The sequence below is a fragment of the Chaetodon trifascialis genome, chromosome 1 (assembly GCF_039877785.1).
Source record: "Chaetodon trifascialis isolate fChaTrf1 chromosome 1, fChaTrf1.hap1, whole genome shotgun sequence".
Lineage (NCBI taxonomy): Eukaryota > Metazoa > Chordata > Actinopteri > Chaetodontiformes > Chaetodontidae > Chaetodon > Chaetodon trifascialis.
In genome coordinates, this window is record NC_092056.1 from 11,796,087 (window position 1) to 11,868,175 (window position 72,089).

The 72,089-nt window shown below is 42.4% G+C and overlaps 2 protein-coding genes across 3 annotated transcripts in view; both read left to right on the forward strand.

Annotated features, from left to right (window-relative positions):
• The first annotated feature begins 10,169 nt into the window (after positions 1-10,169).
• On the forward strand, positions 10,170-42,934 carry acsf3 (acyl-CoA synthetase family member 3). Of its 2 annotated transcripts, none has more exons than XM_070970304.1 (10): positions 10,170-10,213; positions 11,264-12,065; positions 14,430-14,585; positions 18,018-18,172; positions 18,564-18,709; positions 26,693-26,790; positions 27,283-27,409; positions 38,849-38,983; positions 39,337-39,448; positions 41,782-42,934. In XM_070970304.1, exons 2-10 carry the CDS (start codon positions 11,349-11,351, stop codon positions 41,894-41,896), a joined length of 1,761 nt encoding a protein of 586 aa, XP_070826405.1. In that variant the 5' UTR covers positions 10,170-10,213; positions 11,264-11,348; the 3' UTR covers positions 41,897-42,934. The 2 variants fall into 2 exon arrangements, with proteins under 2 accessions (XP_070826405.1, XP_070826396.1); XM_070970295.1 differs by lacking the exon at positions 10,170-10,213 and adding an exon at positions 10,285-10,337.
• Positions 42,935-66,980: 24,046 nt separating this feature from the next.
• Positions 66,981-72,089, forward strand: part of cdh15 (cadherin 15, type 1, M-cadherin (myotubule)) — a 15,436-nt gene continuing 10,327 nt past the window's right edge. The window contains exon 1 of the mRNA XM_070965738.1: positions 66,981-67,045. Within this exon, the coding sequence (XP_070821839.1) occupies positions 66,995-67,045 (51 nt within the window). The 5' untranslated portion in view covers positions 66,981-66,994. The remainder of the gene's footprint in view (positions 67,046-72,089) is intronic.

The following is a 72,089-nucleotide window of genomic DNA, read 5'->3' on the forward strand; positions in this document are numbered from 1 at the left end:
GACGGGCTGTATTTTGTGTCATTTATCGCAAGCCAAACACTAACCTACATCATGCTTTTATTTTATAAAAACTAAAGCAAAATTAAACTTCAGACACAACACAACAACTGTCATCTGCTTCATGTTCTTGCTGCTTCTGCCCTCAGCTGACCTTTCTCTCTTTTGCCGCGAATCATTAAATCGCTGTATCTCTTTGCTCAGGTCTTTAATGTCACCTCTCTCTGTCATCTCATTAACTGAAATGTTATGCTTGGCCATGTTTTCCTCCCATCCTCATATTGTGCAAAAGTCTGAACAAAAGAAGAGCAAGGGAGAGCAAATGGACTAGAATGAGAGTGGACAATGGACCGCAGAAGTAAAAGGTTAAAAGGTCACCTCGGTCATGACCCCTGTGGTCAGTTTGTAGCAATGTGGTCTGTGCTGCCACCACTTCAGCAGCTTGTTATTGCTGCTCAGGTCACTGCTGTCTGCCCTCTCATTTAGCCACACACAGCAGGCTTACAAATGATAAAGAAAGCTTTGACAATATACAAAAACATTTAGAAGATATATACTTTTCTCATGTCTTCTTGTTACTTTGGCATTGCTTTCTTTTTTATGTCTTTGCTATCTTTCCACTTATGCTCACTGACACGGTGTGACCTTCCTCCCAGAGCCTGCAGAGACCTTCACAATATTGTTTTTGAACAGGGTCCAATAAACAAACAATTACAAGAGGGGAAGACATATCAGGCTGAATTGCTTCATGATGGTGAAGCGTTTAATTTCTGATTTCACAGTCTTTTGGAAGAGGGGACAGGGGGCCAAGCCAAACAGCAGTCACTTTCCCAGGGACACACACACACACACACACACACACACACACACACACACACACACACACACACACACACACACACACACACTGTTACTGTCATGCCCTGCTGTTTTTGAACTGCCTATAATTACGTCTCATAGCTTAATGTCATGGCTCCCATTTTCAATTTAATGTATAGATGTAATGCATTGTGGCACGAGGAAAACATCCATCTCTATCTGGGTTTTTACATGCTGCTCATAACTGAATTGCATATTGAATAATTCAATTTGCAGCCATATATAATCACTAAATATTGTGGAGAGTGACCACAATTTCAATACTCACCTAATGGATTGATTCAGTTATAACAGTGGGCTGGAGTAAGTAGTTTTCCTACTGGCTTGTGTAACCGCAGTGTAGCCATAAAGACCAACATTAAGCTACACAAAGATCAATACATACCACTGGAGAGGGGGTGGGGGAGGTTATCCTGAGTAAGATCATGATGAAGCCTTTTTCCTTGGTGAAAGTTAAATGTTCTTTCCATGTAAAACATCCATTAACGCTTTCTCAGCTTGTGTAAGATGCATTCATACCGTCATAATGTGGAATCTAAGGGTACAGCAGTGGTGGCCAACCATGGGGTCAGGGTCCCCCAAGGGGTCATGACATATATTTGAGGGGGTCAATGGACACGTTGCAAGATAGGAAATTTTGACACACATATTCAGTTGTTTTTTTCCTACTGTTGTGTAATTTTTCCTTTTTTTATACAGTAAAATAATGATAGTAATTAAACAGTCTGAGAAGGAAACATCACTTTGGTTTAAATTCTAGTGTTTGTAACCTCTGGCAAAAAGTCAGAAGTAGATGTGGAGTTGCTTTGAAAGGTCACAATGCAATAAATAAATAAATGTGAACCGCTGTTCTTACAACTTCATTTTAGGGTAGCCAAAATATAAATCAGCAAGTAATCAGTGGTGGAAAAAAGTGTTCATATCCCTCAAGCCACTTTGAAAAAGTAGAAGCACCAAAATTGAACTAATGTATTAAAATGACTGATTCCTTCCAAGTTGTTAAATATTAATGTCTTAATGTGTTAGCAGTGTAATGGTGAAGCTGGCCCAGGTGCTGCTAGATCTAATTGCAGCACATTATATACTGTTGGGTCATCATCATGCTGTATGAATCTATTAAAGGTAGCGGGTAACTACAGCCTTTGTACAAGTATACTGCAGTAAAAAGTACTTCTTTTATTCCTTCTTTTACCCTTTTTTCCCTTTCCTTTACATCCCTTTTTTTTAAGAAGCCATAAAATGAATTATGATAAAATACAAAAAAAACTATTTTTTTCTATGAAATATAATGACAACTTCTGTGTTACTGTAGCAATTCTTAAAACTAGAGAGTAACTTATGGACTTACAAATCCCCGCATTTTCCATTTTCTCTCTTCGACCCTCTGCCTTTCTATCTTTTTCACACACACACACACACACACACATGCACACACACACACGTGCACTTGTCTGCTCCCATTGTTCCTGTGGTATTGTCCTCAGTGGATATGTGTGTATCATTCGCCCCCCTGATGCATCTGCCAGCCCCGGTCCATTGTCCTGCAGCGTGCCACACAAACAGGCATCAATTAGGCAGGCTGTGCCTTTCTGTAGCAACGTGATTGTTTTGGCCTGGTCTCCATCGCAGCACCTGTCTCACACATGTTGGAGTCCTTTGATAGCCCGTAACTTAACCCCTGTTCAAATTACCCTGGGGGTAAAAATAGCATGTTCACTGTCACGTTCAGCTAATGATTAGTTCAGTTAAGCTCTCTTTACAGTACAAATCATAACAACCAGCCACGGGACAGCGTGCATGTCACAATTGCCGGTTTTCATTGGCAGTTTTCATTTTGGGCCCAGTTGGAGGGCATGATGGGTATTCACACATATAAAAGGCTTATTATTAAAATGTCTTTATATTTCAGCTACCTGAAGTGATCACACTGCTCTGAATACAGTTGTTCTCAAGAGCTTTTCCATTAGTGAGGTCAGTCCTTGTGGAGCTCAATTGAATTGAGAGTGAGGAGATAAGTTGATGATAGAGCTCTGATAGTCATCATGGGGTCACACAGGTTATCCATTTTCTGTATTAGGTTCATGAAACATATAGAGCTTCAAAAATGCCATTTGTAATGCAGACATTTTATACCGTTGTTACATATCATCTGTGTTAACGGTGTTGCTGTGATTAAAAGTTTTTTTCAGATCACTGCTTTTTACATTAGGATCTCCGAAGAGACTTGTTGGATAAATGGGGATTAAATACAGATAAAAGCTTTTTTCTATAAATTAGTAACCAGGCCTGAAAAGTATAAGACTGTTATCTGGGTTCACCTCTGTTAGGATTGAACTTTACACTCTGCAGGAAGTGGAGAGTGGTGTTGGATAATGAAAGCCAGAATGGGGGGCTGCAGGGAGCCAGCGTTGGCAAAGAGGAACCAGACAGCCCTCACAACACATGTACAACTCATATGTACACATGAGAAATACACAACAGCTGACTAATGACAGTCTCTGGCCTACAGTGTTGTTATTGATCCTTAACTGCTATGAAGAGGCACAGTACTCCTAACAAGGCTTCAAAAAGGACCCAGCATGCAGTTGGCTGAAATCACACCAGGGACACAATAAACTCTGTTCAAAGGTCAGTAGTGAAAGGATCAATACACACCCCATAAAAATACAGTTTCAAGCTGTAATAATGCCCACATGATTATTCTATTTGGATATTTGTATCTTATTAGAATGATTAATATGATACCTGAGTGTGGTTGTTATTTCAAACCTTTATTTTGGTGACAATAAAATGGAGACAATAACATCAGATTTTTTTTGAAGTCAACAAAGAAGTAAATTAACTGGAAATGATTTCACCTTTTCATTACAGTGGATCAAATGTCAGTTTCTAAACATTTCATGCAAATTTAATGCAAATCCGTAATGAATTATAGTAACAGAAGGCAGCGTAGAAAAAGTCACAGTGTCTGTGAATCAGAAGCCGGCACGTATTTCACTTATCATAATATGACACTGAAATGCTTTTTGTAAAATATTAAAGCATTCTTTTCTTTGGTTTCCATATGTCAACATCCACTTACATGCATTTCATCTTTGTCTGCACGGACAGAGCAGAAGTAAATATGATCTTGTGTACAAAAAGATACTGTTAATCTGTTCTCAAACTTCATGGTTTAAAAGAACCGCAGCTAATTAACCGCACACCAAAACAGGAATACATTTTAATATTGATCCCCTTACGTCCCTGGTGCATTGTCTGTGTGCATACGTGTGTGTGAGGGAGTGCATGTGCGTATGTGCGTGTGTGCAGGCAAGAGTATGATTATGAATATTTTAAGAGCACATTTAACATGGCGAAGCAAGAGAAGGCTTGGTGAGGGATTTGCGCCTACTCTTCAGCTAATGACCCCAGGCGCTTCCAGCAAAGCTTCTTCATATTTTAAAGAAAGTCGATAGAGCTGCAGCCCAGTCAGCAGCATTAAGATTCATACAGACGCCACAGGGACCCTGAAAAAAATTAATAACACGCGTGTCTAACAATCCTTCCTGCGATTTAGTGGAGCACCCAAGCTCTCTGCCTGAAATGCAAAGTAGTAATGAACACACAGATAAGATAAATTCTGAACACGCATCCCCTATGCCTCAAGTCAATGCACAAACACACTCTTACATCCACTCTTTCCTTCATCCCCTTCTCAACAAACACACCCATCACCTCCCCGCACTCCTGACCAAAGGTATCCAAGCACACTCTTTCCATTGCTACGCACTCTACAATTTTACCTCCTACTGTTTGTCTCCCTCTTTTGTCACTCTGTCTCTCCTTCTCTTAAAAATGAGAAGAAAGGACAAATCCAAGGGCTCTAAAAGACCCACGATGACACTACAGAACAAAAGCGCCCTTTTTTCACTTTGCCTGGCTATAATGAATTTTCCAAGACTTCTCATCTGCCTCTCACAGCAAGGTTAGCCATTGTCTACAATCCATCTAAACTGCTCTTTAGTTGTTTACAGTTTGCCAGAAGTGTTCACACTGTGCTCCTGGTAGTACTTCCTATTGTCCAACAAGGCAGGGATTGCAGGAGCTAAGTGCACTCTACATTACAGTACAATAGGTTTATATGTATTCCCTATATCTTTGAAAAAATACACAAAAAACACAGGTGCACTGGTGAAAGGGGGCTCTTCTCCATTTTTAATAAAATAAAAAAAAAAACTGAATTTGTATTTTAGTTATTAAGATACACATCAATTCAACATCTCACTGAGTGTATGCGTTGTAAGGGCAGTCTCACATTTGGATGTGAGAGGTTGAGTTTTAGGAGTTTTAGAGGTGCTGCGGCAGCTTCTCTTAGAGTCAGGACAACAGTACAGCTGTATAGGCTCTGCCCTCTCTGGTAAGGCTAGACAACATATGGCAATGTCTCCCAGAGAACAACACACCACCCAAGCAGCCCGGCAACCTCAGTGTGTGTGTGTGTGTGTGTGTGTGTATGCGCCCGCCTATGTATGTGTGTTTGCGTAAGGGTGAGTGAGAATGCCTGTAGTGTGTGCATGAAACAAGAAAGATGCCTGCCAAGTTTCTTCGCATGGCAGAGGAAATAAATTGAGGATGTGTGGGAAATGTACGCCTTTTTTCTTCCATAGCCACAAAAGCTAAACAGACATTAAGCATGGCAAACATTTGCAAAGCTCAGAGGGATTAGAAACAACCACCTCCTGATGTGAACTCAGAGATGTATCGTGAACATATTTTAAAGAAAATGGTGAAAGGAAGGACGAACTGAATATTTCACTTTGCATCTGGATGTAATATAGTGTAACAATACACAATATTGCTTGAAGGAGACGTTAAAACCTTTTCAATGTTCAGAGGCAGCATATTGTCGAGGACGCAGGACAGTTAGTGAGCTGAATTAGACAGGGCGGAAGTCCTAATCATCTGTCTAGCAGAATAGTTTCCATTTTCATGTGTGTGAGTTAAAAGGGAAAGAAGAGAATCAATAAAGCATTAGTGGAAAGCCATCAAAATATTCCACAGCAATCTGAAGCTTATTACAGCCAGTAGGTCAGGAAGTTGGATATCATTTATTCAAGGTGAGTTACCTTAAGACTACAGTTAAATCAACTTTATTCCATCCATTTGACCATGCAGTCTGCCTCAGTCATTCAGAGAACGTGTAAATTACAATAACAAAATGCAGGCCTTTTCATGTAATCTTTATTGCTGTTACACAGTGTTTGTGCCCAATTAATTTAAATGACATTTTATAAGAATTTAAAGGGAAAGCATCTCTGCAGACAAACATATCTTGTGGCTAAGAAGCTTCAATCCAAGATCCTGTGCCAACCTGAACAATGCAGACCCACTCCATATAACCACTTCAAATCCTCTGGTGGACGCATTTCCCTCTAAGGCCACGATGAGAGGCTCATGTAAGCAGCTCATCAGCAGCCTGTTTGCCCATATGTGCCTCACACCCCACAGTCCCCAGTGGATCCTGGCTCTGTGCAGCGATACCACCTCATCTGCCAACATGGACCACTTGGAAACCCCCCCAGTCCCTCTTCTGGTTGGCCTATTCTGCCCTCACTGGCCAGTGTTACGGTCAGCTCGGAAAGTGTAGCCAGTCTGCCCGCCAAGTCAAGCACCCAATCAAGAGCTGGCCAGCAGAAACTGAAGAAATGCAGGTGAATACTGAATAAGAGAGGTTAAGCAACAAATGAGATGCAGAGTCATGATGCCAACTGAAAATCAGCAGAGGCCAAATGAGGGCAAGCACATATTTTCCAGCAGTAAACACACACACACACAGTACATTGGCAGGAATAAATCTTCACAAATTTACTTTGATTATCAAATTTATGACACAGACAGACAAGCTTGACTCAGAGCACAAGGAGAAGCAGTGTTAGTAGTGGTGTTTTGTTAAATCAGTAAGGTGTGAATCCTTGGGGCCAGTATTGATGATGGCATATGCTGTGGGAAGCAGACAGACAGCAAAGCAGGGTCCAGTGTCATGTCTGCAGTGTCTGCAGGTCCCGCGCGGCGATGGTTCGCTTATCCCCCTGCCACCGCACATATGTTTGGGAAACGGAACAGTTGGACGTGGCCGAGGGCTAAAATGGGTCAGACTGACACAGATGGAGAAAAAACTCCCACTGGGTCACTGTCAGATGAGTAACACCCACAGAAAAAAGTGAGAGAATATGTATGTGCGTGTGTGTGTGTGTGTGTGTGTGTGTGTGTGTGTGTAAGGGGGAGATGGAGTCAAATTTTGACAAATTTTAACAGTTTGCCGACAACGTTTCCCTTGAAACAAGGCTACTTTTTTTTTTTAATTCAAATTGGGTCATACAGTGCTCAAGCAGCTGAGAGCAAACCATGAACCATGAAGAAAACCAGTGGATGTCAAGAAATTCTAACATTAAATTTGTTTGCTTTTTACTTTTTCTTCCTTGATTCATGTAGAAACACAGCCAAAACTGATCAATAATATGAGTCGCTGCTCAGTTAGTCATTTAATAGTGCACTGTAACTGTGATCACCATAAACACACTGTAATTTGTTTATTTCAAAAAGTGCTGCTATCAAAATAAAATAACAGCTGATATTTGGGATGAATTGAAAGCTTTGGGTTTTTGCCCTGGGAACATCAGGGCTTGTCTACAAGAAAAATCAATTGAAAGGGCAGGACACATCTCGGGACAGATGGCATTAAATGCACCTCAGTGATCAAACTGAATCATCCAGAGCAGTAGATGGTATATTCCATGACAAAAGACAGTGACACTGAAATAATCAAGCATTTAAACAAAGCAACATCACATTATACTGTCACCTTAGACTTTCCAAAACAAGATGTAACTGATGAGCACCTCACAAAGATGCCATTGTAAATTCTCCCTCAAGATGGGAGGTAATCTTCAGACAAAGCTGCCGTACTCTTCAGCAGTCCCTGGTGTCACAGGTAAAACCTGTTCAGAGAGCCTCAGCAAATGTCCTTGGCTGTCAAAACCTCCATTAGAAATGGAATGTGAGGCAATTATTGTGGAGTTGAAAAGTCACCCATCTGTATCTTTATTATGAAAACGAGAGGGAAATTCCTTTCAGCGTAATCCTCGACGGCCTTTTGATGTGATCTTTCAACACCACTTCCCAATACAAAGTGATGGGTTGATGCATCCTGATGAAGAGCACTGAGTCCAAAAAAACATTGCCTTCCTGAATGTTATGTCACCGCCACTTATATTTGTCTTATGCTCACTTTTGTAGATTTGAGGCTTTAAAGCACTTTTTGTAAGCTGAAAGCTTCCAGATGTCTGTGGGTTGTTTCACCCTGGGCCTTTTTGAAAGCACTTGTGTTTGATGTAGATACAAGACGTAGAGAATCATCACAGAACATCGTCGTCTTTCACCTCAGATGAACCATGCCATCATGAGGACAAACAAGTCCCTTTGCGCAGAATATAAGCCATGTTGTCAGCCATGCATTAGTATGTGGGTGGCATGTGCTCTGTGAGGCAATCATATGTTTACAGTGAGGCTCTTGGATGAAAGTCAAGTTTGCAGCTGCAGCCTCGAAATAATTCATTGCTCGCTTTTTTACCCGGGAGGAGCCACAGGTAGTTGATGAAGTGGCAGTGCCAAGATTCCCAACTGGCGAAGACGAAGCGCAGCTGCCAGGAGTCAGCGCGGCCAGATGCCGCTGCTGATGTACCATGTGTTCCAAGCAGGGCAACAGTGTGTTTGTGTGTGAGCTGGGGTGGGAGGGGAGAGAACGGAGCGCTTGCCAAGACATTCTCACATTGATGCCAACCTGACACATGCTTGGGTACTCCCCACGGTTTGTGTTACCATCTCAGCCTCTCTCTCGGATCTGTGGGGGGTCCCCTCTTTCCCTTTTCCTCAGATGCAGTCCTTTGCCAAGATGGGAATTGGCGCCTGCTTGCGGCCGTCCAGCCCATCAGTGGCGAGATCCTTTCAGGTGGTCTTTGCTGGCGTGTTGGCAGCAGGCCATTGCTGCAGAATGCCAGCTTCTGCTAGACACTCTGTCTAATCATGCTTTCACCATAATCGTAACTATGACTCCTTATGGTATCCATGTCTTGTCCTCTCACCCCTGATAAACAGACGTGATGCCCTTCATCATCCTCCACTCTTCATCATTTCATTTCTGCATGTCTCCAGATTCTACAGGCTCAGATTCCAGTCCCCATACAATGCATGTCAAAAATATGGCCAACATCCAGGAAGCAAATCCAAAAACATGGGTCGTCTGCCTTATTTCGTTTCATCGGAGACGCCATTCGGTCATTTTTAGGTCGAATCCTTAGAAAAAGCAGCATTGCCATCTGCATAGAAAAAAAGACGAAAGACTGTGCATATGCCCAACAAATAAAGGATTCTCTTGAAATTACATAGCTGCTGGGGTAGCATAGCATCCCCATGAATAGCGTTTTCCCCACGAATGGGAATGAGTGGTCTTTGACGATACTATTCCTGAGAGTGGAGGGGAGTTCTCTGAAACAAAGGCTCCAATTTCGTTAGGAACATGCCATCCTTGTTTGCAGTGTAGGGGGTTTGGGGAGGGAAGTAAAAACTTTTTGAACGTGTGCCATGTCTGTACCATTCTCTTATCTGAGGCCCGCGACTGCCAGCTGGCGGCTGAATGTGCCCACTTGCACTGTGATGATGAAGCCAGCCAAGTTAGTTGGCACACTAAGTGGTAGGACTGGCATGTGATCTAAAGCCAAACAGCTCTGTGTGGGGTAGCTGCATACATGTGCACTCTCTCTTGCCCTGTCCCCATCTCTGGTGAGCAGCCCCTCCACTGGATCTGCAGGTGCTCAAAAATAGAGGTGGGACTTACCAACCAAGCTGAGTTAATAACCACAGGATGACAGACAACAACAGAAGTCAAGCTCTGGTAGCTCCATAATCAATGTCATATTTATCTGAATTCAGCTGTATGTGGACTCCATGCATCTGGTGCAAAGCATCACATCAGATCGCATGTAAGATTTAAACTTGAAAATATCAAAACATAAAAAGGGCAAAATTAATTTCCAAGTAGAGAATGTGAAAATCATTTTATGTTGTGAAATGTGTTAAAGAAGCAAGTATGGCATCTTTTAAGTAATTAAATACAGTGTTTCTGGACAGTTAAAACTGTTTTGTTTTTTTTTGTTTTTTTGTCTCAGCCGCCACACAAGAGCAGAGTTTCTTGAGTGTACTTACGAGGTAGGAACCATTCAAGCCACGTGTGTTTCATACCGGAAGATTAATGCGTTGCGCCGTCCTTCACTGAAAAACGTGCCGGCTTTTGATTTAGGTAAGGTGAAACTAAATCAAAGTAGATATGAATACAGCGGAACGCGGGTATTACGTAAGAAATTTTGGTGTATTATTGGGTGTAGAAAGGGGATTTTTATTGGCCGTGTTTTAGCTGAAGTCCGGTCAGTATCGCGTTGAGCTGTCAGTTACCTAAAAAATGTCGTGAGTAGTTAGCATTACCTGTGAAGTTAGAGAATGCGACTACATTAGCGTCAATAGCTAAAACAACCGTTACTCTGAGCTCGCAAGCTAACATACGTTTCTAAAACAATGAACGTTAAGAAAAAAAAAACAAAAAAAACAAAGCTACAGACACTCTCCTCTATTGCTGAAACAGACCTTTATTTTTATGATGAAGTTGTCCGACAAACAGTTCATAAACTCATAATAGTTGGTAATTAAAGGGATTCACATACAGTCCAGCGCTGCTCTGCCTGTGAAAACAGATGTATGTCTGCAGGAAGCTTTCCAGAGTCTGACTAAATAATCCTGAAGGTTTCATTTCGACCTGGGCTTCAGCCTTGACATATTTAGCAGATAGCCTACCTTTTAAATTGGTATTGCATTCTGAAAATGACCAATATTTGTGACTGAAAGTCAGGATATCTCAACTTTTGCTGCTTATTCAAAAAACTAACATTGTAGTTTGTGTTCTCACTCTCTGCATAGAAAGTCGTTTCTAGTTATTGAAATCTGATGAGCAAACGCTAAATTCACTGATGGAGAGGAGATCCTTCTTCCTCTATTTTATATATGTGCAATAATAGTTTCTGATATTTGATAAGCATTTTAAAAATACCATTTGATTTTGCCAAATTATAAAATGTATTTTCTATGAAAGGGGACTTTTTCTATTCAGCTCTGCAAATACATTTAAGCTGCTTGCAATGAGTTTAATGGTGCAATGCTAAATGAATGAAAGCAATAGAGAAGTAATTGCCAGTTGAACTGAATATTACAGAACTCAGGTGGATCATTAGATTTAAGCGCTTTTGGCGATAATGTCAAACTTGATAAATCCCGGCTCACGTGCCTTTGTTTTTCACAGTCTGATATGAGCGGATGCAGAAGGCTGACGATGAAGCCATCTTGAGGTCCTAGCTCTGGAGGATCTGAACAGCTGAGTCTCAAACATGCTGTCAGGACTTGTTGCTGCTGTCTGCCACTCTCTGTGGACACTGCCTCACTGGAAAGCCACTCTTCACAGAATTTATTCTTCATCAAAGCCAAGGCGATGGCTACCGGGAGCTGTGGCTCAAAGGAGGGCTCACCGATGGATTACAGCACCATCATCAAGGATAAAACAGATGCCAGTGTTTTCCAGAGCTCCAGCTTTTGGAGATAGGCTTGCTATCGTAGACAGCTGTGGCAACCACAGCTACAAGCAGCTCTATTGCAGCAGCTTAGGTCTTGCAGGGAGAATTAGTGCCACTCTCAACTCTGACTTTGGGGGTCTGGAAGGCAAACGAATCTCCTTCTTGTGTGCTAATGATGCTTCCTACACAGTGGCACAGTGGGCGTCTTGGATGAGTGGTGGGACAGCAGTGCCACTCTACCGAAAACACCCTCAATCTGAACTGGAGTACATCATCTCTGACTCCCAGAGTTCGCTGCTGATAGCAGGGTATCCCTATGCTGATACCCTCGAGCCCCTGGCACAGAGGCTGGGGCTGCCATGCCTGACACTGCCCCCGTCTTCTGAGCTGGACACTTTAGATGGGGCAGACTTCCAGGAGAAGGAGACAGCCATCTCAGACTGGGCTGATCGACCAGCGATGATCATATACACCAGTGGTACCACAGGGAAACCCAAGGGAGTTCTGCACACACACAGCAGCATCCAAGCCATGGTAAGTGTTGTCTTTTAAACCATGATTACATTGGAGAGGATGCAAATTCCATTTCAGTTCCTAGTTTGGCCGTAGCACATGTTTATCAGCAGTGAAAAAGGTTGATTCACAGCTTTGATGTAGCAGAGGACAGTACAGCTGGTGCCAGTGGCCAAAAAAGCTGTGGCCAATTAAAATAACAAGCAGCGTGGGTCATCTGTGCATTAGCTATAGGCTCTTTCTATCTGTTAGCTTATTTTATACCTTCACGACAGCTGAGCATAACACTGTTTCAGACTAAAACAAAAAAATGGCCCGTGAAGACTTTATAATATTTACGGTGTTTCTGCATCAGAAAAATTAAATTCAGACAAGGGGACTTTATAAAACTTTTTTCAAATTTAATCTCACAGATATAGTATCATACTTTGTGTTGTACTCAACAGTGAGTTTATGCCTTTGATGTCTGAGCCAATAAATTGGCCAAGCTGATATATAATGATATGTGGTATTGGTGTATTGTCAACCAATAAGTAATAAGAAACAGCAGTATGGAAATTTAGGTACCTTAAAAACAGTGTATATCTTGGTCACATAAAAAAAAAACAAAAAAAACAATGTATATGACATTGCCCCTGTCATACACAGCGTACACTCACAGGCTTTGGTGATTGTCATGTGGTTTCCCACAACTTACCCCATCCGTGAAGTACACAGTATTGTTACATAGCAGGGTACTGATACGCTGTATTTCATGGGCTAAATTGTGTGAGACCACCAGTATGTTATTCAAACACCTTCCAATGTCTCTCTGAAAAAACTTTAATATTTAAGTCAGTTTTATTTAAATTGACAAAAATCACAAGTCCTCTATCTGACAATGGCTCAAAATGGAATAAGAGTAGCAGTTTTCTTTCAGTCTTTCTACGGCACATTTCATGCAGTGTAGGCAGAGATTAAGAAATGACTATACAGAGATCCACAAAACTAACAAATATAGACACATAAAACGTACGCATGTTCTTGAGTGTTGAGACACCTCAGCACCCACATTTGACTTCCTGACTAGCATCAGTCCTCTTTTGTTCCAGTCGAGCTTTTTGAATAATCACTAATTTATGCCATTAAAGATCTCCTGAAGATTTTCCAGTATGTTTTTAAGCGAAATTGACCTACATGTCCAATGGTGTGGAAAATTAAATCACTCTGAAAGACAGCAGAGCTTCATTTGTCTCTGCTTGGCTCAGGGAAGTGAGTGAGTGAGTGATTAAGTGAGTCTGTCTGTTTTACTGGAAGGGAACAACATCAGGCTGTCTGAATTCCTGGAAAGCTCCTCTGTCAATGCGAATGAAGACTTGAGACAAACGTGAAAGGAAATTCATTTGCCGAATCACTTCCAAATTTAAACATAGATGTAAGATGACCATCTTACACTTCCACCATTTCTGATGTCTTTGAATGTGTATTCAGTACACTGAATGATTGCTCAGACAGCAGTGCTGCAACTCTTCCCAGTGAATCAAACACTGAATAACCTAAATATTGAGCCTGTGCCTGTGGTGTGTTTTGTGCATGATGTTACTTAAAGATGCTAACATCATGAACAGTGTCAGAGGGGTACTGAATGCCATGTGAGTGATCAGAAACTGCAGTAACGTCTGTAACAAAAGACCACTCCACACTGACCTACATGGGCGCGTTGTCGGTGTTGTGATCTCAAATACCGGCTGTCAGAGTAAAACATTAACATGAGGTCTGATCTCTGAACGCGTGTGTGTTTTCTTTGTCAGCAATTTCTAGCTGTGATCTGTTCAGTTGTATTACATGTACATTCAGGAACATTATCCCAAACACCTAGACAATATGATGCAACTCTAAGGTACAGATCATCTTTTCATTGCATCACCAAAGTTGAACAATTTAAGGTGGTGTTTAAATTGCATTTCTAAGACTATTTTATTGTTGCTGGCAATTTTTCTTTTATTCCTGCTAAATACTATAAACACATGATGATAATGTGACATCAATCAACTTTTCATAACATGGACAAACATCAGATTTTAGTGTTCTTACTACTTAACTTAATATTATTTATACTCAGTTTTTACATCACACGGGGAGAAATTAATTGTTGAAGAGACCAACAGCCTCCTCTGTAGACCAGTTAGATGATAATTTTGAGTTAATTGGAGTTATTGAGGTATTATTATGCTCTCCAACAGCAACCAAATTCATTGTTCACAGGGGTTCTGGGCAAAAATAATTTTTCCATAAGCAGAAAATTACTAATTGAGGTGTGAATGCAGCAGGTTTGGATGAAACTAGGAACAAAATAATGAAGACTTAAAATGCATCCCTCTCTTTCGTCCCTGTCTCATCCCTCAGGTCCAGTGTCTGGTTTCAGAATGGGCGTGGTCCAGAGATGACATCATCCTCCACACCTTGCCGCTCCACCACGTGCATGGCATCGTTAACAAGCTGCTGTGCCCGCTCTGGGTGGGCGCCACATGTGTCATGCTGCCTGACTTCCAGCCTCAGAAGGTCTCGTCTCTCCTCTGTTTTAGCCGTTTCTCTTAGTAAAGTGCAGCTTTCATTAACACCCCCGAACAAAAGAGGCAGCTGTACAGCAGTAAGCTATCATTGACAGTGAGGCTGAGAAGTATTTCAGATGCATGAAGGTGCTGCTGGGTTGGAAAAGACCTTCAGCTCTTTCCACTTCAACTCCTCTTTCTCTGTCAGTGTTTCCCTTTCCCCTTCTACTTTTCTCCTCCTTCCTCTCTCCCCGCTTCATCTCCTCTCCTTCTATCAGCCTGTCCTCCTCCTCCCTCTCCGACTGTCAAACTAAGTGTTTGGGGCTCAGTGATGAATTGCCCTGTGTGGCTTTGTATCTGACCAATGCCGACTCACGGCAGGGGCTTAAGCAGCAGATCAATCGATGAGCTGACATTGAAGGATGATAGTGCTTATTTGGCCCTGAGAAGGGAGGGGAAGATGGGGTGCTAAGTGTGTGTGTGTGTGTGTGTGTGTGTGTGTGTGTGTGTGTGTGTGTGTGTGTGTGTGTGTGTGTGTGTGTGTGTGTGTGTGTGTGTGTGTGTTTTTGTGTTTGTGTAGGTGTGTGTATGTAGGTGTGGCATTGGAACATACAGTATAGGAGTGTAAATGCACATTTTTTCCAGCATATGTGTGTTTGTGTTTGTGTTTGTATGTCAGGCCCTCCCCAGCTCAGTGGCAGTGAAGGTAGATGGAAAGGAAAGGTTGTTAAAGGACATATGTATCTGTCAACATGGGTATTGCTACAATGTAATAGCTATCAGTATTCAGCTGTTATCCCTGACCTTGTGCACCAAACCGCAGAACCCCTCCTCTCACCCTCAGAAAAAAAGCCTTTATTCTCCTCCTGCTGAAGTTACAGTACATTGATGAAGTGATCGATAGCCTGTCTCTTCTATCCCCTAAGATCTCTGAAGGGTAGCCTAGGCAGCAGAGGCTGCCATTGATTTTTTCCGATTTCGCCCAGAGATAGTGACAGAAATTTTTGGTGCAGGAATTGTGATCCAGTAAATCACAGATAAGTCTATTTCAAGTGTGCTATTGCAAGCTGACAGGGGCAGATACTCTTGCTGGGGTTCAGACAGCACTGGTCAGATGTAGTTACTTTATTTATACCTCTGTTGTCTACTGCGATTAACCACGAGGAATTAATTAATTAACCCATTAATTAAAAGCTGGTTAAAGTTTTCATTTATCCTGTGAAATATCTTAAGATCTTCTGGATTTTTGGCACAATGTTTGGTGCAGACATTCATTGTCCCCAGAGGATGAATCCCACTTGAGTTTTCCTTTTTCAGCACAATGAGGCAGTTTTCATTTCAATGTCTCACCGATTATTATTTAATTATCGAAAGAATTGACGTGAAATTTTGATGTGGACATTCATGTTTCCCTCAGGATTAGTTTTAGTTGTCCAGTACTTTGTTTATGACCAAATACCTGCAACACAAATGACATTCCCATCAGCTTCAGCTGTACTTTGTGTTTATTGCTATGGTTTTAGTGCTTAGAAAATCTTAGCATGCTGATACGCTAAACTATGGTGGACATTGTAAACCTTATACCTGCTAAATAGCATGTTGGCATTGTCATTGTGAGATTGTTGTGGTTAAATTTGTTGTTATTGTTGTTAAACAAAAGCTCCAACAAGTACAGGCTAGCACAGCTGCTGGCATGGCTGTAGACTCTTATTTTGACTTTCACTAAAGTTTCCAAAGTAAAACCCAATCAGAAAATAGCAATGTTATGATAGCCGATCAAAGAGTAAGAGGGCTGAAAAGCCGACCAAGTATCTATGCAAACTTTTGACACCTGAGAGTTTTACACACTCAGCACCATGGACACATTGGAGTTCAACATCCCGTCCTTCTCAGGAAGAATTGGTAATTGTGTCAGAGTCCCGTGTTGAGTGCAAGACTGAGCAGCTCATTGAGTTGTTTAGGATGCAGGCCGCGGCTTTGGGTTCTCACCACATCCGGTCCCCTAGGTGGAGGCCAGCTCTTTGACAGACATAAATTGCCTTCCTCTCTCCTCCAGACAGGACTCGGTGGAAGCGCTCCACTGCACTTGACAGACACCACGCAGAATGGTCAGGGCACACTCAGTTAATAATCCTTGTCTCTGCACAAAGTTTTGTTCTGTATGTGCACAGGTGAACTATGAGCGCCCACAATTTTTCAACTTGAAATGATGTTTGGAGAAATGGGATAGGGCCCATTCAGACTATGGACAAGTCTTAATCATCTCAGCACAATTTATCTCTATATTTTTGTTTGTGTATTAGAGGCAGAGGAGGTCAGAGGAGAAGTTAGTAGATGATAGATTAGGTGAGTCTCCGAAGAAGTGATTGAAAGGAGAAGTGGAAGGAAGAGTTCAGAAATTGTTGGCACATTAAGAAAGATGTGGTAGTACTGCAGGTGAGAGGGATGATGGGAAAGACTGCATCTTTCTGTGTGTGTGTGGGGGGGGGTGTGAGAGAGAGAGGAGACTGCAGAGGCAGTGAAGCAGGAAATTACGAAATGGAGAGAGAAGGTAAGTGAATGTGAGATAGGGAGTGGAGGGGAGAAAGAAAGATGAAGGGAAGATGTGGGGTCAGGGAAGAAAGTGGAGAATGAAAAAGAAGCACTTGGGTAATGGAGGTAGAATGAAAGAAGAAGAAGTGAGGATAAGTAGACTGAGAGGAGAGGGGAGGGGAGGGAAGACAGCTGGGGAGGAGCGTTTGTCTCCCAGGGGGGAGACAGGACTTAGAGAAGCTGTCGTTCACCTTCACTTAATTCATGCTGTCGTCCCATCCTCCCATCGTCTTCTGTGATGTACCCAGACTGTCTGGTTGTGTGTGTGTATGTGTGTGTGAGGGATGAGGGATGAGGTGGAGCGGGTGGAGCGGTGTGGGTAAAATGGCTTTGTCCTTGAACAAGTGAGTTTATGTGATATTTGAACAGTATTTTTATATGTGCATTTAGTTCTCAATGCGTGTTTACGTCCATTAACGTCCGGCGTGTGTGTTTAAAGCAGCACGCTCGATGCAGCAGAGGACGAGTGGCTCCTTCTCTAACAGTCAAACAGCACATTTGTCAAAAGTAGTTGCGCTGAAGGCCTTTTAACTGGCCGTCGTGCCAGCGCTGCCCTACAGCAGGCTGACCTTTACAGATCTTGACTTTTTTCTCTAGCCTTTTCATTGGCATCGTGTTGACGGTTTTAATATGAGGCTGCTGTCTGGACCTTACTCTGCCATTTACATCAAATGAAAGAAAAAAAAATGCCACTTGTGTGTGCACTAATGGAATGATTCTGAACGTAATAATTTAGTTTTGCATGGCCTCGTCAGTTAGATACACTACTTTCCTTTTTTCACTTTTCCTTATCTCCCTCCCTCTTCCTCCCTCCTCAGTTATATGTTGTGCTTATCTCTCTCTTTCCCAGGTGTGGGAGATGCTGTTGAGCTCCAAGGCTCCTCTGGTTAACGTGTTCATGGCCGTGCCAACTATCTACTCGAAGCTGATCCAATACTACGATCAGCACTTCACACAGCCTCATGTCAAGGACTTCGTCAAAGCAGTCTGCAAAGAGAGGATCAGGTACTGGCTGTGGGATCAGTGACTTAGCTTACTCATGGGTGAATAGATGTATTTACACATCTATGTATACACACACACACACACACACACACACACACAGATAGATAGGTAGATAGAATTTGGAGCAAATTGTAAACAAAGAGTCACACATCACATATGAACGCAACAAATAATGTAGCTGTACAAAAGCAGCCTTCCTAATTATCTGAAACACCCCTTTTTTGAATTTCACCAGCTTTTCATAGTCTTTCAAGGCCATCATTTCATCGACTTTAAAGAGGGTAGACTTTGAAGTAACATGTTTCATAAAGTTTTTATGGCATAATATAACCTAGGACTGTTTTATTTGGAGCCTGGAGTGTTTCCCTCACGTCCAGCCCTCTCCCTGCAGGCTAATGGTTTCGGGCTCAGCTGCTCTCCCTCTTCCCACTCTACAGCGCTGGGAGGAGATTACAGGGCACACACTGCTGGAACGCTACGGCATGACCGAGATCGGCATGGCCCTTTCCAATCCTCTCAAGGGCCCACGCATCCCAGGTACTCAAGTGACTGACTGGATACGCTTATACACCCACCCACACACACACTTGCACTTTTGCTCAGTATGGAAAACCACATATGGGGGGAAGTAAACGTAAGATAAAAGTAAACTTACAAGACCAGTGTGTAAGATTTAGTGGATTTACTGGCAGAACATGGGAGAAATGCAATATAACATTGAAAAGAATGTTCTCATTAGTGTATAATCACCTGAAAATAAGATTCATATTTTCCTTACTGGGCAGCATGGTGAAGCAGCAGGTAGTGCGCGTGCCTCACAGCAAGAAGATCGCCGGTGGGGCAGGGCCTTTCTGTGTGAAGTTTGCATGTTCTTCCCGTGCATGCGTGGGTTCTCTCCGGACACTCCGGCTTCCTCCCACAGACCAAAAACATGCTCATTAGGTTAATTGGTGACTCTTAATTGTCCTTAGGTGTGAGTGTGAGCGTGAATGGTTGTATGTCTTTGTATGTTGCCCTGCAATCGACTGGCGACCGGTTCAGGGTGTACCCCGCCTTCTGCCCAATGACAGCTGGGATAGGCTCCAGCCCACCCACAACCCCGAAAGGGATGGTCAGGTATAGAAAATGGATGGATGGATGGATGGATGGATGGATGGATTTTTGTTACCTTAGAATGAGCTCTTTAAAGAACAAAGCACTGCCTCCATGGCCTCTGTAGGTCTTCCTACACGCCTGGAATGGGAGGCAGTGGCGAGGTGATGCGAGTGGTATTCAACCTCACCGTTAAATGAACCTAAATCCTACACACTGGTCCTTTAATGTCAGCCTCAGATCAGCTACATTTCAGAGTTTTTTATTGTAACTCCTTCATTCTGGTAAATAACAATAATATCAATCAACCAACCAAGGTGTCAAAAACACGAAGAACACAAAGGCAGCTGAATGTCGAGGTCTTGGTCCTCTTCCAAGCAAACTGTGGTAAGGTTACCAGCCAACTGCTGGATCAACGGCAGGAAACCAAGCAAGAACAAAACGTTTTCTAAAGACAGGTTTGACATCTGATCATCAGCAGTGACTCAAGCTTGAAAAGCCTTTTATGACAAAACAAACTGCAGGTGACACTTCATCATGTGCTCTTAACCGGCCTGAACACCATTTGAGGTAAATGACTATAAAGACTGCTGGTGTTGTGTGAGTCCATCACAGTCGACCCCTCTGATGGATGGAGGCAGCCCATGAATTTGGATGCCATTCACTTTAAAAATGCTTGTCTGAAATGTGTTTTCAGAGGCATTCGGTGAAAAAAAATAACATCAGTGTTACCTCTCTTGTTTGTTGTTGCTGTGTAGTAATTAAGTCCTACATGTAGCTGGCATTACTCTTGAGAATTAGCTAGATTATGATTCATTCAGCAAACTTGCAATCAGTGATTGGTTCCACTACAATCACATTAAATATGTTTCCAAAAATCCGTGTCCAGCAAAGATGGTCAGAGAGTATGGTTTTAGACAGTGCTTGAGACTTTCATGGAGATTAATTAAAATGAAAATGACTTCACGGAGCAGAAGATTGGAGTTTTTGCTTTCTGTTCTTTCCCAAAGTTGCAGTTTATTGTGGAGCTGCTGATAATGGCCCATCCCATTGCAGTTTTGCTGATTTGTTGGTGAAATCTGCTGGGCTTCTATTAAAACTGGGCCAAATTTGATTAAAGCTTCTCAACATCTAGATCTTAGTGCAATCATTGTTCAACATAAATTTGATGACTGTATTTCAATATGTGGCAGCTTCTAAGATGTCATGGACATATTTCTTGGACAAAGATGTACAAAAGCTGTTAAAAGTGCATTGTATTTAGCCAATATTCAGGTTTACAAATGCCACTGCAGCATTTAACAGCTTGTTAAATTCAGCCCAGATTAATCTGCACTTTAAAGAAACCAAACTGCTGGTGTGACCACACACTCAGTAACTTTCCTCTTCTGTATCGCACATGTCTCAGATATCTCTAATATTGTTCGACCTCCTTCACTGGTTTGATCCAGTTTGCAGCTCCTCCTCTGGTAGCTGGTTTCTGTCTGGGCTCGTGATTTCCCATCTTGTTTTCTGTATTTATTTAAATTTTCCTTAAACTTGAAAGTTTTAATTTTTGGCTGAATTGGACATCTAAAGACATATTTTATGGACAAATATTTAAAAGTTGTGGATGACCCTTGCGACCTCTGATATTTCACAGATTCACTCTGTTGTTTGTATTGATTTTGACTGTGTTGTGTTAGCGGGTGACTTCAACATTCATGTTGATAATCTCAAAGATGGATGTGCTAAAGAACTTTTAAACATCCTGGATCATTTTGGCCTATCTTAGCATGTAACACATTCAACACATAACAAAGGGCATATATTAGATCTGGTTATTTCCAAAGGGCTTAATATCTCTGAGGTTGTGGTGACGGATGTTGCTCTTTCTGATCATTACTGTGTGTCATTTAGAATGGCCACACCTGCTATCAAAAAGCGGTATATTAATGATCACACCTGTGCAGTCTTCACTCAGTCTTTTACACCATCACCAACACTGCCCTCAGCTTCAACTGATGACCCTGTAAATAGTTTCAGTTCCAAAGTTATGACTATTATTGACTCCATCGCCCCAATTAAGACCAAAGTTTTGTCAGGAAGGAAAAAGGCACCTTGGAGAAACACCACATCAGTCAAAGTCCAGAAAAGCGTCTGCAGACAGGCAGAGTGCAGGTGGCGAAAAACCAAACTCCAGGTTCATTATGAGATTTACAAAAACAGTCTCCACACCTATAACCATGAACTAAAGAAGGCAAAGCAAGCATTCTTCTCAGAGATTATCCACAGAAATTGTAATAATGCCCGCACTTTGTTTTCTGTTGTGGATAGACTGACAAACCTCACAACATCAGTCCCTCCTGAGCTGCTATCCAACAAGTCATGCAATGATTTTGCAGCCTTTTTTACAGATAAAATTTCAAGGATAAGACAAACAGTGTGCAGCTGCAGCTCAGGCAAAATGATAAGTCCATATGTGCCTTCTTGTTCTCCAGTTAATCACATAGTCAAGCACATTTCAACCTTCTAGATCATACAAGGCTGACAGAAACTGTGTCAGTTAAAATCCACAACATGCTGCCTTGATACTATGCCAACAAACTTTTTTAAAAATGTTTTTCATTGCATAGCTCCCGATGTGTTGTAGATAATAAATAATTCTCTAGAGAGAAAGACTACTTTGTGTCAATTGGTGAGCATGTGTCTGAACGAAAAAAGATGATGTGTGGGGTGCCACAAGGGTCCATTCTCGGACCACTTCTTTTCAATATCTACATGTTGCCCCTAGCATCATAATATTTCTTAACATACTTATGCAGATGATACACAACTTTAGATTTCTGTGTCATCACATGACTACAGTCCCTTACTTTCACTGAGTGAGTGTATTCATCAAATCAATGAGTGGATGTGCCAGAATTTTCTTCAGCTTAATGCAGATAAGACAGATGTGATTGTATTTGGCCCCAAAAATGAAATGTCAAAGCTCAGCGCTCACCTTAACTCCATGTCACTGACAACAACAAATAAAGCCAGAAATCTTGGTGTAATTATTGATTCTGACCTGAATTTTAAGAACCATTTAAAGCTCATTACCAAATCAGCCTACTAGCACCTGAAAAATCTAACCAGAATTAAGGGATGTCTGTCCAAAGAAGACATGGAAAAACTTGTTCATGCATTCATTTTCAGTAGGTTGGACTATTGCAATGGAGTCTTTACTGGCCAAAACAAAAAATCAATTAGGCAACTACAGCTGATTCAAAATGCTGCTGCACGAGTCCTCACAAACACCAGATAAATGGACCATATCACACCAGTCCTCAGATCACTACACTGGCTTCCTGTGAGTCAAAGAATAGACTTTAAAATCTTACTGTTGGTCTACAAAGCATTAAATGGTCTAGGACCAAAATATATTCTTGATTTATTAACTCCATATGAAGTATCCAGACCTCTCAGGTCATCAGAGACAGGTCTATTGTGTGTTCCCAGAATGAGAACCAAACAAAGTGAAGCAGCTTTCAGTTATTATGCTCCTCACCTGTGGAACATTCTCCCTGCACACCTGAGGTCTGCACCGAGTGTCAGCTCATTTAAATCAGGGTTGAAAACATTATTATTTGCTACAGCTTTTTATTTGCTCAATGATTTTAATCATTCTAAATGCTAAATTATTGTCTTTTACTGGCTTCTCTTTTTAATTTTCCTTTAATTGCATTTTATTTTTATTTTTCTATTCTCTTCTCATCTCTTTCTTTCTTTCTTTCTTTGAAATGTATGATTTTAATGTATTTTTATGCTTCTGTAAAGCACTTTGAATTGCCTAGTGTATGAATTGTACTGTACAAATAAATTTGCCTTGCCTTGCCTTGCCTTGCCTTGATTCAGCACTTCGGCATCACGTGTTGTGAAGGCAGTTTTCTCTGGTGTGATGTTGGATAAAACCTCATGATACCAACTACACCTCCCTTACATGCAGAAGCAAAGGCAAGGTCTGAAAATGAGGTCAGACTAGCAGTGGTTGCTTTCTTCTCCTGTATTCTCCTGTCCTCCCCCACCCTCTCCTTGCCCCTCCTGCTCCCCAGCCTACTCTTCCTCTTTACAGGTAAAGCTAATTATCTTGCAAGTGGATTGAGTAATCCTCTGTCTGGCTGTTTTGTTGAGGTACTGTTTTGTTTGTTTGTCAGGTAATGCTTGGCATAAACTGAGCAGGCTGTGTTTGATTCCTCTCAGGTGATTATTAAGAATGACTTCAAGAGGTCTGTGCTTCTATTGATGTTTCCATTGCAGCACAGAGACTTTTGTGGAAGATGTGTGTACATCTGTGTGCACGTCTCTGAGTGTGTGAATGCAGGCGTGAGCTTGTGCCTGTTTGAGTCCGTGTGTTCCTGTCTTTAAGTAGGCTAAAATGGATCAATAGCAACCATAGGAAACACTCTCAGAAGGGAAGTGGAGTGGAGTCACTCACCTCTTTTACACAGTCAGTTCAACATGGGAATGTTGCGCTGGTATGAAACGTATTAACACGGAATGGAGGGGCATTGCTGTTTTGCCTTTAAGCAGGCAGCGGAGGTAGTGACAGACTCCAATAGGGCGTCTAATTGGCCTGATTTTGTTATGTAGCTTACAGTTTTGGAGCATTCCAGATTAACAGCATTGCAGCTTTCTAGGTCATATTGCCCTGGTTGAGATGTAAATATGTAAGATTAGTTCAGCCTAGTTCTTTCCATCTTATTATCTCCCTCTTTCACCCCTTTCATGCCTTCATTCTTTTCTTCCTACTTTTTCAGCCTTTTTTTTACCGATCTAGAGAACGAGGCAGTGTCACACTCTGTCTTCCTGCCAGAGCTTAATGTCATCTGAAGCTCAAAATTATGTACTCATTCACAAATGTCATTGAAGAAAAACTGTAGACCAGTCCTCTCTGGACCTTTGTCATTCCTTCTCCACTCCTCACAGACCCTTTCCCACCCAGCAAGTAGCATTTCTAACCTGCCTGTGCTCTTCAAAATGGCACTCAATCTTGTTGAATCATCAAAACCCAAATGGTACAAGTCTCCCAAGATTTCTAAAGCTCCTGACCCGAGAGGGAAAAATGATTATAGAGGAGGGTGTAAAAGGGGAGAGAGATTCTCTGAATTGCACCGTGAATGGATTTTGAAGACATTGTCATTGAGGGAGAAGAGCCTGTTTTTGTCATTTTGTAGATGGCAGTTTTTTAGCTGGACAGGGTGAAGAACTCACAGAAGATTACTCGTTCCACAATTCTTCACCCTGATCAGAGGAAAAGAGAACAAGAGGCTGAGACACTGACCTTTTTCTATTTTCTTTTTTGGTAATCTCTTATATATTTGCCTGTCATCCCAGTCTTTAATTACATTATGCTCACCATGTCCACTTCTGAGATCTGGGAATGTGAGAAGTGTGACAGGGCACGAACACAAGCTGTCAGATGATTCGACAGTTTTTGAACAAAACACATCAGATAAACATATTTGGGAAAGAAAACAAAGATGGTAGAATTATTACCCAAGCACAGTTCTTGTTACCAACATTTCAGGTATGCCTACGCACCTAAAAGTGAGACACAGGTTAAACCCAAATTATCAAACTCAGCTGTTCATATAAAGAGTCACAGAAACTGTTGTGTGAATGACAAAGAAAAGCAAGAGAGAGAAGTTCAAACCCTGCCTCCTTTCTCACCTCTGCACAGTTGGCCAATAGGTTGTTTGCAGATGTCGTCATGTTGCTCTTTTGTTGTGGCGTGAACTGCAGATTTTCTGCATATGAAGCACTATAACACACACTCAAAATGGCGATGTTTTGCATCGTTTACAGTTGGTCAGATCAATCAAACCAAAAAACCACAAGGAGCTTTTATTGAGTGCCAAAAGTTGTGTTTCATAAGGGTGAAAAATGTAAGAAATTGACCAAGAAACACCGGAAAAAATGCCTGTGGTCGGGAGGAGCTAATGATGAAGCATACTGGCAGTTTAACCCTGCTGAAGTGTCCTTCAGCAAGATATTCAATGTCCTCCAGCTGTAGTCAAACCTGATCCACTCTATCCTCCAGACTGTGACCCACCTCCTGCTTAAGGTCTCAACTAACTTCATCCACAGCAGTTCAGGACACAACGATCATTATAACTTGGCTAGATCCAGCTTGTATAACCCTCTGACTCCAGCTTGTTTGTCATCCTGCTCGTCCACTGACAAACAGTCTAGTTACTTCTGTGGTCAGTTGGTTTTCCCTGCCGGCCTGAGTGCAACTGATGGAGGGTGTGTGATAGATATTGCCAATCAGGACTGGAGTGGATTAGATCAATATGAAGTGAGAGAATCACTCTTTAATCAGGACCTGACCTGCTCTTTATTGGGAGAGCAGTGATCTGTGAAATGGCATGATAGCCTTAAGACAGGCATGTACACAGACGCACACACACACACTCAGACAAAAAGCCACTGAGACCTTCTCTGTGCATCCCCTGTGCATTCTTTGTTATAATTACTTAACTCAGGAGGTCACGCTTGTACATGCACAAAGACGGAGACTGCAGGTGATGTCAGTACATGTGGGAATTTTCAATCTCAAACACTTTTTTTTTTTTGTTACACATTTCTTATTAATAGTTTCACTTAAACATTACTGCAGCTCACAGTTATGAACAGTCACTGCATTTTTGACAGTTCTTATTATATTTCATAATTTGTCAGCTGACTTTGTCAGCTAACGTTTTTATGCAACTGTGCTGCAATAAAAGCCTTGTCAAGCACTCAGCAGTAGTTAGGACTGAAGGACTGAATTCTTCTGCACAGTAAGTACTTTTTTTTTTTTTTTCTCAGAAATGGCATGAAGCAGATGCCAAAGTAGAGGCTGTTACTTAAGTGGATGGTTATGTAGGTCCATGCACTTTTATTGGCATTGTGTGTGATGTTGTGAGTTTTGGGTTGCCTTAATGCTGCGTTTGCTGCAGATGAGTGTCAGTTTTAAAGAGACAATGCTCTCAATAGATTGCAATATCCTGGAGTGTTTTCTGGCCACATATCTGTTCCTCAGAGTCTGAGACAAATGTTCAAAAACAGTTCTCTTGTTGAAGTTTGTTTGATGTTAGAGAAAACAGCTGAATCAGGCCGTTGCTTCAGAAATCCCCACTACTGTCCACTGACTGGTGACTGAAACAAATGGCTCTTAGTTTACCATTTCACAAGCTCAGCAAACCATTTAGTGACCAGTTAAACCCTGCAGACGAAGGTTAATGACATCTTGGAAAAGAGCACTCCCACTGCTGTAGCACTAAAGGCTGCTGGCAATCATCCCACTGGTCATTGCCCATATGAGTGTTCAGCATCTGACAAAAATCATCCCATTTTGCTCTCAGCTGGTTATATTCTCTTTGTACTTGTGTTTTTCAAGTGTGTTTCTGCTTTATTTGCTGACAGGGGCTGTGGGGTTGCCACTTCCTGGTGTGGAAGTTCGGATTGTGATGAACAACACAACCAACACTACAATTGTGGAGGGCAATCACCGAGAGAGTCAGGTAACGGCAGATATCAGAGCAGGTCATGAAACAGTCATGAAATTGAATTTATTTGATTCACGCACATGGACATGAAGATTCTCAGTCACACAATTCTCAGGACACAGATGTTCCATTTCTGTTGTGCTGAGTGTCACAGTAAATATCTAACTTCCTACAGATTAAATCTTGTGACTATTTCACAAACCGCTGTGAAACTGTTTTGCAGACCATTAATGAACGAATAAGCTATAAGCTTTATGTCAAGTTCAATTTCAAACCCCAGACTCTACTGTACAAGCCAGGATACAGATTCGTTAGTATTATTATTGCTCATTATTGCTTCATAACTCTGCATGCAGGTTGGAGTCATTTTAGTGTGCGTTGTCGTGCTGTAGTACATCAGTCTGTACCAGGTGACAGTCATTTATTGTTTATTTGGGCTAATATAAACCGCACTCAAAACTTTCAAACTGTCTGTCTCGGTCTTTTCTTTCTCTGAATATATCACAGGTGCGTCCAGGCCTGGATGGGAAAGAAGGGGAGCTGCTAGTTCGGGGTCCATCTGTCTTTAAGGAGTACTGGAACAAACCTCAAGAGACTCAAGAGTCTTTCACTGATGATGGCTGGTTCAAAACAGGTACCAAACCCTCCTCTCCTTCTCCTCCTCCTCCTTTTTCTCTTAACTCACACTTCAGCACTGTACATACATTTCACACACATTCCCTTGGAGGGAGTGAATTCTGCCACTAATTGCATCTGCATGAGTTGTCCTGTCAGAGGGATTCACAGGAGGAGGAAAGATGTCAAAAGATTTTTTCGTCTGTGCTGGAGACTGTACTTTCAGGGCTTGATTTTAAACACTTAAGAAGCAGGAGTCTAGTTCTGGAAAGCACACGCACACGTTGAGTCTGTGTGTGTTTTTGTGTGTGTGAACATTTTGGGGGACTATGAGGGAGTGATAAATGGACTATGTGTGTTTTTGGTGCTGCAGGGCATTTTTCCTCCTAAGTGGTTGTGACTGCTCTGGGTCTTGAGAAACCAAGTATTGCTCTCTCGCTCTTCTCTCCCCCTCCCTCTTTCTTTAGTGTGTGTGTGTGTGTGTGTGTGTGTGTGTGTGTGTGTGTGTGTGTGTGTGTGTGTGTGTGTGTGTGTGTGTGTGTGTGTGTGTGTGTGTGAGGGAAGCTGTCATCAGAGCCTATCTGTCCCTGCAGCCCAGCAACTCTCTTTCTGTACCCCCAAAGGAGCTCTACTTTACTGCAAAGCCACCAGGAGACAGGTGTTAGGTTGGGAGTGAGGCAGCTTGAGGGTGCAGGAGGGAGGGCAGAATTGATTGAAGCTTTTAATTGTCATGTAGACAACATGAGATAAGAGCCAGAAGGAAAAGAATGAGGAAAGAGCTGGAAATATTGAGCTTGAAAATGTAGTGGTGGACAGGTTAGAAAGAGTCAGCTACAAAGGGTGGCGCGTAAGGCTCCTGAGAGAGTCGGGATGGACAGGGTAGGGATGAGGAGCTGGTGGCGGTGGTGATGTGGAGGGGGGGGGCGGGTGAAAAGAAGCAGGGAAGGAGCGAGTGATGGAGAGCGAAGCAGGGCGAGGCAGTGGGAGAGCAGGGCAGAGTGTGTTTAATTGGCTTTGCAGGCTGGAAGGACAGAGATCCAGAGCACAGCACGCTGCTGTCACACTCCATTACAGCCACTGGCCACATAATGAGAGCCCGCGCAATCAGCTCCCCACAGACCGGTCCCTGAAGCCACACACGCACACACTCTCTCTCACACACACAGAGACACACACACACACACACACACACACACACACACACACACACACACACACACACACCGTGGACTACTCTATAGGAAGCTATCAAACACGTTCCTTGCCCACCCACCTGCCTGTGTTCCCTGATGCTAACTTAAACACACACACACACAGTTGTGAAGTGGGATGAGCTTTTTTGGGCATTCAGGCTACTGGAAGTAAAAGTTCAGTTTATTTTTTACTTAGACAATGTCAGATGACAACAGAAGCTCTTTCAAAGCTCAACTGTTATGGTTGAACCATCGGTTCAAATGATGAGCGACTGGGTTAGAAAATATCTGCTTCTAAAGGTTTCATATAGGGGAACTCCACCGATTTTACACATCACAGTCTGTTTACAGGTCTTTTGTGGCTGTAGAGGGAGCTGTGCCAAATCAGATCAGTTGCCTCAAGTCAGGTCACTCGAGTCAGAGTCGGTTAGAGCTAAAGATTTGAGAAGATTGAAGTTTGGAGTCAGAAAAAAGTGAGCTCACCAGACCTCTGCAGCCAGCTCCTCATTTCTGCTAAAGACTACAGGCTACATTAGCTGCTACTGGCATAACCTGAACCAAACTGTGTGAGGTCGAGTTGTATTGTGGATAATGCATGCATCAGGAAGGAAAGAAGAAGGATGCACCGAATTGAAAAAAGAAAGATGTCTCTGCTTCCACCATTCTTCTGTCCATCATGAGTTTGACAAAGTTCTAGAAGCACAACGCTAAATCAGTGGAGTCTCAAAGACGGTCTCAGAAAGAGACACTTGACCACTCTGCTTAAAAATCTGTTAACAGTTTGGCTTTCTTAAAAGACGATAATATATTTGTCTCTTTGAAAGTATAGTTTTGCTTTCCATCAATGTGAGGTTGCTAGGCAACCAACAGAGACTCTCCAGAGCGAAATAGTTAGAGAGCAGAAAAGCAAATAAGCATTTCTCTCAAAACGTCAAAAAATTGTTACATAATATCGGTTTATTTTATATCCTCTGTCAATATTACACTCATTTGACATCTATGGTTTAGCGTTCTTTTTCCATTTGCAATGAGAAGGTGTAATTCACATATCTGACTGCCTTCCTCTCAGCCGAGGCTCATGGGTATTGTAGTATTAAGAGCCATCTATCAACCCAGAGTCACAGAAAAAACGTAATTTCTCTGAAAGGCAGAAAAAGAAGTTTCAATAATTTAAACTAATGTCCATAACATAAATCTGTGGTTTACAGTAGGGAGAAGAATGCGTCTGCAACCAGCAGCTAATCCCACTTCACAGCTCTCTGCACACAGTGAGACACATAGAGCTGATTTATAGATAAGCACATGCTCATGTGGACGGTGGGCTCCCACACAACTTACTCTTGTCCACACACATAATTCTGCTATTTCCACACAAACCCTCTCATTGTGTATGTCTGTGGGGGAGAAGTGTGAGATGGAGACTCCTCGCAGCCTCCTTGCATTTAACCCTCTCCTTCGCTTCCAAGCTCCGCTCTCACACTCTTACCCTTTTTACCCTTGCACCTGCTCTCTGTTTCACACCCCACCTTTCTCTCTGACACTCTGCCTTATCCTCACACTCCATCTCTGACTTGCTAACTCTTGGCTGATCTCGTCACCTTCCCACCAAGATTTCTACATTGCACTTTTTCTACCTCCTCCAGGATTTGATCTTCAGGTCAGGGAGGGAAAATGAAAGGTGTTCAGCACTGAGCTGCTTTTCAGGGATCCGAATAAGATGTTCTTTTTCAGGCTGTCAAAATTGGTGTGTTGGCTTTTACAGTAAATTGCAAATATTTGATTTTATAAAATGCTAATGCAGTAAAATTTCACACGCACTAACTCGACCACTGTGAAGTGCTCAAGGGACTTTTCTTGCCCTGAATTGTACATCTTGAACATCATCTACTCCCACGCTGCCAACCTGCATCAGTCAGCCAGTTGTAGTGAAGGAGGCAGGATTTATACGCAGCCTGAGAGACATTTTAGCTGAGACATTTTGTGAGAAAAAAGTTATGTGATGGCTTTTTACACACACTATGCAAGATCTACTGTATGTAAAGTTAAGGCACAGCAGAAGTAATATGCAGTGTTTGTCTGGTACGTTAGGTTTAATGTATTTTATTCATTTCAAAATGGTGAATAATGTTGAAAATAATGTAATTTATTCTTTTTTAATCAATCAGCATTTCTGGTGTACAGCATGATGTTCCTTACACATAGCACAATCATAGTCTGTGGGATTATACATCAATATGCCTAAAATGTTGATCTTAAACAATGAGTAGTTCAATGCTTCAATCTTCAGTGAGATAATGATCAAGATTCAGTTCAAATTTAGCACATATTGTGAACAAATTTCCAGAAAATCTGCAAAAGAAAATGCAGATTAAAGTGCATTTCCATCCACTGCTTATACAAATATTAGAGCGCGTTGAGATGAACAGTGGATGGTGCTGATTGAACCTTTGCTGAACAAGACGGCGAATCAGTATGACAGAATTAAATGAGCGCCATCAAACCTCGAATGGTGGAAGACAACGTAGAAAACATGCTAAAGATATGGCATTTATTTGTGTTTCATGTATTCATTTGAGGAAGGATCTCCTCTGAAGCTTCAGTGGACGTTGAAGACAGATGCTTCATTTATGTCATAATTTATAAAATAAGTCTGTTTCCACTGTATTTTCTTTTTTATCAATATGTGAATTTTCATGCCTCAGCCATAAAAGCTTTTTTGCAATATTTAGGCTTTTTCAAATTTCCACCGTTTCCACTCAGGGTTTTTTATACATGGATATATGCACACAAACTGAAAATGTGCGTAAGAGCAGCTGGATGGAAATATACTGACTGTTGCAGAAAGTCATGCTCCTCCCTGTTATCCAAAGCTAGATGAAATAAAGCACTTCAGGCTGCTATATTCATAACCTAAAAACGGTATTTTATTAGATCATCCAGCAGAACTGCATTGAGCTGATATAAAAAAAAGTGGTTTAAGATTAATTCCAGTTGAAAATGTCTTAAAAATCCTGTTTGCCTGACTCAGAGTGGAAGATGAAATCTGAGAAGAAAATAGAGCTAATAGGGGAGACTGACAGGCCAATAGGACGAGGAGGCAAAGGGGAGACTGGCGAAGAAAAGTGGAGTGTAAGAAGTGGAGAAAGGAGAGTGAGAGTTTGGATCAATAAGTTCTCAGCTGGCGAGAGGTGTCTTCTCAGTGTGAGCGGGTTCTGCGTAGCATGACTGGCAGCGCTATAGGGAAGCTGTCACCTCTTCCTGAGTGCTCGACTTTCCATTCATCTTCACAAACATCTCTGAGCACACTGATCTCGCCATTTTTAACCCTCTTTTAGCGCTCGGCCTGCAGTCCCTCTGCTGTCCAGAGATGCAGTGCGAGTTGAACAAGGGCTGCAAGGGGCTTTTGTTGTTGGACTTGATGCACATGTGTAAATACAGAAAGTCAGAGGAGGCAGCAAAGATGAAAAACCGCAAAGTGGTGCAGCAGATTTGGCTTTAGTTGGTGCCTATCAACCAAGAGAGCCCAGTGCTCCTCTTGGAATGGATTGCGATGTTCTGAAATAAACCATAAATAAATGTATGAATACATAAATTAGTAAGGACTTGTGGGGCGAGAGGGAAGCTTGGGCAATAGTAATTTTTTAAATTTTGCATTTCAGAGATGAATAATGGAGGCTCAGTTGTAGCAGGCAGTGAAGAGGAAGCTGTGTTTGGGGTCTGACTATTAGCCCTGCCTTGTCTGATGTTTAATTATTTATTTCATTAACTTGGAGGGACTAAGACTCATGGGCAGGAAAGTTAACAAGGGGATTAAGTCTTTTTCATTTAACCTCAGTTTCACACTCTCAGTGACTGATTCTCACACAACCAGCTGGATCCTATAAAAAAAATACATTTTGCTGTCAAGTTGGAATTTTGTTGTTTCACCTAAAACCAGTTCCACAAGTGGTTCAGGATGCTGGCTTATATTACGACTTGCTTTCTAAACATACTGTACGTTCCGCAGAGGCTTTTCAGTCTTAAGCAGAGATGCACTGATCTGACAGTGACATCGGAAATCGGTCCAATGCTCTCCAACAGTCCAACACTCCAATGGTCTCAAACAGATATTATTCCCATTTAAGTTAAAGCATGAATGTTAAAAGGTTTTCAGTTGAGATTCTGTGTGTGTGCTCTCTTGTTGAAGCACGTGTGTCTCCCTGTGTCTGCTTGTGTGCTACTGAGAGAGATGTAACCCCAGCTGTAAAGGTGAGCTTCAGGTCTGCAGGGTAAATTCTCTCCACAGACAGACCAACAGAAGTGTGGCTCATATCCTGCAGAGCCATCACTAGTCATTTGTGCATCGCTCCCTCGCTCCCAGCTGTGCTCTCCTCTTCGCTGCCTCCATCCCTCTATGTGTTCCCAATGTCATATTTCACCCCGAGTCACATTGTGTCCTCCTAACTCTAATGTCAGAGCTCCCTGTGGGATCCGCCAACACCCCGCCCTCCCAGCGCTTTGTTTCAAACCAGCCATCCCTGTAACATTTACAGCCAAGGTGTCAGTGTGCGGTGGCCCTGGTTCTGTTAACACCAGTTGCAGGTAGTTAAACGGTGCGTCATGTGAGCCACTAAATTCCAGTAGTTTTGGCAAAGAAGCAGCTGTCCCTTTGCTCTCTGCATAAAACATTAAACAAGACAATTTTGTCAAATCTGGTTCGCTCGGTGCTCAGGCTTCATAATCGACTGCTGTTTTCTGGAGTCAGCGTGTCTTGGTTGACTATCAGGTTTGTGTGATTCAGTGCGGAGAAGGAGCATGTAAACTGCAGTTAAGTAGTTTGTTTGATGAACATGGCAGATCTGAGACAGACATCAATCCTCAAGTTCAGCTTGTTATCTGCTGGTGGAGAGGCAACCCAGCGAGGAATATAATCAGTAACATTAACATAAAGCAATTCAAGCTACTTTAATTGCATTATATTAAACAAATTAGATCACTCAACCAAGTGTAAAGTGCTTTCTTGTAAGATATTAATTACGAAAAAAAGGAGCTGTGACAAAAGTTAAGGATGATAAATAATGTCAAAGCTGAGATTTCGCTGCTCGGCTGTCTGTTATTTATCCTCATTAACTCTTCCATCTAGTCATCGGGGCTGTAATGTGGAACATTAATATTCATATATGTTAAGTGTTTACAGTCACTCTGAGAAGAGGCACGACTCACATTTAGACCTCTCTCATCGTTGTGCAGATTACGCTCTCCTCTCCACAGCGATGGAGGACACTCAGCTTTAACCCGCAGTGTGAGAGTTCAGGTTGCGCCGAATGTGGTGAAAGACCGTGACTCCACTCGTACTGGCAGAGGAGAAGCATCTCCTCATCAGGCTCACTTTAAGCACTTCAGTGATGCGAGTGCAGAGACATGGACAAACAAACTCAAAACAAACTTTTGAGTTCTGGTCGATGGAAAGTCATTTTTTGAAACTATTCAGTGGGTTTAAAAAAAAGTGGCTTGAGTACAATTATTCAAAAAATTGAAGTATAGTCATTTCCTACACAGCTTATGCAACCTCCACAAGAACTGTAACTGGTCAGCTCAGAGCAGTTTTCTGGATTGAGTGGTCAACTGTGCTGCTAGTATTCAACTATTATTCTGAATATAAATAGTACGAATTTGATACGGTTAATGTAAACAGCACATTCCGGTTGGATATCCCAAATTAAGCCTTATTCCAAATATATTCCAAATATTAAGACTTGTGGGATATGCAGTTATTCTACAGGTTTTAGAAGCTCTGTGTGTTGCTGAGCCAACAGTTCGCAGGCTGGTGTAGAGAGGAATCTATGACTGAGCAGTTCAGATCTTTTTTGATGTATTAGTAATTGACTTCAAACTCAGATTTCATATTTCGAGTCATGGACGTTTTGGTTTCAGAGCGAGATGTGCATTTTTATAAAGAACACTTGACTACTATATTAGATTTTTTTAGCTGCATCGTACCCATGGATCAAAGTTTGTTCCTTCCTTTTGTAAACTGTTGCAGTCTGAGTTTTGAATGAGCAACAAGTCAAGGCCACAGCGAGAAAATGAGGACACGTAATCATTTCATCGCTCGGAGTGCACTTTACAGGAGGCCACATGCTGGCCACATCTCGGGGGGGGGGTGCACGGTGCTTCGATCAAGGTCAGGTTCAGATGACATTCAATTAGAAACACCCGCGTACCGGTTATTTCTGTCTGTTTCAGAAACAGCAGAAATGTGCAGATGACTTGTCGCCTCCACAGAAACTGTCTTCACTCCTCAACACCTCCAGCTGTAACACACAGACTGAAGTGTTTTTGTGATGTTGGCCTTTGTCATATGTCACGCGCTGACCTTTTCTCTCACACACATTTTGTCAAAGCAAAGCAACATGTCCAGACTGTGTGTGTGTGTGTGTGTGTGTGTGTGTGTGTGTGTGTGTGTGTGTGTGTGTGTGTGTGTGTGTGTGTGTGTGTGTGTGTGTGTGTGTGTGTGTGTGTGTGTGTGTGTGTGTGTGTGTGTGTGTGTGTGATTTTGAATAGTTGTGAGCACTAAGGCACGTGTGTGCACTCAGTCAGGAATGAATTCAGAACACTGACGAATGATTTGGGGAAAATCGTTGAAAATACCCCGCAGCTGCTTTTGGATTCTGTAAAATCCCGGTTTTCTGAGGTTACAGAAATGGCAGCATCACCGCGGAGCCCCCCGTGAAGCTTCCCTGCCTGCTCTGAGAGTTTGTTGAGTGGGTACTCGGGGGGAGAGGCAAACAGTTTGTTTGGTGGGTAAAGAGCCCACAGCCTGGTGCAGCCTGGAGGATACCTGCCCTGTCTGGGCTTCATTTAGGCTCCAACCTGAGGACATCACATGCACTTAAGGACCCTGCATTATCAGAACTGTGTAACATCTACTGGCATATGTTTTGTGCTAAGCGGTTTAGAAATATTACCTCCCTTACAGTAAAGGATTTATGGCTTGTTTATGCTGTATGGAGGTGACATGCTTTATGAGATCATTTCTAATTTCTACGTTTTCCTTCACAACTGGCTGCTCCCCCTGTCACTGCAGACAATTCACATTTCTCCTCTTTTTTTTCCATTTAAGTTAGTTCAATATAATATGCCTGGTTTACCATGGAAACTGTCAAGAATTACACCAATGTACTGTAGACGTCTTTGAGCAGTGAAAAAATGAGAGCAGGAATGAAGGCCAATCACCAGAGTTCTGTCAGAGTGTGAAAATGACAAACTGCGGCAGAAATTCCTCTGAAGGCGATTTTGTATTCATCTGAAAAATTGCTGTAGCTGGAATTTTTTAAAAAAATGTTCATTACACACTTTTCCTCACAATGTTACTTTTCCTGTTAAGAAAATGCTAATTAATGGCTTAAAATAATTTTGTGTTGATTGTCTGAAATTTTCAATTACGCTGCAACAGAATGAAGTTTTCCGCCAAGCCAGCTAATGCCATTTTCTGGTTTTCTGAAAGACGTTATGGAAGTTTTCTCTGCCCTCCGTCCTCCAGTTAAAGTCTTGATCTGTTTTTATTTCTTTTTTTTTTCCGCACTGTGTGCCTTCACTTTCTTTAATGCCTCAGAATGAGATGAAAGCCCAGTGCAATTAGGCTTCTTATCGTTTTAATTAAGAAAGCCATTCGGCCATATCTGCCTCCGACGCCATAACACATAATGGCAGAGAGTCTCTGATGCCTGAAGTTATGTTTGTGTGCGTGTGTGTGTGCGTGCGTGTGTGTGTGTACTGTGTGTGTACATACAGTATATATGTATGTGTGTATATGTACAAGCTGGTGAGTGCGTGTGTGCGTGTGTGCGTGTGTGTGTCCTAGTAACACAGTTCCCAACAATCTCTCTCCCGTCCTTCTTTCCTCTTTTATCAGTCTGTGTTCTCCAATCACTATTCCCACTTGTGCCTCTCTGCAAACATGCTGTTCTATCCCTCGTTATTTCCCTCTCCTCAAAGAGACAAGGTCAAAGAGTCCTGTACAAGTACTTCAAACTCAATTCAAGTATGTTGTCTGAGTGTTTCTTTTCAACCCCTTTGTCAAACATTGCCTCATTAATGCCGTTTCCTTCCTCCAAGCTTAAACATTTGCAGTCAAATGGACGATTTTTATGGTATTTTTATCTGTTTCAGCCTATGTGTATGCACACAGGACAGGGAACAGCTTATCAGCATGCATGTAAACTGCTCTTTTCCCCATATCTATTTGCATAAGATGAGAGAGCTACATGGCTGTAACCAAATTATTCCTACACTTTATCCCCCCCTTACAAAAGAGGAGGAGAATAGGGGAAATTGTTACTACTCTGTTAGTGGTGTTAACACCCAACCAAGCTCCCCCCTCTGCTCCCTCCATCCTCCCTCTCCTCCCCTCCCCCCTGTTACCCTGGCCTATCAGTGCAGAGCAGTGGTCTGTGAAGAAATTCCCAATATCTAAATTTACACACTGTATCAATCTTGTTTAATAGACTGGAAAGCTTATAGCCGCCGTGGCAAGCCGGCAGAGAGGGCAGCGGTGATAAATTGTCGGTGTGCAGGCGACAGCCGCCCGTGATGTATAATGAAATATTTATGATTTATCCCAGCTAATAAACTGAAATGAAGTGCGTGATGTATGGGAACAGATGGGCCCTCTATTGATGCTGAAGCGGAGAGGCAAGAGGGGAAGACGAGACGGGAAGATAGGTGGAGAGAAGGAAACAGGAGATGTGATGAGAGATGCTCCAGAGATAGTGAGAAAAAATGGAGGGCAAGGATGGGACTAAAAAAGTAAAAAAAAAAACAAAAAAAAACATGGTTATGTGTGTTTGGCTGGCACTGCAGCAGGAGAAAGTAGACACTAATGTAAGATTGATGGAGGAATGCAGGGGTAGAGAAGAGAACAAGTGACATTAAATGATGGAGTAGAGGACAGAAGGAAGATGGCAGTAAAAACAGACCGCCATCCAAATAAAATCCTTCTCCTAAAATGCTTCATCATGCTTATTCCAGGTAAGACAGATCCAGTTTTTTTCCTTTATTGATTCCATATTTCAGGTGCAGTCTTTTTCCTGCTGTAGAGTCAGCAAACACGCGCAGCCGAACCTGGTGGAAATGTGCCTCGCAGGGCTGTGGCCAGGCTTTCAGAAGTGCTGGGGTAGTGAGTCAGAAGTCTCCCAGTGCAACTCCACCATGCTTAAGACATAAAGGAATGGTCCACATGTTGGGAAATTCACGTTTTCACTTTATTGATGAGAGTTATGTGAGAACATTGATACCGTTGATATCTGTTTGTTCAGTAGGAAGCTACTGCTAGCAGCTGGTTAGCTTAGCTTAGCATAATGTCTTTATTTTATTCTATTTTAAATTCACATTTAGCCTTAAAACCTAAAAACTCACTGTGTGTATTTACTTGTAATTGTCGAATCCTCCTCAAATTATTAAATCCCCAAATTTCCGGAGACGGTCCAGATGACTTGTCCTCTGTGTCCTTAGTGGGACTGCAGCTACAGCCATGGTCCCTACCCCTGTCCACCACCTTTATTCAACCCCCAACCATAACAACAGCATCAGCTGAACCTCATCACAGTGTCTCTCTCTCTCTCACACACACACACACATCCATTCCCTCCTCGGTCCCAGCTGTGGACACACCACCTGTAATAATCCAAAAGGACACCTTCCTGTTCCTTCTTTTCTCCTCTCCGCTCCTTCCCTCCTCTGTCCATTTTTCTCCCCCTCCGTCTCTCTCTACTCATCCATACTGACCCATTTCCTCTGCTCGTCATCCCCAGGCCCAGCTGAGCCCCTCATCCCACATACTGTACTCATCCTCCCCCACACCTGTCCCCCAGACACCTACGTCTGCGTGCGTGCGTGCGTGCGTGCGTGCGTGCGTGCGTGCGTGCGTGCGTGCGTGCGTGCGTGCGTGCGTGCGTGCGTGCGTTGATGTGGGGTGATCACTGCACACTGTCAAACACATGCTCACACACACCTTGTATTCAACCAAGTTTACTTACCCTGCATTGCTTGTATCTGTTCCCTTCATTAGCATTTAGCTTAAAGAACCATTGTTGCTAAGTTGAGTATTACAGAGCCACTGGCATGACTGTAGACTCTGTGTCTTGTTTACTGATAAATACTGCTAAATTCACAGATTTTTCCATCATGGATCCATCCAGTTTGTAACCAGCTCATGAGCAGAAAGAATGTTTCATAAATAATGCACCCTGGCACTTTCTTACTCCATTGTACTGCCTGTCTTCTAGGAGACACAGCGGTCTATAAAGACAGTGTGTATTGGATCATGGGCCGCAGCAGCATTGACATCATCAAGAGTGGCGGCTACAAGATCAGTGCGCTCGAGGTGGAGCGTCACCTGCTGGCACATCCAGGCATCATAGGTAAGAGTGCTGTACAGGTGTAGTCTGTAAGTAGAAGGGAGGCATTTGTTATTGTTTTGGCACTCTTCTGTAGCACATTGGCTAATAAATAAAATCGCTATCAGTTTAAAGTGTCGAGGAATTTGGGGGCGTGTGCATCAATATTCGGAGAACACTATAGCCCTTTTTATGCAGCATATCATGCCCCAATTTAAGAGAATGCAGCAGGACAATGATCCTAAACATACGAACACGACTTCAGAAGAGTTTTTGAAGCCAACACAACATTAAATTGTGTCCTAATACTTCAGCACTGCACTGCAAGATTAAAGAATCTGACAATGTGGCTTCTTTGTGTGATTTTAACCTTGCAGATGTGGCTGTGATTGGGGCCCCAGATGCCACATGGGGTCAGAAAGTCACTGCTGTGGTTCAGCTGAAGAGGGGCCAGAGTATGACTCTGCCAGATTTGAAGACGTGGGCAAGGTACTTTGACTTTCATCTTGATAATATAAGCACTAAATCAGCCCCTTCATGCATTCATCCGTTCCATCCATTAGCTATATCTGCTATGTCCCAGTTGACATTGGACTAGAGGCGGGGTACACCATCAACAGGCCACTAGTCAGCGACTGAGCTGACACATAGAGACGGACAGTCAGTCCCACCTAAAGTCACCTAAGGGCCAGTTATACAACTTTTACACCAAAATTGGCGCATATATGCAGTTTTTTTTTATACGAGGATAAACCCACTAAACATAGACGATCACCTCCTTTTATATTGCCAGTAAACAAGTTTTATTTATTATTACTTTGACTTTGCAGTGTGAACATCGTAATTGTTCCGTTTACTCTTCAGTTGTCAAGACGGATAAAATACTGGTCTTTTCAGGGGTGTAAAATTCTTTTTTATAGTATTATGAAATAACGTGCAACCAGTCCACCATCCTGAATTCACAAAAAACAACACAGAAAAAGAGCAGTGTCCCATTATTGCAAAGGAGTGCTGACCCTGTTTTGGTTTAATTTTATTATGCTGATTCGAGAAGAAGCTCGTTGTCAGTCCCGTGGTAAACAAAAGGCTCCTAATGCAGACTCTGCAGCTCTGCGAGCAGTTCAGCACACGTATCCCCAGTGAGCGGCCCCGAAGTCCTCCGATCAATACGAAGGGATGTGAGAGAAAGAGAGGCCAGAGATGGACTAATGAGGGGAGCTGAAGGAAAGACAAGAGATGAAAAAGAGGAAGATGTGGAGGAAGTGAACAAATGATTGTTATGGAAGGCTTTGTCTTACGTGCAAACATTTTTTTTTCTTGCCGTTCTAAATGTCAGCAGAGTTGATTTTGTCTCACGCAGACAGTTGGTGGTGACACGCAGCCCTTTGCTTTGGAATGACTGAAAACACAAACACTCCTTTTTTTTCTTGTTTTCCTCCTCTTTTACTCACCCTTTACACGGAATTTAGTCCAACCCATTTGTCCACTTTTTTCTTCACTTTCCCACCATCTGTTTTTTGTCTTCTACACTATCTTTCTACTACCCACTGCTATCATTTATTCACATCTCTGAATTCTGTATGAGTGCATTTTGTGTGTGTGTATGTGTGTGTTTGTGCAGACGTTTGTGTGTGTCAGGGCTGTGGGGTCCATATGGTGTGGGGGTGTTAGATCCTACTGCTGTGGCCTGCTGGTCCAGCATGGTGGATTACTACTGCTGCCTGTGACCCAGGTTAACACACACTTACACACATACACACATACACACACACACACACACACACACACACACACACACACACACACAGAAACACAGTGTTTGCAGCCAGGAGTGCTGCCAGCGGACAGGCAGTGCCAGCACACAGCCCACTGCTGGGGCCAGGGTGTAGGGGAGAGAGAGGGAGATAAAATGAGACATAAACAAGTAGATGGATGCTCACTCTTCAGTGCCCTGGCTTCAGCTGTCAGTCTGAATCTGTATCACACCCTCTGTGCCCCGCACTGCCTTGAACACACACACACACACACACACACACACACACACACACACACACACACACACACACACACACATCCCTCTTGCACACACAAACACACAGCCCTGGAGAAATTGGTGACACGAGCAAGCCCCATTACAGAGACTGTGTATGTATGCACATATATACACTCACACTTTACTCACTGAGTCAGAGCGAGGGAGAGACGGAGACATCTGCTGAAAGGAGTGTTTGATGGCAGCAATATGAGTCATTATGCTCACTCGCACCACACACACACACACACACACACACACACACACACTCACATACTCAGGTACAAACAAACAAACAAACAAACAAACTAGGTTAGAAGATAATAGGAAAGCTCCAGGCTTCAAGACTTGACGTAACAACCATGCACTCACAACGGAAAAAATAAAACACTTTTAATTATCCCAGCCTTCTGTTTTTCCTTTTATTTGTTTTTTTGTTTTTTTTATTTCATCTCACAGTGATTATATTGTTTTGTACGAAGGGAACTGTCTGTGTCTGGAAGGCGAATAGTGGATATTAGGGAGGAGAGCTGCAGAGTGTATGAAGGACATTTCTTTCCTTATCTCAACTACTCTGCCACAGGGCTAGCTTTTGTTTTGCAATTGTTTTTCCGCTTTTGTTTTCTTTTTTTGTTGTCGCACATGTCTGCGTGTGCCTATTCCCATCCATGTGTGCACATTGATCAGTGTAGTGTGTGTCCTTGTGCATGCCTGTCTGAGGTGTGTCTATGTTTATCCCCCCCTCTGCAGTAAACAGTCTTTGGTGTATTAACATCAGGGTTTGTTGCAGGGAGCGCTTGGCACCCTACATGGTCCCTACAGGCCTGGTCCTGGTGGAGGAGATGCCAAGGAATCAGATGGGCAAGGTCAACAAGAAGGACCTTCTGCGACACTTCTTCGCATGAGTGGACCACTTCGATATGTATGACAACATACAGGTTCCTGGTTAAAGAACAGCACGTGTAGTGTCTTGCTTTCCCCATCTGGTCCTTAGATCATGCAAGCATCACAGATAAGTGTGCAAAGGAAATACAAATGGATAAACACCTCATGGAAACTTAACCTCTGAGCCAACTTCATCACAGCTACAAACACTGCTACCTAGTTGCCTAGTACCATTAATAGGTATGCAGCCTAATATGACCCATTTTTGTAGGGTTTGTAATTATTCCCATTTCCATACTACATACTGTATGAATTCAGTATGCAAACTGAAAACACTTGATTTCTTCATGTGCACTTATGGGACGCTATCCACAGTGCACTGTACAAATGGAAGAGCCGCTGCGAGCAAAGACATAAATGACTAAAACATGTTCTTTTAACTGTTGTACTTTTGGTCCAGTATGTATTCTAGCTGCAAAAACAGTTTACTCTAAAGATTAATAATATAGGACATACTTTATACATCTAGTATATAGTATAGAAGTGGGACAAAAAAGGTGATATAGTTACTTCAAAGTCATTCTCGTTTATGAAGTGTCTGCACTGAACAGAACTGAGATGCACCGTTCAAGCTTCCTTAATGAAATAGGAACAACTAACTTGAATAAGTGCACATAGCATGAACTGGATGTTCAACTGTTGCATTAAAAATTCTTAAACACAGCAGTATCATCTTGTTAAGAGTGCTTTGAGTACAATTATTGGCATATTCTGCTGTTTCATTGGTGAAAATGGTGTGATTAGTGAATACAGAATGACAATTTTGGTGGTGGAGTGGTCTAACTAGAATCAGGAATCATGCTTAATTACACCCTCACCATAGAAAATACAAGACAGTGTGCTGGAAGAACAATACATGAAACATGATCAGTGAGAAAACAATGTTAGTATTAGGTCCTTAGCATTGTATACACACTGTTGCACTTGAAATAACAGCTAATGTTTATCTGAAAATTAAAAAAGTTTTATAAAAGTTGAATTAAAAAGTGTGGTGGAATCATTTTTGTTTGCTATGTTCTCATCAACTACAGTGTTGTTACTGGTGTTATCTCTGTGCATGTGTGTCTGTGTGTGTGTGCATGCAGCTGTGGTTACACAGGTGTGATGAGAGCCTGAAGGCAGATTCTCTAGCAAGGCACAACACCACAGCTGGATGCCCCACACTACATCTGACTAACCCTCTCGCTCCGCTCGCTCTTCTCGCATCTCATCCCTTCTCATCTCCATTTCTCCAGTACTGCTTCCTCTTCTGTCTTCATCACAAGTCAAAACAGATTGCAGTGGCACCGGGACCAACTTGACTTTGAGACTCCTTTTGAATGAGCCCTGGCGTGCTGCCAGAATAGGCAGAGAGCACATGAAGAGATGAAAGAAAAGGCACAGAGAGGAGAATAACTATAAAGCAGGACTGTCGGAGACATTGGAACCTTAACAAGAGCTGGTTAGAGAGAGTTGATAAAAGAGGATGTTGAAATGAGGATGTTGAAAAAAAAGTCAGTGTAGGGTTTTGAACAAGTGATATGCAAAGGAGATGAACAAGAAGGGGAAAGAGAGAAGGAGGCACTAAAATACAGTTGAGATAAACAGTCGTGATGAACAGCCTGAGAACTGAGGATGGAAAGAAACACAAGTGCAACCCCCAGCCAATACAACCTCCTGTCCACACACACACACACATACACACACACACACACACACACACACTCGTCCGCCCACAGTCACCAGAGACCTGATTAAGAGAGCAGAGCTATCGATCTGTGGGCTGGCAGGCCAGGATGGATGAGCAGGCAGGGCTGCAGGAGCACCAGAGGACAGCTTCAGTGCCCCCAAATCCCCCGCCGCCCCACCCAACCACCCACACCAGAGCTGGGAGTCGGCCAGGGCCACGGGCAGCGAAGGCTGGGGCTGCCACTCTGAGGCTGCAGCTCGCAGCAGGGTCAAAATCACAACTGAAGAGCACAGAGCTGCTGTGCTGTAATAGATACACTCCACTGTGTGTGTGTGTGTGTGTGTGTGTGTGTGTGTGTGTGTGTGTGTGTGTGTGTGTGTGTGTGTGTGTGTGTGTGTGTGTGTGTGTGTGTGTGTGTGTGTGTGTGTGTGTGTGTGTGTTTTTCATGGGGCACTCAGGACAGGTTCCATTGCCTCCCTGGTGCACACAAGGGGGGGGGAGCTGGTGGATATTCCCTGGACTCGTGCTTGATGGAGTACTCGTGCCCTTGAACTACATCCACCTCCCTCTTCTCTCAAACACACACACACACACTCAAACACTGCCCGCATGTGTTTGCTGGAGCATGGTGGGAAGAGGTTGTCTGCAGATGGCTGCTTATTGGGCCCTGGGGTCCTGGAGGGTGGGTTATGGGGGACACCGGTGAGGTTGTTTATGTGTTGGGAGTCACATGAAGAGTTTGGGTGGAATGGCAAAGGTTTAAAAGAGCAGTTGATGCTAAGAAGAGATGACGGGAGAGTACATATTGTCATGTTGTTTTGGTGTCTTTTTCCTTTGTCACAGTTTCAGTCTTAATGTAAGCCTGCCTGCAAGATGATTTTTCATTTAGCTTTCTCGTCAGACGATGGACGCATTAGGTTATAACAGGAACCAGCTGGCATCGCAAGCTAACAAAGAATTGAAACGGTATTACATTTCAAAGAGAGATTTTTTATTACATCAAGCACACTGATTGAATGTCAGTTCATTCAATCATTGATTCATCTTCTCTATCCACTTTTCAGAACCGTATCCCAGCATACACCTGGTAGACAGACAGAAAGGCTACAGTGTGCTTCGTCACAGGGTGACAGAGACATCTGGGCAGTCAATTAAGTCACCATAAACAGAACAAAGGACACAAGGAAAGGTATGAACCAAAAAAGAAAAAATAATAATGTTATCCTATTTAAGTAAATAAATATTTATGTATACAGAAACATCAAAACACTTCAAATTTAAAGCTATCACAGAGCAGCTGAGCACCAGTTGACCTCCAGTGGTTTGACTTCTCCCTTTGCTGCAGTGATGCAGAAGTGTCACCCATCAGTGATGCTGGTTAAGGTTGGATATACAGCAGACCTGAAACTTTGAGTCAGATGTGCCTTTAAGCACAAAACAGAGGCTCCCATAAGGCACAAGCACAACAAAATAGAATTAAAACACAAAGAAATAGTCAGAAATAGGATAATTTTGTTTCTTACTGAGAGTCACATCAGAATATTGGGGCCACTTTTGTGCTTATGCATTAAATTCAAAGCTAGAGCCAGTGGCCACTTAGTTCAGCATAAAGACTGGAAACAGCTAGCCTGGAGTCAACACGTTGTTTTTACACTTCAGCCTTTTGTACAGATTAAACAACCCCAATGTAACATGTGAATTGAAGAGCAGTAGAGTTTGCTCGTAGGCAGATTTAATTACCTTTAGACAAAGCCAGGCTAACTGTTTCTCCTCTTTTCTAGTCTCATTTTCCTCCTTACTCCTCCTCCTCCTCCTCCTCCTCCTCCTCCTCCTCCTCCTCCTCCTCCTCTGGTAGCTGGTTTCTGTCTGGGCTCGTGATTTCCCATCTTGTTTTCTGTATTTATTTTAATTTTCCTTGAACTTGAAAGTTTTAATTTTTGGCTGAATTGGACATCTAAAGACATATTTTATAGACAAATATTTAAAAGTTGTGGATGACCTTTGCGACCTCTGATATTTCACAGATACACTCTGCACTGGCCTACTGACAAAAAAAAGCCTGCTTTGACCTACCAACAGAAAAAGCCTGCTGGCAGCTAAAGCTAACTAGCACCAAGATGCCTCCTTTCGCCACAGATGACCTCTACAAACTTCCGCAGCAGGTAGCAGTGTTGGAAACTAAAGTTCAGCGTTTGGAAATAAACGCAGAAGTGAATGGACTTTGTGGAAATGACAGCACTTTGCCACTGACTCAAAACAGTGGACGGAGAATGCTAACATACAGCTAATTAGCTGTGATACAGCTCCCACGAAACTAAAGGGCTGTGTACCGGGTAATAAATCTGCCAGTATTAGTCGTCCCTGAAATGCTCTCGGGGCAAAGCCCAAGAGTAAATCAGCTGATATGGGGAGACTTCCAACAGGTAGAACCCAGCGCTCAGAGATCTGTGATGCGACAGGCTGGTCTGCATTATCATCCTCCTCAACACCTGCGCAGAGTAAGACACAAAAAAAAAAAGACAGCTCACTGCATTTAGCAAAAAAAAAGCTAAAGGGAAGATGAGCAACAAAGCTCCCAAACCAGCTAGTGTGCAGTTACAAAATCGGTTTGCTCCACTACTGCAGGACCCTGGATCTCCAACTGAAAACCTGGATAACTTCTCGGACTCACAGAGAAGGGTAAGGCCTGACAGGAAGTCAGAAGCTAGAAAGCTACAAGGAAAGCTACTGACTGGTCCTGAGACTCTGGTTGTTGGTGATTCTGCTATTAAAGATGTGCGAAGAATGTACAGCAGAAACACAAAAGTGTTGTGCTTTCCTGGTGATACAGTCTCCAACATGACCGACAAAATCCTCAGTATTGTTGCAGAAATTCCAACTCTGAAATACCTTGTACTGCACACAGGGGCAAATGATATTGCAATACGACAATCTGAAGTGCTCAAACGAGATTTAGGTAAACTGCTAAATGCAGTGAGCTGTCTGAATGCTGAAGTCTTCTTCAGTGGGCCTTTACCACCAGTCAGAGGAGGAGGAGAGAGATTCAGCAGATTGTTAGCAGTAAACAGATGGCTTTCAACTGCATGTGATGTCCACTCAGTGCATTTTATTGACAATTTCAACTTTTTCTGGGACCGCAGACATTTTTTCAAAGGAGACGGACTTTCCCTAAACAAGTCCGGACTTTTTGCCTCCAACCTATCTTTCTTCCTGCGTCACGCTGTTCCCACTCCCAAGGACAAGAGACAAGAGGAATCCAAACAAAAGCAGCAAACACCAAAACATGAAGGAGAACCAACTCTCCCCCGGCCTGTATGCTCTAACCATGAGGGATGCCAGAACAAAAAAGGGGATGCCTCATGTCCTCCACCAGGGGCCACTAGTCGTGAGGATTCACCGACTCCAACCACTAAAACTCCACCTAGGTCACCATCTCCAACCACTAAAACTCCACCTAAGTCGCCATCTCCAACCGCCCAAACTCCATCCAACTCATCATCTTCACTGGGTATCCCATCACCCTCCTTCACCCTGCTGGAGTTTACTGACCAAATTAACAAACTTGTCAGTGCTGGTATCAGGCTTACTCCTCACCCATCTGGGATCCTGTCCCCCCAAATTCCATCCTGCCCCCTACAACCACCCTGTCCCCCTCCTCCACCACAGCGCCGACGGGCACCACCTCCACCCCCTCCATGGCTTGATCTGAACCTACTCCAGTCCCCTTGTAAGAGCCCAGCACAGCCACCTATTTGTGTTGGTTACTGATGTGTTCTGGGTCCAGCTTTTAAGGCAAATGTTATGCCTGACTTTTCCAAGGAAAAGCCAGGGCCCATTGTGCCAGAAGCTTCATTGATTCAAGTCTCAATAGTTGGGAGGAGAAGATCGGTCCATCTCTCCAGAAACGTCACATCATCGAATTTAACATGTATTCCATGTCAGCCACAGTATGTTCTAAAACATGGGGATGTTGGACTTTTTAGCATATTTAAGTTAGCTCTTTTAAATGTTAGGTCTTTGGCAGGCAAATCATTCTTAATCAATGACTTTATCATCAAGCTTGATTTTATGTTTTTAACTGAAACTTGGTTAGGACAAGATAACAGCACAGCAGTTGTCAATGAGTCAGCCCCTCCGAATTTCAGTTTCATAAGTGAAATAAGAATGCATAAGAGACGAGGTGGAGTCGCCATTTTGTTTAATGATAGCATTCAATTCAATAGAGTCTTTTATGGTCAGTTTGAATCTTTTGAATATGTTGGCATTCAATCAAAGTCTCCCTGTCGATCAGTCTACGTAACCATCTACAAGCCCCCAAAATACAATGCAAAGTTTTCTGATGAGTTTGCCGATCTACTGTCTGTTGTTTGTATTGATTGACTGTTGTGTTAGTGGGTGACTTCAACATTCATATTGATAATCTCAAAGATGGATGTGCTAAAGAACTTTTAAACATTGTGGATCATTTTGGCCCATCTCAGCACGTAACACATTCAACACATAACAAAGGGCATATATTAGATCTGGTTATTTCCAAAGGACTTAATATCTCGGAGGTTGTGGTGATGGATGTTGCTCTTTCTGATCATTACTGTGTGTCATTTAATTTAATGGCCACACCTGCTATTCTTAACAAAAGTGGAACAGAGTTAATCAAAAAGTGTTATATTAATGCTAACATCTGTGCAGTCTTCACTCAGTCTTTTACACCATCACAAACACTGCCCTCAGCTTCAACTGATGACCTTGTAAAAGTTTCAGTTCCAAAGTTATGACTATTATTGACTCCATCGCCCCAATTAAGACCAAAGTTTTGTCAGGAAGGAAAAAGGCACCTTGGAGAAACACCACACTGGTCAAAGTCCAGAAAAGAGTCTGCAGACAGGCAGAGTGCAGGTGGTGAAAAACCAAACTCCTGTGCCTTCCTGATCTCCAGTTAATCCAGCACATTTCAACCTTCTAGATCATACAAGGCTGACAGAAACTGTATCACAGTTAAAACATGTTGCCTTGATACTCTGCCAACAAACTTTTTAAAAAATGTTTTTAATTGCATAGCTCCAGATGTGTTGCAGATAATAAATAATTCTCTTCAGTCTAGTCAGTTTACCCAGGCCTTGAAAACTGCAGTAATAAAACCTCCTAAAAAAGACTAATCTGGATGCTTCAGTAATAAGTAACTACAGGCCAATATCAAATCTTCCCTTTCTAGGAAAAATTATTGAAAGGGTTGTTTTTCAACAAACGCATGCTTTCATGATGCGGAACAATCTTTTTAATGCATTTCAGTCTGGATTTCGTCTACACCACAGCACTGAGACTGTACTTATCAAAGTTTTAAATGACATACATCTAAATAATGATGCTTCCAAAACCTAAGTCTTAGTATTATTAGATCTCAGTGCTGCCTTTGATACAGTTGATCATGACATACTTCTTGACAGACTGGAAAAGTGGGTGGGACTTACTGGCACTGTACTACACTGGTTCAAATCCTATTTACAAGATAGAGACTACTTTGTGTCAATTGGTGAACATGTGTCTGAACGAAAAAAGATGATGCGTGGGGTGCCACAAGGGTCCATTCTCGGACCACTTCTTTTCAATATCTACATGTTGCCCCTAGCTCAGATTATGGAGCATCATAATATTTCTTATCATACTTACGCAGATGATACACAACTTTATATTTCTGTATCATCACATGACTACAGTCCCTTACTTTCACTGAGTGAGTGTATTCATCAAATCAATGAGTGGATGTGCCAGAATTTTCTTCAGCTTAACGCAGATAAGACAGAAGTGATTGTATTTGGCCCCAAAAATGAAAGGTCAAAGATCAGTGCTCACCTTAACTCCATGTCACTGACAACAACAGACAAAGTCAGAAATCTTGGTGTAATTATTGATTCTGACCTGAATTTTAAGAACCATTTAAAGCTGATTACCAAATCAGCCTACTACCACCTGAAAAATCTAACCAGAATTAAGGGATGTCTGTCCAAAGAAGACATGGAAAAACTTGTTCATGCATTCATTTTCAGTAGGTTGGACTATTGCAATGGAGTCTTTACTGGCCTAAACAAAAAATCAATTAGGCAGCTGATTCAAAATGCTGCTGCACGAGTCCTCACAAACACCAGAAAAATGGACCATATCACACCAGTCCTCAGATAACTACATTGGCTTCCTGTGAGTCAAAGAATAGACTTTAAAATCTTACTGTTGGTCTACAAAGCATTAAATGGTCTAGGACCAAAATATATTCTAGATTTATTAACTCCATATGAAGTATCCAGACCTCTCAGGTCATCAGAGACAGGTCTATTGTGTGTTCCCAGAATGAGAACCAAACAAAGTGAAGCAGCTTTCAGTTATTATGCTCCTCACCTGTGGAACATTCTCCCTGCACACCTGAGGTCTGCACCGAGTGTCAGCTCATTTAAATCAGGGTTGAAAACATTATTATTTGCTACAGCTTTTACATAAAGTAAATATATTTGCTCAATGATTTTATTCATTCTAAATGCTAAATTATTGTCTTTTACTGGCTTCTGTTTTTAATTTTCCTTCAATTGTATTTTATTTTTATTTTATAATCTCTTCTAATCTCTTTCTTTCTTTGAAATGTATGATTTTAATGTATTTTTATGCTTCTGTAAAGCACTTTGAATTGCCTAGTGTATGAATTGTGCTATACAAATAAATTTGCCTTGCCTTGCCTTGCCTTGCCTTGCCTTGCCTTGCCTTGCCTTGCCTTGCCTTGCCTTGCCTTGCCTCGCCTTGTCCTAATGCTAAGCTAAGCTAACTGGCCAAAATGCCGAACTGTTCTTCACTGAACTAAGATCAAAAACATTAGTTAAAGCAACCGCAAGGAACTTTGTGTCGATTTTGGTGATCCCTGTGGACAAACGCAGTATGAGCGCCACCACTTCATATACTAACGATCGTGAACAGGCCAGCATGTGCATTTGTTCTGGAAGTGAGTGAAGAAAGACACAACTTATTTTTGATAGTTTTTTAATTTACTTTAATACTATTTGTACCATACAACATACTGTGAAACTTTGCCTGGGAAATGTAAACACAGGCTCTTCTGGTCTGCGTACCATAAATAATGGGACCTGATGGCAAGCGTTAAGAATAAATGTATAGAAATTGCTCATCTGCTCACTGATGGTCTCGTTTGCTTATGTAAGTCATAAAGAGGCATCAGCGTTAAACTGAGACTGTCACATCACCAGATAAAAACTCCTCGTAGTACATTTAAGAAAAGCGAGGGCATGTAAGTTTGGTTTTTTGTTTTTTTTTGCTCTTTAATGTAAATTGAATGGGGTTATGTAACAATAAGTAATAAATTATCCTAAAGTTTTGGGGCACAGATAGTAAATGCCTTCATTTTATGAATGCAGCAATTCAGAAACGTACTCAGGGGCTTCACCACGTAACACCTAATATGTAACAATTAACATTTAATATTTAAACTTCACAATGCAGCCAGTGCAGGGAGGTCAGCACTGTTCTCTGAAGGTTTTCATTTTGTGCACTTATACAGTCTGTTTCTTTGAAACACCTCCTCTGTCACTCTGACTCGCAGGAAGTCTCAGTCAGCCCGTAATTCTGCTTTGAACATGAAAGCCATCATGAATGACTCTGAAGGAGAAAGAAGTTCCTCCTTCTTCTCTTTGAACACTGAAGGTCAGCTCAGACTGACGTAATGAGCCACAGAAACACAGTAGCCGCTCAGTTCACTGCAAAGCACTTAAACGCTGCCGATCTGTTGTATGTCACAGATGCAAATGGAAGGTCAGGCTACAATTATACAGTCAGATATTCACACAGGACACTTTTCACAATCACAAAAGGCTTCGGCACTGTAGCTACTTGATCAACATGATAAGTTTTATGGATGTAAGTGGGATGAGAGAGGAATGATGGGAGGATGACAAGCGAGGCTCTTCAGCCCCAGGGACACCCTAAGTATCCAGTACACACACATACAAACACACATCAGTGAATCCAGAACGCCAGCAGGTCTGTGTGGGTGCGTAACCGATGCTTGTAGTGGCAGGTTGTTGTTTACATGGAGCTCATGTTTATTCTAAAGCTGCTTACACCTCACTGGCTCAGCCTCGGGCTTCTGTGAAACTCCTGCTGACTCGTGCTCTGCTTTCTCTCTGCCTTTTTCTCTGGTGACCTTTTTCCCTCTTTCTCTTTGTATCACTCTCCTCTTTTCCTTTCTTTCCCTCTTTTCCCTCATCACTATGTGTTGATTATGTTCGTCTCATTGTCTGTGATGCTCCACAACATGTTTGTTAAATGGAGGTGACAACCAAACAAGTCATTCTGCATATTTAGAAGTGTACAGACAGAACGCTGCTGCAGCACTTCTGTGGTGGGAAGTAACTAAATGCAGTGTACTCTATTACTAAACTTAAGTACATCTTTATGGTGCTTTTTGCTCCACTACATCAATCTAGCAGCTACAGTTTAAGATCATTTAAGTGCATATGATGCACTGTTAGAGGTTAAACTACACAGCAGTATATGAAGCAATTAAATTAGACCATCTACAACATCAGAGTAATGTTTACATATTAATGCATCACTAATAATTAGCAAATGAATATTAATGTCACACTAAGGGTTAGGGTTAGGGGACCATTCTGCATAAGGAGTACTTTTACCAGAGTAAAATTTTGAATGCAGGACTTTTACTTGTGTTTAGTTTTTTTTATGTCATGTTATTACCATTTTTGCTCAAATAAATGCTTATATTACTCCTTCCACCACTGTCTGTGTCTTTGCAGGTGTGCACAGCTGAAAAAAACTTTTTTGTTAAAAAAAAAACAAAAACACAAAATCAATAGTGAATTATCATGTTCTAGCTCTCATAACTCGGCCCACTCAACAATGGAGAGAGACAAGGTCATGAGAGAATAAATAGCAGGCAGACTAGCTAATGATCTATCATTCTGGACAAGCGGCTGCACCCAAGAGCGGGCTGGCTGACAAGATCATTAATAAAAGCTGCTGGGAGAGTGATCGATCGGCTTGATGGATGATCAGAGCCACAAATACTATAAAACACCTGGATGTCAAGCCTCGTCTCGTTGAAGAGAGGGAGGGAGGGAGGGAGGGGAGAGAGAGCCTAAAACAAAAAAAAAAAGACCCCAACAGGGAGTCATGAGAGGGGATCAAACCCTGACGCTCAACCTCTGTACAGTGCTGGAAAATGAATTCAGCGCTCAAGCCGCATGTGTGATTTTATGCATGCATCTGTGCAGAGTTGTGCTGTACAACAGTGTGTGTTGTAGCTCACAAACGCTCAGTGTGAGAGCATCAGTGTAATTTGAGGTAGATCAGGGAGTCAGCAGGTGTCGTGCTGTACAGGCTGCTGCGGCAGTCCACCGTGGTGTAATGGGAGGTATTTATTATTGACGTGCTCCCTTCACACCATTACTGAGCTCTGTGGTGGTAATCTGTGTCTATACTGCGTATCTCTACTCCCGCCTTCCTCTCTCCTCTTTCTCCCTGCTCTATCTGTAGTATCTGCCAGTGTGTTACAGTGTCTCTTTTGTCATCCACACACACACAAACACACGCCTTACTCAGCAGTTCATCTCGATTCCTAATCTTTGCAGCGAGGGAGAGAATGAGTTCAGTAGTCTCCTTGCATGGCTGCGTGTATCAATATCTGTACATTGATCTGGCCTCGCCTCTCCTCCTCCATTCATCCAGATATAGATTGGTTTTCCCAGCAGGTATCTGTGCCTAGAATCTGACTGATGGGCGGAGTGCGTGAGGGAGGGTGTATTGAACTGGGGTGTCCCACATGCCACTAGAGTGTGTTAGACCGCTGAGCAAAAAGCCTTTGGAGGAGGACGGCGGGGGGAGGTTACACTTCATACGCGTCTAGTAGACCCTGAGAGGAGGAGTGACACTGGGTCGATATAAAGATAAAAGTGCGTCAGGCTGCAACAACCATTTTCATTATCAATTAAACTGTTGATTACTTATAGGTTTATTGCTTTATCAATAATAGTCTATAAAATGTCAGACAATAGTGATCACAGTGTCCCAGAGTCCAAGCTGACTTAGTTTTGTCCATCTTAACAGTACAACATCCAAAGATATTTAATGAAGACAGAAAAGCAGCAAATCCTCATGTAGGTGATGTCAAACAACATTTGTCAAATGATTTCAGCTGTTAGTGGTTTAATAAAATTGTTGCTTATTATCTTTCTTTTTGTTGATTGATTAACTTATTGTTTCAAGGTGTGCACACAGCATGTGTGTGGAGCTTTTAAATACCTGTGTATTTAAGGGTTAAAAGCATGGCCTGAACTCTAAAGACATGAGGTATGAAAAAAAATTATTACCAAAATGTATGGACATCTTTCAACACGTTCGTTCTGTGTTTATATACATACTGTATTGTGTACACATAAGCTACTGCAACTGTTCAGTGATCTACCATACACAAATTAGTCAACCCATCATCACTAATCCCAGTCACAAAAAAAAGACTCATACATAAGATTTTTCAAGAAAAACATTCAATAATCAATAAAAAAACAAATAAAACATTCATATTAATTGTAAATGCATTAAAGGAAAAATGATAAGCAGTGGTGGAATACAGCGAAATAAATTTTATCAAGTACTGCATTTTGATACATACTTATGGTACTTGTACTTTAATTGAGTGTTTCCATTTTATACAGCTTTATACTTCTACATCTCGATGGCAAATATTTTACTTTTTACTCTTATTGCACTGCACCTCATGCCCTTCTTGCGCAGTGTTTTGAATGCAGGACTTTTACTTGTTGTGGAGTATTTTCAGTGTTGTATTCGTACTTAAGTAAAGGTTTCAAATACTTCATCCACCGTTCATAAAAAGTATTAGATCAACAAAAATCTACTTAACGTTAGCACACGAAAACTCCTATGAGTTTCCGTCGTGTGTGTGTGTGTGTGTGTGTGTGTGTGTGTGTGTGTGTGTGTGTGTGTGTGTGTGTGTGTGTGTGTGTGTGAATGTGAAGATGTTTTTTGTGAGAACGCATTTTGTCTGTATGTGTCTGTGCCAATGCCATCAGTTCCTGACCATAAATCAGAGGCCCTCAGGCCGTGGGATTGCCCAGTTCGTGGCTCCATGTGTAATTACAAAGCTGACATTTAAACAGCAGCAGCCATATTTCACTCTCGCCGGCGCTGGACGCTGAGTGGTCTACGGATGGAGTAAAAGTTTTCAACTTAAAAAAAAAAAAAAAAGACATGAAAAAATCAATAAGAGATAGAATGCATTCTAATGCCTTGTTAATGGACCCGCATATTAATTATTCAACGGTGGCCATTTTGTCTGCTCATTAAAGTGGCAGCTGAGAGGAGAAATGTGCAGCATTACTCTGCTCTGCTCAGTTAGTACCACACTCACCCCGCTCATCGTCTCATAACACTGATTGGCATGTGTTGGCTCTGTGATTGACGCACATCTATACTGTATCACTCAGTCGCTGCTCCTATAGGAGACGCTATCTCCATCACTTACAGCTGATTTCTTCAAAAGGTCAAACACATCTGTAATGTAATCGATTGGATTGTTTCACCTCAGTCCTGTCATTAGTTTTAGTCATTTGTGTGAGGTTTGGTTAAAAGGGCCATTTATTCCATTCTGCTTGCTGTGGCTGTAAGAACAGCAGCACTCACTGCAGCTTTTTTCTCAAATGGAAAAACTTTCTCTTTCTCCACCGCATCTCTGTGACGTGTGTGTTTAACATGTCAGAAACCATTTCAGAAAGGCACAGCCAAGTCGAGGCAGATGAGGCAAAGTCAGAATATCAAAAAAAATAACATTTATTAGCATTTCTCTTTGAAACAGGTGTGTGCAGGCAAGTTGAGATGGATATGCTGCAGAGATGTTGATGTCAATAGTTAATGCAGTGGATAATCAATCTAGACCTAAACTGTAACACGTTCAGAAAAGAGAAGATTTGCTTCTGCACCAAATAACCTGTATTAAAGAAATCTTCTTTAATTGTCTTTATATTGAATGACGTGATATGTGTTATTCAATGAAGGAACAGTTACTGATTCACAAGCTGCACTGCAAACAAGATGAATTATCTCTGGTTGGATTTGCCACTTTTGAGTGAAACTTGAGTAAAATTACAAGGGAAAATTGTTTTTAAAAGGACTCATATTTTTGCAGCGATCTTGTGTTATTGTAATATCGAAAGGGAGGGCCGGTAGCACTGAGGAGGAGTTTGAAGGGTATCATTGGCAGGGTGGGCCAGTAGTTAGAAAATATGTCTGAGGTGGGAGCTGTGAGAGAGGGGGAAAAATTAAAATTCCTCTTTGGCCTGCTGTCAACCTACGTCTGCTGACTGCTCAGAGGAGCTGCTGCGTGACGGGATTCCTAATGACACTGCAGCAGCCATTGCCACAAATTGCTTTGACTTGATTTATTTCTCCTTTTACAACCCCCTCCTCACCACCACCACCCACCCACTGCTGCTCCGCCTTTCTTCCTCCCAACATCGCCAGTCAAGCATTCAGTCTCTCTCTCTTTCTCTCTCTCTCTCCCTCTCCCTCTCCCCCCCTCTGTCTCCATAGACACATATACTGTGTGCACATGGGATACCATCTCCTCGTCTGCACCATGCCAGTGGCAGGGAACATCTGTCTCTAGGTCCCCCTGCCACACAGTGTTAGAGTCAGGGTAGGTCGCTCACTCGACTGGCCAGTCTGGAAAGGCCTGTGGGCAGAGCAGGGCAGGACTGGCTTGGATATGAGGGCGTCCAGGCGGAAACTTGTCCCCAGGTCCATCCTGCTTTGCCTGCCTCATGCCATTTGTATCTGTTTGTGTGTGTGTGGGGGGGGGGGGGGGGGGTTGCAAGCATAGACAGTGATTTTGTAGGTCAGAGGGCACCAAGGCATCAAAAACAACTGAAGGCTGCTTCTGTGTGTCCTCTCCTTCTGTGCGTCTTTTGCTGAGCGTCTCTGATGCTTGTGTCTTTCTGTTTGACTTTGTGAAATTTGTGTGTGCGCCGTGCACAAACCTGCATGTGTGTCTCTCATTCTTGCAGCAGTGCATAACTAGCAGTGCACCCCTGTGCTCAGCCTCTGTTTGGCCAGTTTTAATCTCCTTACATTTAGACTGTTTAAATTGTCTCAGTTGAGTTAAGTTCCTATTTACCTAACCAAAGTGGAATGCTATCAGAGGCAGCAGGCAGTAGTCTGCCAGTCACACAGCAGATAGCTCCTTCATGCAGCGACAGCCCAGATAAGGGGGAATGGGGGGAAAGTACTGTTTAATCAAACAGTGGAGGGAATAGGGGATGAGAGCAGAGAGCCTGGATTCGGTTGTAACAGCTATTCATAAATCCACCACTAAGTTTGTGTCTTAAGTCCTTCTTAAGTTCTTACTAACTAAAAGCTAGCTTCAAATTAGCAATTTCCTAAATGGCGTTGCACCTTTAAAACTTAAGGAATGTCTTAGCTGTTAAATAGCTATGTAACCAAGAAGTTAGTGCAGCCTTAGAGGGTGTAATGCTGCCAAAAGATAGAATAAATATAGCATTTCTGCAAACATGGATAAATATATGTTTGAGATTTAGCCGTATTCATGCCGTTTAAGTGCTAACCGTCACTCGTGGCATATTCTGTAGGTGAAATATGATATACAGGTGTTTTAATAAATGCCATAATATATACAGTGTGACCGCATTAGCAGCGGGGTGAGAGAAGCATCTGTTACTACCGTCCCAAAAATGACTCCATACTCCAGTAAAACCTGACTTTGCTTCTACACTGAAAAACTCTGACATGTTGAACTTCAGGATGTGTTAAAGTACTGAATAATCATTAGTCATGACTGTGACACATGAAATAACAAACACAAATTATCATTAAAAAAAATGGCTTGAATTAATTTCCTTACCATGATCCTTTGATCCATTAAGCAGTGTTTTGTAATTTGAGGGGGGGTTATGTGTTTTAATTTCATCCTAGCTTACGATGATGTTAAACAGCATTTTAATCGAATTATGAAACATGATCAAATATGTCATATGTTACCAAACACAAGTTATAACAAGGCTAAGGAGGGGGTGCAACTTCTTCCTGGTGTGCTTAAAGGTCATTTTGGTTCCACGTTCTCTGTCTTCTTCATCTTTGTTCTTCAGTTTCTTTCATCTTGAATTTGTTCTCATTTTCCTCCTTCGATTCTCCTGCTTTTCCGCCCTCAATCACTCCATTTCGATATCTGTAACTGTCTCTCTCTTTCCATATCCATCCATCTTTTTCCATGCCCTTTTCAGGAGGAGGGATATTTATCATCTCTATACCTGGAGGTTTGAGGGCCGTGCATTGGCCTGATAGATGGGCGAGCCACTGATGTGCAACCACCTCAGGAGACACAAACCAGACAGCTATTTAGTATCTGAACAAGACACATTGCTTTTCTTTTATTGTTTTCAAACTGCAAGGATGCCTGTGTGGGTGGGTGGGGAGAGGGAGGTTTAAGAGGACGAGGAGGAAGGAAAGAGAGAAAGAAAAAAAGAACAACAGATGCTCCTTGGCTGTCCAGAAAAATGCAGCAACTGTGCACAAGATGGGCCATTATCCATCTACACTGTATCACTATGTTGTTGACAAATCAATGGCTCTGACAGTGATGATTCTGTGTTACAGCAAACATAAAGCACTCAGACAGTCTCCCTGCCTGCTATGGAGACTGCAGCAAGGGAGCACTCGGGGCAAGGGTGCTCATAGCCAGGAGGGGTGTGTGTGCGTGTGTTTGTTTGTGTCGGTGTGTGTTAGACTTTTCATTGTGCCCATTTGTGTTGTGCTTTTGTGCAGGTTTGGATGTGAAAATTTAATGTAGATGCACAGAAGATGCTCATGAAAGCTTCATGCCATTGATCGCATTTTATGAATCATACATACTATCGCTAAGGCTAAATATTAACATTGATTGGACATACCTTTCCAGACAGTTTTCCTGGTTTCTAGAAGCAGTGAGGGAAGCGCAGCACTCTAGTTCTTTAACACAAATCACTCCTTTCACAAGCTGTCTGCAGAGGCTTTAATGTGAGCCTTGACCTGCTCCTGGTTAAAGCTGCTCTGCATTAATTTCCTACAGCCTAGACATCTTCAGACGGGGCTCCGTTCAATAAGGAACCACAACGGCAGCCTGTAGCTGAATGTGTTACAGAACAGTAATCCATTCATGTAGACATACTGAACAGTATGTGGGGTTTATGGTTAACATGCAACGTGCATGCTGAGACAGGGAGGCGGTGCGCTCCAGTGGGCACTATAGAGATATCATCTGTGTGTGGAAACTGAAAGTCGGAGATGGGGGGGGGGGTCATCTGAGTTTGAGTGACAGGTAGTCTCAAAGTCCCCTGTTGCAGGTGCCACGGGCAGGTCACTGGAGCGAGAGCACTGTTAGCCATATAGATATAAACGTTTGACGGCTGTCTTTGGCATATGGGCCTGTTGTTGCTCAGGACACATGAGCCCAATGGTTTCTCATTCCACAGACAAGAGAAGTGACTCGGGGACTCTGGTTTATTCATTTATTCTCTTATTTTTTCCAAGACAGTTCGCATACTGAACAGAGAAGCTGCAAATGTGCCATTTTTTTCATCTGATATCCCTGTTGTGAATAAGTAAAAACTACATTCAAGCCACAGAGCTAAGTATCTGATTTTCTGAAAAAATAAATACTCTGCGATCTTTAAAAAAACCAGAAGGTCATTTAACAACACCTACTGCTGTTCTGATGGTATTTCTATAATCCTCAAAGATTCTTCTAACCATCTGGATTAAATAAGATAATAATAATAAATGTTTAAACCTGTTTCTCAAGTTGCAGCTGTATCCATGTCCAGGTATTTCTACTGTTTTTGTAAAAGCAAAACATGAATGCCTTATTTTGTATGAAAGCATATAACACTGGAAAGAAAAGGTCACATCTACCAGTGTAACATTTTAAACTCTGGTTGGCAGTGCACAATGAATCAAGGAGGTGTGTCATTTCATGCTGGAAACTTTGTCTGAACAAGGGCAAAGAGACAAAACTTTTATTTTCTTTCTTTTTTCAACGAGAGTAATACTTATAAGAGCCTTTGAGGATTTCTAAGATACTTTCAGAACAGCAGCAATTGTTGATTAATAACCTTTTTCAACGATGGAAAATCAGATGCTGAGCTCTGTGATGAATGCAGTGGTCATGCATCAGAAGAGGGATAAACTGAGGCTAATGGTGCTGCTGCTAAATTTTGCTAAATTGATGTTTTGAGCACCAGAAACCAGCACAGCCTGTAGTGGAGTGACGTCCCCGGAAGGTCAAATCTCAGGGTCATGGCCGAATACAAACCCTCTGAAAGACCATCCCGCTGTTTAAATTAAAGAGGCAACAAAATCACGAACCGATAGCAGCAGGGAGATGCAATCATGCCTGAAGTAAAAAGCCCTGTGAGTGTAATTCTCAACTCAAATAAGCGGCGCCTCTGATGTTCTCCATGCACAGACACAGAGAGGAGACAGCAGGGGGAGAGGACAGGGGTAGCTGCAGGGGTTAAAAGGCAACAACGTTAGCGGCGCACAGGCAAGAAGACAAGTGTCGACAGCGACAGGAAAAAGACGGAGGCTGCCCATGTGCCTATGTCCCGACCCCCCTACATCCCCTACCCCCAACCCCCCTCCACTGCAGACGAGCATATGTGGGCTGACAACATGACATTGCCAGTGAAGAGAGGGAGGGACAGACAGAGAGAGAGAGAGGAAGAGGGAGGACCAGGGGCCTCGGTAGCCCTGACATCCCCAACTCTGACAGCTGATGGAGGCAGATTAAGCTCACGCATGCACACAACTGTCAACCACCCCCCCCCCACAGCCACCCCCTCCACCCCCTCCTCAAATCTACCCCCATCCAAAAAGCCATGCAGAGGCCTTCCTCCACCCTTCCTCCATCCACTGCTTCTCTTCTTTCCATCCCTCCCCTCCCACACCAAGAGCAGCATTGACTCCCAAACTCTCCTCCCTTTGTATACATCCCCGAAAACACTGAGAAACAGAAACACACACTTTCCGGCACATTTTTCACCAGAGAAAGCGAACATTACAAGCTCAGCACTTAGGGGATGCTGCTATTGGGTTGCACTGATGCAATGTTTAGGCTTTTGCCTGGCCAGCTATGACCCAGCCGTATTGATAGCCGAGGTCTAGCAACCGAATCAAGATGCAAGTGAGAAACAACAATATGGAGACCTGACTACTGAGAGCAAGTTCACGCAAGCTGCTGTACACAGCAGATATCCATTACCGTAATGTCTGTAATCCCCATGACTCAGGTGCCCTCACGCAGCCCAGGCGCCTCCTGCAGGGTTAGCCAGACGTACGAACACACTTAACTGATGGATTAGCTAAATATATACAGTATGTACACATTACTTTATTGTGCATCAAGGGCTTTTTTGCACTACTTTCTTATCTCACTGTGAATAATAGGCTCAATTTTTCTGGATGGAAGTTATTGTTTATGGTTTTGTAGAGAAAGAGAGCATAAAGACATTTTCTGTGTGTATGTGTGTGTGTGTGCGCGTGTTGTTTGTATATTTCTGTGTAAGAAACAGAAAGCTGACATTTTACTCTATGACAGATAAGAGGTAGAAAGAAAGAGAGTGTGTGTTGCATGTGTGTGTGTGTGTGTGTGTGTGTGTGTGTGTGTGTGTGTGTGTGTGTGTGTGTGTGTGTGTACTGAGGCAGACATCACCCTGGGACAGTATGTCATCGATTGAGCTGCAGGAAGAGGCCTATTATCTCCAGCCATGGTTCAAGCGGGGGAGTCAAGTGTGTCATATGTGTTGGCTCTAATTGGCAACCCACCCTGGTGGAGGCTGACTGGTGCAAAGGCAGAGATGCAGTAACCCACCAACCTCCCGCTCTCGCACACTCACCTCCCTTCACTGTTGCCTTTGGAAATGTTACATTGTGCCATTCAAGGCCACTGTTGTTCTGACGCTGACAAAGAAATGACAGATTTGTAAAAGAGTTGGATGTAAATAGATATTCAGCAGCTTTATAACAACCGATGTGACTAGCTGACTATAATGCAGACATCATTATGGTGTTTTGTATCATATTGTTCTAGGTGTATGGTGTATCGTGGTGCATGTCGCAAGGCTTTTGTGTAGGCAATTGTGTTATTTTGATTAGCAGACTGCACTTAACTGATGTATTGTAAGTCAGTGTTTGCCTTTGTTTTTTTTTATTGTTTTTTTTTGCTTAATATTGCTCTCCAGCCTCAGGGTCATTATTTGTTCTATTCTTCAAACAGATCTCTCATTAGTCAAGCCCTCAAGCCTCACAAGTTTTCTATCTCTCCTCTCCTTTACGGCTGACTGCTTGCGTGGTCTAACACTGCCCTCTGCAGGTGTGCGAAGTCACAACATTGGCTGCAAAAAAATTGAAGCTCCAACTCAAAATTGCAACTTAAACAAATGTTTTTGCGGATGATCAATGACTTACGTGGATGATGGTAGTTTCACTTATACATTATACATGCAGAAATTACGTTAGTGCTTTGCAATGCACCTCAAAGGGTGTTCCAGCTCTGGCCTAATTAGCTGCTTACTTAGAGGCTGTAATACTTTGTTGGTACCGGAATTGACTTCCTGTCGAGGAGCCAAGCAGGCAAAAATAATAATCACCCTAACCCTAAATCAAAGTAATAAATAAGTTCATTTGCAATTAGCTTTCTTGTAGAAGGGGCTTTCCAATTTATGTTATTATCGAACAAAATTACAAGACTAGCATGAACTAATGAATTATCAATATGAGATATGGTTGAATTACTTGTTCCCAGGAAAAGGTCAAGAGACACAAGCTTCACTTCACTTTCAACTTTATTTCTTCTCCATTGGTTTTGCAACAAGACAGAAATATGATATGATTAAATACAAAAAGCCTACAGGGGGAGAACAGCAGTGGTCTGAGGTAGACTGTGCCAAATTTTTGGGACATCGATTACAAGATTCACTGAACCGAGAGTGTAAGCACATAAATCGCTGATATGAATACAACATGGAGCAGGTAGCCAAGGTCAGCAGCATCGTGAGTCATGGTCACAACCATCGACACCATCATAATCATCAAGGAACAACACTGTCGACCCCCTGGCCTGAGGTCAGAAGGGTGAGGGTGAATGGGTGCCTGTATCCGTATCTTCACCTCCTACCGCTTGCCCCTTGATGGCAGCGCTCTGAGGAGCCGAGGGCTTGCACCTAAACCACCAACCTATTTCTTGAACTTATTTAGCAACTACTTATATGAAGATGTCTTGTTAAGCCAAATATGGGACCAATGCAAATTTCATCCTGTAAATTGTGACATTCTAATCAACCTTAAAGGTGGGGTGAGTCTGGACAAAGACTGCTAACATTACTGCCTCCTCTCCTTCCCCTCATCCTCAGCACAAGCGTGAACAACACCCAGCAACAGGTGGTGGTGTATCCTGTTCTCCTTCTTCATTGGCTAGAATAGTGCTGTGTGCCTCGATCCAAGCCACTTTGTTTCCCATTTACAGAGCCAGGTCTGTGTACAGTGTTTTTATTTTTCAACACACAGCTAGCAAACTATGAGGAGATATTTGCTGAAACTCACCTTGGGATTTGTCTGTTGGAGGAGATTTTTTGCTCATAAGGGAACAAAAACTTCATTCTATGTTCCATATTAAGTGCTGTTAAAAAATAATATAGAATAATAATAGTAATGTTTTGCCCTTATATTCCTTACCTTTAGTAGGGTGGATATTAATGAACATGTGACACTTTGAAATGCAAAAATCATCAACAGTACATTTCTAAATGGCTCACCACTGTGCCTGTCACTGGTGTCTATGATGTAGTGTGAAAAACCAAATGCAGGTTTCCTCTGCCTCCCGCCAATATTCATCATTAACAGTGTTACTGTCTGCCTGGTGAGCCAGCAGCCACCAGGTTGGGTTTCTTATTTCCAGATCAGCGGGGCTCCTCCTGTGTGTTCAGACGAATATTGTGCAGTGATCTGACTGCAGCCTCAGGAGCGCCACAAGTCTTCTTCACTATTATCGCCTCAGTGGGACCCTGCACGGACAAGCCTTTGAAACTCATGATCTCATTTCAGCGTGTTCTGCTGGGTCTGATATTCTTCAGTGACTCAAAGTTGACGTGCAGTTTGCAAATGCTGCTTTTGCCTGTCATCTTCTTTCCAATTTAATTAACTTTCACACCTTTTTGAAGTTCATCTGGCTATTTGTAACAACCATTAATATGCAGTGGTATTGTCCAGACCTGTTGAACGTCTACTGTTGGCTCTGATACTGGAAAAGTAATTATCTGTGACATGTTAAATAACTTGGCCAATAGCTCTGTCACTAGCTTGGTCTGTCATAGGCTAGTTTTTCCTTTCTTTCTGAATCATTAGTTGACTTGCCAAAACAGCAGTAACATAAAGTGATAACATGCAGTGGTGGAAGACATATTTACATCTTTTACTTTTAAGTGAAAGTAGATTTAACAAAGTCAAAAAATACTCTGTTACGAGTAAAAGTTCTGGATTCGAAATGATACTTTAGTAAACGTAGAAAAGTCAGCAAAATGTATTCAAAAACACTAGAAACACTAGAGTTTGTTACGTAATATTGTGTATTACTGGATATTATTACTTAATGTTGTAGCCAATATTAGGGACATTATACATTGCTATTTAGTTTGATAATAAAGCGCTGCATGTATTTTACAAATTCCTCAGATGTTTAAGATCTCAATTGAAAAGTAACTAGTAACTAAGTACAATAAAAATGCTAAGTTAGAAATATAAAGTAGCATAAGATTACAATAAGATTTATAGGTAAATGTACTGAGGTGCACTGCACCACTTGTAATGGGTCACTGTTGTGTTTACAACATGTTCTGCTGCTCCCCAGTGGCCAGACAATCAATTCATGCTCCTCTAAACAATAAGAGGATTCTGTTAATTGCAAAACAAAAAAGAACATAGAGGAGAATTTATGCATTTCAGTCAATAATGCACCAATTAAATCTCCAAGTCGGGATAAATGAATGTAGTTCCCATTGTTTGTATTGTTTGTACACTCTTGTTGTACTTTAGTTGAGGCTTGTCCACTTCTGAGTTAACGTGAGCTGTTTCTGCCAACAGTGGGCAGCAGAGCACTGTCTCTGACACTGCGGAGAGGTTTTTTGGATGAGGTTTCAGTAACTGGCTCAACTTTTTAACTTTAGCATCACCTTCAGATTTGGTGTTTCACACCGGAACCCCTTTCCCGAGCGCTCTGGCCTAATGGGCAAGCAATATTCTTGCAGTACCATGTGAAATGTCTGCATGCACTCTAGTATGAGACCCTGTGAGCGAATGTGTATGGGGGGGGGGGGCTTGAAGGAAGGGAAACATCAGGGCGGCTCCTGCCAATTGCCTGTGCCTGAAATGACAGAGACAGGTGCAGTAAAATCACCGTTTCATACCAGAAGCCTCTCTCTCTCACACACTCATGGACACAGTGACACATGGACGCATGCCGACACCCACTCAGCACGCAGTCAGCCTGCCAACACGCTCAATTATTTCACTGCTCTACTTTCTAGCATGAGAGTTTCTAGACTGCAGTATCAACAGTATGGAGGGTGTCCTGTGCAGTTTGCAGAGTTTCATTTGTGCAGTTGATTCCTTGAATATAACCGTGGCGCTTAATGTCCACGTTAGTCTTCACTTTTGGTTTTTAACATGAAAAAGCATCCGTCCTGCCATCGACAGCGTCTCTGTGGTGAAGGAGAAGCCAAGTTGTTTACTTTCCAAAGATCCATATCAACCTTTGACCTGTGAGCAGACTTGCTGATAGGGTGTTGAAAGTAGCATTGAGGACCCCCCCCCCAACACCCACCCACGTCTAACCGCCCCATAATGCCAAACATCTTTCCTGCTGATTGCGTCTCTCCTGAGAATCAACAAAGTAAACTCCTCGCTCTGTTTTTTCCATCGAAGGTGAACAGTGACCTCCTCCCTCTTGGAGCAGAGTTGCTTGCCTAAAACACTCATCAGTCATGGCAGCGTTTCACTCAAATTTTAAGCATGGCAGACATGGCAATCTCTGCTCTGACATCACCCACGGAGCACCATAGATCTTCATCTTCTGCTTTGACAGAATGTTCAAAATAGCACAAGATCAAAGAGCTCTGGATGAATGTTCTGAATGTGTGGGGGCACGACACAGACGGCAGCGGACAGGGAGGTTACGTATGCGGCCTTATGACATGAAGGTTGATCCGGACGAGAGGGATTTAAGAAGAAAACGAGCGCTAAGCTTCTCAAGACTGTAAACACAAGCATACAGTGTGTTGTGCTGTCAAGTGAGGCCTGTAAATGAGGAAAATGTGGAGCTATACTTCCTCTCAGTGTGAGCAAGGGACTGTCGGATTGATTTTTCTTGCAATTTACTTGTGCGAACGGCATCATTAATTGTTTTTCAGTTTCACCACCAGCTGAAAACGGTCCATAGTTCTAACTCATTATCACGGGCTAATGGAGATAGATGTCCGCTTCCAACTCTTAAAAGTATAATTTCATTGTCAGGAAAATAGTTTAACTTCGGTCCAAAGTGATTATGCTTTGGATGTATTTGCACATTGTAGAACAGTTCTGTGTCTGGTTTCAAAATGAGTCAGTTAATTTAATGGTTGATCAACAGAAACACTTTTTTAAATCAAATCATTGTTTATTGTTTCTTTGATTTCAGCTTCTGTTTGTTTCTGTTTTTCCATCTTATGTCATTGTAAAGTTAAAATCTTTGAGTTGTTGAATCGTTTTACTTATTGTCTTGGTTTTCTTTATGTATTGTGTTCTCCTTCTTCCTCTCTGTAAAGCACCATTGTTTCAAATTTACTGACTTGCCTTCAACTGGTGTGTAGACGCTGTTTCTGTCTACACCACCAACAGCTGCCCTGCTTCTTCTTCTTCTTCTTCTCTCTCTCTCTCTCTGTCTGTCTCTCTCTCTCTCATCAGCCTCTGAGTGACAGCACATGTGCTGCTGGGGTACATGGGAGGGCCGCTGTTGAAATTCTAACCCCTTACCCCACGACTGTGAGACATACCCCAGTCATGGACAGGGAGGAGCTGTGAGAGACAAATGCTGGGAGAGGAAAGGAGGGAGAGAGACAGAGAGAGACTGTAAGTGCAGGACGACAGAGAGAAGGAAAGAGAGGGACAGGTTTCAGGGGTGGAGGGTTTGGCCTTTTTGCCCCGTCGAGCCGCTCAGGAGCCTCAGATCTTTCAGCCATCAGAGGTCGTGTTCGTACTGAGCTTCTGAGTGCAGGTACTGAGGATGGCGGCACGGGTGTTGATGGTGTGTGTGCTGGGTACTCTGCTTTGTCAGGTAAGAAAGATCACCCCCTTTCAGAGCTGCTGTCAACTAATGTGAACAAAATATGCTGATTTATTGGAGCGCGGAAGTATTTTTGTGTTTATTGCCTGTTAAATCCAGTGTGAGCTGTCTGTGGATGAAAGGAGACTCAAATGGAAAAAAAAGCTAACATTGTCCTCATCAAGTTGATGGCGGTAACTAAAGGCAGTTTTGTGGACAATAAAATCTTGAGTTCTTAATTTAATTGTTTAAAAGAGTTTAGAGCACAGGTGCCTGAGCTATAGGAGGTATATCCCTCTCCACTTTCAGATTTCTTTAAAAATATCAATAATAGGCTGCTGTACAGATACTCCACTTGCATGTGAGGTACACCCTCCTTTCCCTGGCTATATGCATCTAGATCCAGCCTACCCCCAAATCTCACTTTCAATTCCTGCCCCCTCAGAGTGGGATCTTATTGAGAGAATGACCTTTAGCTGCTCTGCTCGTCAGATATACAGTTTATGTTTTCACCTGAGTGATGTCCTCGACCAAACATCAACTGATTTTCATCGATAGAGGCACTGAACTGGCTCTGCTTGTGGCTGATCTAAACACTTCATCCCAGTTGGAAAGAGGGTGATGAAGTGTTTTGAGGAGGACGAGGCTCCAGATGTGTACCGAGGGCTCAGGGCATCATTAGTAGCCCCTGTCGGCAGACGCCATTGTGAGATTTAAAATGGATGACAAAGTAAACTGACTTATTACCAACAGCACTTCCAACCACCATCAGTCTTTCTCTCTGTTTGGAGTAGTAATGGAGCCCAGTTAGGGAGGGTGGGTGAGCTGGCCTCCGGTGATTCTTGAGGGAAGTCTTGGCTATGATGAGCTCTATAATTCATTGTAAATGTTGCAGATGTTATGTAGCGGTGCAAATGAATAATTCAGATTTTTTCAATCACTGAAGTGGCTCTGACCTTGTCAGTTGACAAAATTTTGTGCAAAGTTTCAGGGCCTGTGTGGTTGGGAGTCTTTACAGTGAATTTGTGCTGCTTTCTTGGTTCATTTTCATATTCCATGCCAAATTGATTCTGGAGAAAATCACTTAAAATATGCGTTGTCTCGTTTGAACATGGGAGTGATTGATCACTGACACGACCATAGGGAAAACCAGTTTGTCACAGTGAGGCCTAAGCCCCTAATGACATGACACAAAAGATATTTTGGTCAAATCCTCAGTAATAATTGTACTTAAACATAAGTAAATAATACTTGAATGCCTTGAAAGACCTGTGTTGTAATTTTTGTCATACAGAAACAATCTGCTCTACCAAAAATCTGTTTTCTGAGTATGAAACATTAAGCCAGTGGTGAAAAGTTTATAGCCGACTACCTTAAACAGAGCGGCAGCATTAGTGGTCTTCAATGGCGACCCAACATCACAGCAAAACAAGCCTCAGAACATCTCAAACTGTTCCAACCAATCTTTACTTTACCAATAAATCGCTTAAATACTGTACTCCTCATTCAGCGAAGTCATTGGAGTCCATTGAAACTGCTGTTTCCTCCACTAAGAAACAAGCTGTAAACTTCTCAAATCCACTTTTCAAGACTACGGGGGCTGACCAAACAACACGTGCTAAATGCTCACATGAGAAATACAGAAAGCAGTAAATCATCTTATTTCTGGAAACAAACCATAGACCAGATATATTGTGCTTTTTAACTCTTTTACCTGCCAGATCTCTGCACAAAAGTCACACATTTTCTTTGTACAATGCTTCCCAAAGGTTGTGGTTGGCCATGTTGGTTTCAATTCTAATACTTCATAAGTAAAACATCAAGAAACATGTCACAAACTCCAATAACTAGACAATCAGAATGAGATTAATTGAACCATCAGCGGCTGTCAATCCCATCCAGAGGCTTTGATCAGTGTCACCTGATAGCTTTCAGTTCTTTTCATTTTCAGTAAGCTGCTGTTGTTTTGAACCAGGCAGCGTTCAGGCCTGCTGGGTCTATGTTGTGGTGAGGAGTGGGCAGCAGCAACAGCTGTTCCCAGATGCATACGTGATGCCATTTGTCCCGCTCTGTAATCCCCCTGGCGGAAAGAGGAGTGGGCCGCTCCTAGACCATGAAATCGAGTACAAATCAAGAGTCTATAGCAGCAGCCAGCTGGCGCTGAGGTCTCACTCATCGGAAACAATCAGTCAGAGGATTTAGAGTCTGAGTCTCAGGTCCTGCTGGGTGTGGATACCTGCAGGCTGTTTTACACCGACTAGAGTTTCAGAGGGAGCAAAGGGTTGAGAGACAACGTCCAGGTCATAAAACTAGTTTACTGAAGTCAGTTTCCTGTCCTTCTTTTTTCACAATATACAAGTTAATTAACTCATGTGGAGGTGTTGAGGTTCTATGTAGAGGTTTATTTTTGAGACAGATTGGTTTTTGTTCTGGCGTATCCCAATTAACAGCATGTGTCTGATGACGTTTCTTTGCTCAAAAATGTACAAGGATTCTATACTGGAAAAGTAGAAGACAGCTCATCAGTTCATTGTATGACTTTATTAAAGAAATGACTGATTACCTTTCATTTAATCCACCACTTAAGTTGTCAGATGACACTGTTTTATATTTTTCACAGTATCTTCATGTTTATGCCCCTGTTGAGCCCTACTTTATACCTTACTTCAATATTATATCCTTGCTCAGCATTCCTAAAGCTCAGACATCTGTTTCAAGGGGCACCATAAATAGGATGTCCATGCCCAAGCCATGCAGTCATGACTTAGCAAAGAGTAGGGGTGTGGGACCAGTGCTGCTGGTGACTGACTGTTTGAATGTCCATGCCTGAGGACCAGTAACAGAAGTGACCACAGGGACACCTGTGCGACCTCTAGCCCTGTGGCCGAAGGGACTGTCAGGCATGCTGCAGCCAGCACTTATCGGCTGGCGGCTTTTTTCTGATTTATCTCAACGACTGTTCCTCTCTTCCTTCTTTCTTTTTCATTTCTCCACATTTGTTGCGAGTGTAGACATTCCATAGACATATACCATTACTTTAAACTTGAAACAAAAATACTAAGAAATGTTAATGCTTTGCAATGTGTGACAGGCATTTGCATTGCTGTATTAAATTGCATTAGTGGTTCATGAATGCATGTTCAAGAAGCCATGCATTTGAACCAGTAGCAATGTTTAGAGGGTGGACAGCTCAAATAGTTTTATGAATGAATGTGTGACTTTTAATGCATTTTCCAAGTAATTTTACAGTTATGGTGAATATTAGTGTGTGTGTGTGTTTACACAATAGTTTGAATATAGCTGATATAAATGACCCCTACACATCTCATGTCATCATGTTTTGAAGTGGCTTCCTATTGACAATCATACCTCTATATATGTCCTCTCTTTGTTGTTGTAGTTGTTATTATTTCAAGTTTTTATTAAATTATTTAGGTGGAATCAAACTTTCTCGAGCTCAGTAAACAGTCCTCAGCAGCAGAGTGCTCAGTGGTTCTGGCTGTGAGGGCATGTCATCCTGGAACAAGCTGTCCATACTTCTGTGAGGGCCCGAGGTGAAAGGCCAAGCTGTAAAAGTTTCTGGGAAAAAGCCTTGAAAACAGTTATTCTGTGTGTGGTGTCATCGCTCAGCCTGTCAGGGGAGGCACTCATTGGTCTAATTGGTAACATGACACTTTGGTGTTACCGCATCTTGGTCTGGTAAAAACATTATAACAGTGGCTGATGCTCAGTGGAGCCACTATCCAAAGAACAATGTCGGACCGACGGCACAGCACAAGACAGGAAGTGAGTGAAATAACAAACGTTCGTTATCTTTGTAGTTGTTAGTTTGTTTGACTGTGGAAAAACTGGAGCACTTTGTATTCACTATAATTGTCTCCGTTAATGTTGTCTCATTAGCCCATCAAACCTGTTGGGTCTGAGTTAGTTTTCCAGCTTTCTTATACTCCATTTATCAGTTGTGTGATGTATAGAACACCATTGATAGCAAATACAAAAAACAACATTACATCATCATATTAAAATAGTTTTTACAAAGTAAAGTACCTACTTCTATTGGATACAGGAATTTACAAGAGATATAAATGATCATAAATACAAAGCATTCAATATTCCATCCATCCATTTTCTATACCCGACTATCCCTTTTCGGGGTTGCGGGGGGGCTGGAGCCTATCCCAGCTGTCAACGCATGAGAGGCGGGGTGCACCCTGAACCGGTCGCCAGTCGATCGCAGGGCAATATACAAGACAGACAACCATTCACACTCATACCTAAGGACAATTTAGAGTCACCAATTAACCTAATGAGCATGTTTTTTGGTCTGTTGGAGGAAGCTGGAGTGCCCGGAGAGAACCCATGCATGCACAGGAAGAACATGCAAACTTCACACAGAAAGGCCCTGCCCGACCCGGGGATCGAACCGGCGATCTTCTTGCTGTGAGGCACACGCACTACCTGCTGTGTCACCGTGCCGCCAGGCATTCAATATTACAACCAAGTTTTCACAACAAATGTAAATGGATTTTTGTAATTGAGTCTCCATCTTTAGCCATGTTAGCGTGGCTCTTGGGATGGTAATGTTGATTTGTTAGTTAGCTGGTCAGTCAGTCTGTTTGTCGTATCGACTGAAACATCTGTTGAATGGATTGAGATGAAATCTTCCACATCCGTCGGTAATCCCAAGAGGGTAAATCCTTCTGACTTCAATGATCCCTTGATTTTTCCTGTCATGACATCAGTAGGTTGACATCGCCAGTAGGTTTGTTTTTAAGTTACATGTCTCGACTATTGGATGGGTGAAATTGGTGTCCATGGTACCCAGATGATGTGTCCCATGACTTTGGTAGTCCACTGTCTTTCCCTGTGGCGTCCCCTGAGCAGTTCAAAGTTTCATTAACCCTGTGAAATATGTCATCATCTACAGGATGGATTGGTACAAAGTTTTGTGCAGACATTCATGGTCCCCAGATGATTTATCCTAACTGACTTTAGCGCCACTGTGGGGTTTACATTAATAGTTTTGATTGAACTGTCTCAACTAAGTATTGTGCAC

Coding starts and splice junctions, on each gene's coding strand:
- acsf3 (XM_070970304.1), top strand. CDS start 11,349: ATGCTGTCAGGACTTGTTGCTGCTGTCTGCCACTCTCTGTGGACACTG. Junction 18,710..26,692: donor CAAGGGCCCACGCATCCCAG/GTACTCAAGTGA, acceptor ATTTGCTGACAG/GGGCTGTGGGGTTGCCACTT. Junction 27,410..38,848: donor TGATGGCTGGTTCAAAACAG/GTACCAAACCCT, acceptor CCTGTCTTCTAG/GAGACACAGCGGTCTATAAA.